General features: G+C 35.4%; 1 protein-coding gene across 1 annotated transcript; it reads left to right on the forward strand.

Annotated features, from left to right (window-relative positions):
- The first annotated feature begins 20,061 nt into the window (after positions 1-20,061).
- On the forward strand, positions 20,062-20,871 carry LOC143628208 (uncharacterized). Its single transcript, XM_077097854.1, has one exon. It carries the CDS (start codon positions 20,062-20,064, stop codon positions 20,869-20,871), a length of 810 nt encoding a protein of 269 aa, XP_076953969.1.
- Positions 20,872-72,089: the final 51,218 nt, after the last annotated feature.

The raw sequence follows: 72,089 nt of genomic DNA on the forward strand, positions 1-72,089 counted from the left end.
AAAAAAATGTATTAAATACGGCGTTGCATCCCGTCTTTTTGCGGTTGATCAAACCCTTGTCTTGTGCTAGGAGACGCATATGTATTCTTTGCTAGTACAAATTGATGTTTATGAAATAACCGTGTCCAATTTCATGTATTAGAAGGAAACATTAGACTATGTGGTCTTTGATCATTTCTTTCCTCTCAAGACACACAATCACTCTCTATATGCATATATGAACATAGGAAGTTAGGTGAAAGAAAAAGTTTCTAACAAACAAAGAATTTGATAGCATAAATGAATTGAAGTAAAAAATAAAATATGTAAATACAATATTGATATTTCATAAGTTACTTTTTAAGAAGAATCATTTTAAAGTGAATCAATTTACATTATTTTTAACTTTTGTTTTAAAAACTAAAATGTACAATTTTTCCATGGAGAAATAGAGAAAACACCCTGTTGCATGAGTCACGAATGATCCAAAATTAGAGCCCACAATGCAATGCCAGGCCGGCCCATACACCTTGTCAAATTCCTGCCACATAAATAAAATTAATATTATCATCTCTATAAAATAATTTATTGAAGTCAAAAAAATTAATTTTGAACCACATAGTTGGTTAAAAACCAAAGTTTGATCACATGCACATGAATAGTTGGTTGCCAATTTTCGAATTTATATAATTTAGAATATACAAAATAAGTACATTAAATAACATAAATAGACATGCAGCAATAGTAGAAGACTGAAGGAAATGCAGCCTGTCACTAAATACAACCCTAAAGCACATGGGACTATGTGACACAGTTTGATGATGTTTGTTATATACCGAGCAAGATCCAAATCATATTAAATGTATGGTGTATTTTGAACAGGAAACATAAAAAACGAAAACTGTATTTAATAATATTGTCTTAAATACAAATCATTCTTAATATAAAAACAATAAGCATTAATTTGCTGTTATTATTGTGTTTATTTTTATAAATATTTGTTGTTATTTTTTGTTCGTATTTGCTGATTTCCGATTAAGAGAAATTATAACTATTTGTTGATTTACATTTTAGTGTTATTATTAGGCTTTTTTTCTTACTGTTAAGTATTTGTTGTTATTATTTTGTTGCTAAATTTGATTATTTTATTGTTACTATTAGGGTTTTATGTTTGCTATTATAAAATATTTAGATTGGTATTATAGTTGGTATTGTTTCTCACGTTCTCATTTTTGATAGATTGGTATTGTTTTCTACGTCCTCATGTTAAGATCATTTTGTACATGAACCTTCTTTTATTCAACTAATGATAAAAAAAATGTAATATAAAACATAATATCAAGCATATTATTTGATTACATAAAACAAAAATACTTGATATCACTTAATGATAAGAAAAAGAAATATAAAACATAACATTAACCTTTCTATATAGTTATACAACACAAAAGTTTTTTATATCAATTAATAGAAAAACAAGAAAAAAACATAACATTAAACTTGTTCTTTTCTATACATAATTCAATTAATTTGCATCAACTATAATAAAATTAAGCAAAGATAAAATATAACCTAACAGCATTCTCATCCCCTCATATTATATGAGGGGTGTTTTTATAATTTAGAGAGTAATTTAGGGTGTTGTGTGTGAAGAGTTTTTATATTTTAGAAAAAGTAGTGAGTTTTCTGTATATTTGTAAAGTTATTGTTCATCCCCTATAATTTTTTAATATATTTTGAAAGTGGTTGTGAGTGAAGGAAAGAGAAAAGGTATAAAAAGTATTATTTAATTGAAATGAAGAGAGAAAATAAAGTGAGTTTTAGTGTAATTTTTGGTTTAGAGACACAGGATGGGATGAGAATGCTCTAAGTTATTATTTGTTTATATAATACCAATAGTATTTATGACGATTAGTAATAAATAAGTTTAAAAATACGAAATATATCATTAAATATATACTAAAATGTACTTTATATTTTATATAAATTAATAAAAAAAATAAGAAAAAAAATGTTTCATTGAATATGTTATTTAATTGTATAATAATAAATTTATTTCAATCAATAACATAAAATTTAAGATAAGATGGATATATGATTGCATGAGTATAAGCATATTATTTCCTTAAAAAAAGTAAGCATATTATTTAATTATACAAGAAATAGTTTGCATCAACAAACGTAACGTTCAACTTATTATTTTATTGCATAATACAAAAAAATTTTACATCACTCAATAATAATACTTTAAAAATTATTAAACAACTAAACTTATTATTTAATCACGTAATAAAAAAAAAAAGGCCTTCTCTATTCAAACACCCATTTTGCTATTTGGACACCTTGGCCCATCTATACGAGTTGTATAGCTCATACTACTCGTATAGGTGGCAGCTTTTTGTCAGTATCCGTTGACCAGTTAATACGAGAAGGCCTATACGAGTGGAGGCCTATACGAGTTGTATGAGCTATACGAGACAATTTGAATTTTCATATATGAGTGGAAGCCATACGAGTTGTATGGGCTATACGAGATGAATTTTAAATTCTTTTCTACAGACATTAGTAACATTTATTTGTAATAGATAAAATTGATTTTTTTTCAAACGCAAATACGAGTACTATTGACTACATGACTTAAATTATTAAATACAAGAAATTCTCACTATAAAAAACACTTATGCTACAACTTTTCTAAAATAAATATTTTATTGGATTTTTCTTATGATTAATTGAGAAATTAATTATTTCTCGTCTCATTGAACATATGGAATACCCTATAACTTTCTAACCTTGTTTATAGCTTACTTTTACACTACTGAAAATTAATTATTTATTTTTTAATTAATTTTTTTATGAAAAATACAATACTAGTTATTAAAAAAGAACAAACTCTTAGATTTTCAGTCTGTTTCTCTTTCTTTTTTTAATTTACACAATTATGTCATGTCATATAATTAACGGTGGAATCTTGTTTCGTGTTAAATAATTTTCAGAATATTATATCGTCTCAAATAATTTTCATCATGTGAACCTGTGAGAATCTCGGTACGTATGAAATTATTACCCTATCTGTACAAGTCGTATAACCTACACTACTCATATAAAACTAGTCATACACATGCTCTTTTAGATTATACTACTCGTATAAGTATTTAGTCAGGTCAAACACCGTTTGAGAAGCCGGTATGTATGATATGAAAATGGTGCATAAAGATTAAAAATAACTTGTATCGGCTATACTAGTCGTCTAGTGGGTGTATAGACAGTATACGAGCAGTATAGGCTATACTACTCGTATAAATATCAATATCGTCTCGTATAAGTCATACGACTCGTTTAAGAATTTGGTCAAACACCTTTTACAAAAAGCTGGTGGGTGTCAGAGTAAAGAAGTCTATACGACTCGTATAAGCTAAACTAGTCGTATGAAGGGTGTCTGAATTTTGAAGATGGGTGCCTTGTTAGCAGGACCCAAAAAGAATGGTGAAATGTTACTGTTAAAAGATAAAATAAAAAAATAAATAAACATACCTTTTTTAAGTTAAGTGCGATTTGTTTTGGACTAAATTTCTCTAAACTGTCAAACGTTTGTCTTGCACACCGGAATGCATGTATTTGCATAAACGCCGGCATGTCTGTCACCAACACCCTCACCTGCACCACCGCCGCCACCGCCTCGACATTCATCTCTGCCGTGTTCCCCACCGATCTCCGCCCCATCAACGAAACCGAGTTTATCATCCCTCCTTCAATAACCGAAACTGATTTCCTTGCGGCTGATTCTTGAACAATCACTTCTTTCTTTTCTTCTTTGTCATAATACTTGTCTTGATTTACATCGGTTTCCCGGTACGTTTTGGATCTTTTCAGTAGCCCCCAACTCCGGGAAGAAGCCGGTTTTTTGGCGGTGGGGTGGTGGTGGCCTCCGGTGTCTAGTTTATACACATGCATTACTGATCCTTTCTTTTGGGTTGCCAATAATATTAAATCCAGATGATGGTGGTGGAAGAAGAAGGTTGTTTTACTTGTTAATGTTATTACTTGAAACAAGTAGTAAACCATGTGATGGCTGATAATGCATGAGATAATTTATATATAGAATGGTGCAGAAATTATAATTTAGTGTTTTATGGTCTTGTAAATGGGAAAAATGAATGAAGAGAATCTCATACGTGTCGGTTTCTGATTGGTTGCATTTATTAAGTTTTTAGGTCACAAAAGTTTGCAGATAATTAAATATGAAAACACATGGGTTGGTCAAAATGCAAAGTTGGTCACATGTGTTGATGAGGTACATGAATAGTTGGTGCCCAATTTCGGATTTACATGTCTTTTTGTAATTGCAATGAGGACATACAAGTTGAAGTTGTATCTAGGGTTTGCAAATTAAATACTTAAAATAACATTAACTGATCGATTATACACCCGGGAAAATGATATGAGACGGGTTTAGGATTATAAGGAATGCTTGGTCAAGAGTGATACATACCGTTCTTTAGGTTTAAAGGGGATAAAAAATCAATAGTCATACTTACAGATTAACAAATTCTCTTGATAGGTTACGCATAAACCGTGTAACATGCCTATAAAGATGGTTTATATTACGGTTTATGAGAAAAGATGAATGTGATGTAATCTCAGCATCTGCATGATTGCGATTAGAAGACACGAATCATGTAAAAAATGGTTAGTCAATGCATATTCGACCTAAACCTAAATTGATAAGTCAACTACTCTCAACAAGAGTTATCACTATTGACTACCTAAAGTCAAGTGATAAAATTGTAGATCCACTTACCAAAAGGCTTTAATTAGAAGAGAATTTGTTCCCAAATTGTCAAGAGGGGGCTATATCCCAAGGATGATAAGTTAATACAACGAAAACCCAACATATATGATCGTAGATCCCATGATATAGGTTCCATGTGACAACCAACCAATAAAAACTATGAGAGGTCATTGTGTGTGAAAGGAAAATGGAATTTATCCCAAACTGAAAAGGTAATTAATGTACTTCAATACTTCATAGTCTTATCCCTATAACAATTAGAGACGTTGATATGAGGCTAAGCATATAGGTTTTGTGTCATTATGGAAATCACCAATGTGTGTGTGTGTGGAGAGAGAGAGAGAGACCATTTTGAAGGGAATTACGAATGACATGATTCCTAATTAACAGCGTTCACAAAACCATGCTAGTGTTTAGTATTACGAATGACGTAACAATTGGGTTGACTAAAACATGCAGAGACTTTTCTAAAAAGTATTATCGTCCCTTATAGTTTAGAATGGTAAATAAACTTCACAAAGAAAGGATTAAAGGTAACACCTACTAATGATGAGTTTGCGTTCTTTTTGGTGAACGTTTTACTACGAATTAAGAGATGTCCAACATGAGTATGATGTGAATGAGATATTCATGCTCAAATTGACGTATCTGGAAAGAAAGTGCTATGTGAAATTAGATTAGAAGTTCATCCACATAGGTAAATAATTAAACCCGAAGGTTTTGTTAAAAGGAAGTCAATATGCATGATAATTAAACAGAAGGGTAAATAATTAAACCGAAGGGATCCTTCCAAGAGGTTTATTTCGACACTCTAAACAATATTCTTAGACCGGTCGGTTTCTTTTCTCTAAAAAACTAAACAAGGTCGTTATTGCTTGATCTGATTGTAAAACTATATAAATCACATTTGTATATAGACACGTAATCTATCTTAAGGAACAATTTTCATCCTTAAATGATAGAGATCTATTCGAGATGGTCAATCTCCCAATAGACTCGTAGAGTAGGTTATATTCCAAGAACAAAAGAGAAGAAGAGAAACCGAACTTGAGACAATTTTCTGATTATTTTTCTTATTCTTTTTCTCAAACAAAGATTACAATATATAGGAGGAAAACCAAAGACATAATAATAGGAAAAATAAACAATAAGAAAATCTAATTATAGTGCAATAAGAAAACTAAATAAAAGATAAACCTACACTACAAGAAAAATGCGTATTAGCGACGACCTTTCACGATTCGCATTTTTGTTTTCAGAAACGAATCTGGGCCGTTAAAAGGTGTTTTGATCCAACGGCTAGGGTTTTTTTTGTAATCTCGTCGCCGCTAATAACCAAAACATAACTCTCGGGATTATTAATCCTTTCCCTCTCTTTTGCTCCACGCATTATACTCTCCGGCCGTCTCCAAACGTTGTCGCTGGCCACCACTCCGCCATTGCCGCTGGCTGTCTTGGCTCCGTCGCTGTCTCCGGCCACCACTACGGTAAGATTTATTTTTATCTTCATCCTTTTTTCACTTCATCTCACTTTGTTTTGGCTCCCTAGTTGTCTCCGGCCACCACTACGACTGTCTTGGCTCCATCGTCGTCTCCGACGCCAGCCACCACTCAGACGCTACCACTACGCCGGCCACCACTCCTGCTCACTTTGCCTCTGACGCCGGCCACCACTCTTAAGCTACCACCACGCCGGTTTAATTGCCCGTATAATTCTGGTATAATTGTTGATCTTAACAGTTTTAACAGTTTTATGTGATGTGTTTATTTATAATTTTAGGGGTTTTGCTGGTATAATTGCGGATCTGTTGAAACAATAGTGTTAATTAGGACTGATTTGTGTGTTTAAACAATGGTGTTAATAAGGGTGGAAACGAGCCGAGCCGAAACCGAGCTCGACTAGGCCCGAGCTCGGCTCGTTTAACTTACACAGAGCTCGAGTTCGGCTCATTTCGAGCTCTATTTTAAAAGCTCGAGCTCGGATCATGAGTACATTTTCAAGCTCGAGTTGGGCTCGTTTACTATATATCAACTATTTTTTTTGTATTTATTATTATTTTTATATGTTTTTTATATTATAATTTTATGAATAAAATAATATATATTATTTAGTTATTTTTTTATTTTTTCATAATATCATATATATTAATTAATAATTATTAAATATATTTTTTAAAATATTATATAAATAACAGGCTTGTTTAGGCTCGCGAGCCGGCTCGAGCTCGATAAGTGAAGCTTGGGCTCGAGCTCGTTTATTAAACGAGCATACTTTTAGGCTCGATCTGTGGTGTTAATTAGGACTGATTTGTGTGTTTAAACAATGGTGGTTTGTGTGTTAGCTCGTATAATAGACTATCCCGATCCCGAGCCTTTTAATTCATATTGAAAAGAAGGAATATTTGAAACAAATCAAACATGTTAAAATCATCCAAAGTTTACCTATTATTTTATTATTCAAATATAATTACTAGTGTAATGAAATTATTATAAAAAAAATATTGATCCGACCCTTTTAGACGGTACTAAAAAGATAAAAATGACTCATTTTAATCATCACGAACTTATAATACTCGCCCAAAATTGATTTAGAAATCAATTTTGGGTTGTCCCCGTTTTGGGACTGCCTTTTGAATACTTTATCTCATTTAGGATGTGAATGTGTATTACATGATTGTTCATTTAAGAAAGATTCGGTTGTCATTTTCCTTTTGCTCCTCGGGTGTGTGTATGTGTGTGTGTGTGTGTGTGTGTATACTTAGGAGCTAAGGGGAAATGCTGCTGAATTTTTCTTAAACAAACAAACGTGTAATACATATTCATATATGAGATAAAGTATTCATATCTTATAACTTTTCAGATCATGGCGGACGTCGTGCCTCGAGGACATGGCGGCGATGGTGCCGAGGATCCGCCACCTCCAGGTGGTTTTCGGCGAGGTGTTCACGAGGAGGGTGGTAAGGGTTACTATAATTTATTTATTTACTATAATTTATTCATTTAATATAAATACATATATTGTTATAAATATACATGTTGTGACTAATAAATTTTAATTGTATTTGTAGCTTTACCTGCTCGACGTAAGGGACGAGGTCCTACCAAAAATAAGAAATTGGTAGCGGCATACAAGAAAAATGGGGGGCCTTTGTCTCTCATATTTGACAGGAGTGCTACATTCATCCTGATTGGTGAGGTTGCCGACATGTTTATTCGCGAAGTGGGAATATACATGGGGAGGAACATCACCTTTGACAAGGAAAGTTAGGCTAATGTGTATGAAGTGGAGAAAAATGCTTTGAACGAGCATCTTGGTGTAAGTGATTTGTTAATTTAAATATTCTTCATTTAATTATTTGTCTTTTCCTTAATTAACTAATTTCTTTTAATTGCTTCCTAGCGATACTTCAACTTACAAGAGATAGAGCAAGATCCTCAAAAAAATCTATTAAAGGGTGACATTGACTTTGTGATCTCAAAGCGATATAGAGATCGAAAAAGCAAAGCAAAATGCCATTATAATGCTATGGGTGGAAAGGCTAATATAGACTTAACAAAGAGCAAACCCCCCACGGAGATAAGTGAAGAAAATTGGCACTGTCGACCTTTTCCAGACCGAGTCACATGAAAACCGGTCGTCAGTCAACAAAGCAAACCAACAAAAGCAACAATACATAAACCGAGGGGGGGGGACGACATCCTATAGCAACTATGGCTACAAAAATGTAATGCTTTATATTTTTACACACACATACAAAAATTATATATATAGATATAGATATATATATTCTATGATCTAATATTTAATGTTATACAGCGCCTGAAAGAGCTCCAAGTTTTTAAGAAAGCTCATTGTCGACGTAATGGCACTTTTGATAGTGAGGTGGCAGAGCGTCAATACGTATGTATTTATTAAACTATATTTTTCAAATATATTAATCATCTTTTGTGTTGTAAAATATAGAATGAATTTTTATGGAGAGAGATCGAGGAGCAAACCGAGCTTAATAGCGAAGGCGAATTTGAAGAAATTAGTGAGCCGATTTCAAATGCGGTCGGAATATTTGAAAAGGTGTTGGGTCCTCGACGCGGGTGTACGAGAGGTATCGGGCCTAAACCTTCTATAGCCGCATTTTCGAGTGTCGCGGATCAATGTGATAAGGAGCTGACACCACAGCCATTCTTTACACCGGTAAAAATATATATCTATTTTTTATGTTGGTAATTTGGTTTCGGTAATTTTTGACTCATACATGTTGGTAATTATTCTTTTTTGCTTATAGGCTCAACTTGATCGAATTTTAGCGACCCGGAATTTCTAGCTCGGATGTCACAACATAATGCCTCGGCCTCATCGAACAAGGTATTAAGGAATCATGATGATCTTTTCGACCAAGATGACATGGATAAGGAAAAATGAAAGTATTTTGGATGATGTTTTATCTAGACGATTGTTATGTTTAATACGGTTGTTTTCGTGTTTTATCTTAACTACTTAGACGATGTTTTACGTTTATAATATATGCGTATGAAATTTTTTGGATTCGTGTTGTATTGAAAATATGGAAATTATCATGAAATGCAGGAAAACGGGTAAGGAAAGAAACCAAAAATAGAGCAGTGCAGATCGAGGAGCAAACAGAGCCTAATAGCGAAGGCTAATTTGAAGAAATTAGTGAGCCGATTTCAAATGCGGTCGGAATATTTGAAAAGGTGTTGGGTCCTCGACGTGGGTGTACGAGAGGTATCGGGCCTAAACCTTCTATAGCCGCATCTTCGAGTGTCGCGGATCAATGTGATAAGGAGCTGACACCACAGCCATTCTTTACACCGGTAAAAATATATATCTATTTTTTATGTTGGTAATTTGGTTTTGGTAATTTTGACTCATACATGTTGGTAATTAATTATTCTTTTTTACTTATAGGCTCAACTTGATCGAATTTTTAGCGACCCGGAATTTCTAGCTTGTATGTCACAACATAATGCCTCACCCTCATCGAACAAGGTATTAAGGAATCATGATGATCTTTTCGACCAAGACGACATGGATGAGGAAGAATGAAAGTATTTTGGACGATGTTTTATCTAGACGATTGTTATGTTTAATACGGTTGTTTTTGTGTTTTATCTTAACTACTTAGACGATGTTTTACGTTTATGATATATGCGTATGAAATTTTTTGGATTCGTGTTGTTTTGAAAATATGGAAATTATCACGAAATGCTGGAAAACGGGTAAGGAAAGGAACCAAAAATAGAGCAGTGCAGATCGAGGAGCAAACCGAGCCTAATAGCGAAGATGAATTTGAAGAAATTAGTGAGCCGATTTCAAATGCGGTCAGAATATTTGAAAAGGTGTTGGGTCCTCGACGCGGGTGTACGAGAGGTATCGGGCCTAAACCTTCTATAGCCGCATTTTCGAGTGTCGCGGATCAATGTGATAAGGAGCTGACACCACAGCCATTCTTTACACCGGTAAAAATATATATCTATTTTTTATGTTGGTAATTTGGTTTCGGTAATTTTGACTCATACATGTTGGTAATTAATTATTCTTTTTTACTTACAGGCTCAACTTGATCGAATTTTTAGCGACCCGGAATTTCTAGCTTGTATGTCACAACACAATGCCTCACCCTCATCGAACAAGGTATTAAGGAATCATGATGATCTTTTCGACCAAGACGACATGGATGAGGAAGAATGAAAGTATTTTGGATGATGTTTTATCTAGACGATTGTTATGTTTAATACGGTTGTTTTTGTGTTTTATCTTAACTACTTAGACGATGTTTTACGTTTATGATATATGCGTATGAAAGTTTTTGGATTCGTGTTGTTTTGAAAATATGGTAATTATCATGAAATGCAGGAAAACGGGTCAGGAAAGGAACCAAAAATAGAGCAGTGCAGATCGAGGAGCAAACCGAGCCTAATAGCGAAGGCGAATTTGAAGAAATTAGTGAGCCGATTTCAAATGCGGTCGGAATATTTGAAACGATGTTGGGTCCTCGACGCGGGTGTACGAGAGGTATCGGGCCTAAACCTTCTATAGCCGCATCTTCGAGTGTCGCGGATCCATGTGATAAGGAGCTGACACCACAGCCATTCTTTACACCGGTAAAAATATATATCTATTTTTTATGTTGGTAATTTGGTTTCGGTAATTTTGACTCATACATGTTGGTAATTAATTATTCTTTTTTACTTATAGGCTCAACTTGATCGAATTTTTAGCGACCCGGAATTTCTAGCTTGTATGTCACAACACAATGCCTCACCCTCATCGAACAAGGTATTAAGGAATCATGATGATCTTTTCGACCAAGACGACATGGATGAGGAAGAATGAAAGTATTTTGGACGATGTTTTATCTAGACGATTGTTATGTTTAATACGGTTGTTTTTGTGTTTTATCTTAACTACTTAGACGATGTTTTACGTTTATGATATATGCGTATGAAATTTTTTGGATTCGTGTTGTTTTGAAAATATGGAAATTATCATGAAATGCAGGAAAACGGGTAAGGAAAGGAACCAAAAATAGAGCAGGGCAGATCAAGGAGCAAACCGAGCCTAATAGCAAAGGCGAATTTGAAGAAATTAGTGAGCCGATTTCAAATGCGGTCGGAATATTTGAAAAGGTGTTGGGTCCTCGACGCGGGTGTACGAGAGGTATCGGGCCTAAACCTTCTATAGCCGCATCTTCGAGTGTCGCGGATCAATGTGATAAGGAGCTGACACCACAGCCATTCTTTACACCGGTAAAAATATATATCTATTTTTTATGTTGGTAATTTGGTTTCGGTAATTTTGACTCATACATGTTGGTAATTAATTATTCTTTTTTACTTACAGGCTCAACTTGATCGAATTTTTAGCGACCCGGAATTTCTAGCTTGTATGTCACAACACAATGCCTCACCCTCATCGAACAAGGTATTAAGGAATCATGATGATCTTTTCGACCAAAACGACATGGATGAGGAAGAATGAAAGTATTTTGGATGATGTTTTATCTAGACGATTGTTATGTTTAATACGGTTGTTTTTGTGTTTTATCTTACCTACTTAGACGATGTTTTACGTTTATGATATATGCGTATGAAAGTTTTTGGATTCGTGTTGTTTTGAAAATATGGTAATTATCATGAAATGCAGGAAAACGGGTCAGGAAAGGAACCAAAAATAGAGCAGTGCAGATCGAGGAGCAAACCGAGCCTAATAGCGAAGGCGAATTTGAAGAAATTAGTGAGCCGATTTCAAATGCGGTCGGAATATTTGAAACGATGTTGGGTCCTCGACGCGGGTGTACGAGAGGTATCGGGCCTAAACCTTCTATAGCCGCATCTTCGAGTGTCGCGGATCCATGTGATAAGGAGCTGACACCACAGCCATTCTTTACACCGGTAAAAATATATATCTATTTTTTATGTTGGTAATTTGGTTTCGGTAATTTTGACTCATACATGTTGGTAATTAATTATTCTTTTTTACTTATAGGCTCAACTTGATCGAATTTTAGCGACCCGGAATTTCTAGCTTGTATGTCACAACATAATGCCTCACCCTCATCGAACAAGGTATTAAAGAATCATGATGATCTTTTCGACCAAGACGACATGGATGAGGAAGAATGAAAGTATTTTGGATGATGTTTTATCTAGACGATTGTTATGTTTAATACGGTTGTTTTTGTGTTTTATCTTAACTACTTAGACGATGTTTTACATTTATTATATATGCGTTTGAAATTTTTTGGATTCGTGTTGTTTTGAAAATATAGTAATTATCATGAAATGCAGGAAAACGGGCCAGGAAAGGAACCAAAAATAGAGCAGTGCAGATCGAGGAGCAAACCGAGCCTAATAGCGAAGGCGAATTTGAAGAAATTAGTGAGCCAATTTCAAATGCGGTCGGAATATTTGAAACGGTGTTGGGTCCTCGGCCCGGGTGTACGAGAGGTATCGGGCCTAAACCTTCTATAGCCGCATCTTCGAGTGTCGCGGATCAATGTGATAAGGAGCTAACACCACAGCCATTCTTTACACCGGTAAAAATATATATCTATTTTTTATGTTGGTAATTTGGTTTCGGTAATTTTGACTCATACATGTTGGTAATTAATTATTCTTTTTTACTTATAGGCTCAACTTGATCGAATTTTTAGCAACCCTGAATTTCTAGCTCGTATGTCACAACATAATGCTTCGGCCTCATCGAACAAGGTATTAAGGAATCATGATGATCTTTTCGACCAAGACGACATGGATGAGGAAGAATGAAAGTATTTTGGACGATGTTTTATCTAGACGATTCTGATGTTTAATACGGTTGTTTTTGTGTTTTATCTTAACTGCTTAGACGATGTTTTACGTTTATGATATATGCGTATGAAATTTTTTTTATTCGTGTTGTTTTTTAAAAATATGGAAATTATCATGAAATGCAGGAAAACGGGTCAGGAAAGGAACCGAAAATAGAGCAGTTCAGGACAGCATGCTTGCTACTATTAGCGGCGACACATTACTTTTAGCGGCGACATTTGTCGCCGCTAAAAACTTGAGTATCAGCGGCGAAATTTGTTATTAACGGCGACGGAGTATTAGCGGCGACGGCCAACTATCAGCGGCGACATGTGATTATTAGCGACAAATTATCATCAGTGACTCATGTCGCCGCTAATAGTATCAACGGCGATTTTCATTACTATTAATACGCCTTTTTCTTGTAGTACTAATTAATATATTAAACTTAAATAATATTTATAATCTATCACGAAACCTGGTCTAAAAGCTCGTCCATTCTTCATCATCTTAAATAATCTTATCTTTTGTTATGTTCATTGATAAAATATGATGCCAAAACAACTGTGCCAAACTTTTACTAGATATATTTTAGGCTTTCTCTATTCCGACACCCAGTTTGTTATTTGAACACTCTTCCCTACCTATACGACTCGTATAGCTTATACTAGTTGTATATAAGTTAGCTTTATGTCAGAACCCGTTGACCCTTTCATACGAGAAGGGCTATACGAGTAACCCCCCATACGAATCGTATGGGCTATACGAGATAAATTTAAATTTTCACGTGACATGACAGCATAATAGCTTGCACATCTTTTTAGACCTCCTATACAACTACGTCCCATACGAGTTATATGAGCTATACGAGATAAATTCGTACGGGACAAAATACATTTTATTTCAAATGAAAAAACTAGTATAGGGTGGTGTTAGTAAAGTGTTCAAAACTATACATGAGTTGGATTTTCCATGCACAAAAACACCACGTATACGAGTCGTATAAGGTTATAGGACTCGTATAGATGGTGTGTGGAGAAAATATAGCCGTTAGAAATAAGGACTATAAATGCATGCTTCATATTTAACATCTTTACATTAACCCTGCCATTGATATATACTCCATTTTTCAAACTCTTAATTTTCTTCCAAATGGCGCACCGAAGGGATAAAGAAGAAAATGAAGAAATTTTTTCCTCACAACCAGTTTCCAAATTGGCAAGATGGACTGATGATGTTTGGAGGCGTTTAACGAGACCTCATACAGTTACTTCGGCATCTTCTTCATATGTTCCTGAAAACCCCCAAGAAAAAAATAATTTTGCAGTTTCTATTCTAAAGAAAAACAGTTGGTCAAGAGATGTAATTGAGTTTTATATTAACGGAGACGCCCCATTTTTCTATACAAAGTTTCTACCCATGAAAAAACTCAATCGAAGTTTCTGGGGCACTTTGTAAGGGTATGAGTCCAATGGTTCGCTTTCTGAAACGGTAAAATTCTAAAGTTTTATATACTTTTTTATATGTTTCCCATAAATGAGTAACTAATATTTTTGATAAATATGTTTGTAGCACATCGAAGCGTGGACAAAAAGATTGATGATTATTCGATACGCAAAATTAAGAACTAATCCAAATTTAAGACTTCGTTGGACGGTGTTGCCCCCGTGTTTTTATGATGAAATGAAAAACGAAGACTCCAAAATTTCCATGGAGCTGGCCGGAACAAAAGATCCATATCCACGATTTTGGGAGGTTGACCATGTGAATATTCCGTTTTCGTTTCATTCTGGTGATTGGTTACTCGTTCGTATAGATATGCGGACAATGGAAATTACCCAATATTGGACGGATAAAAGATGGAGAAATGAAAAACATCAAAGCGCTAAAATGAAGATATTATCATTGTTTTTCCCATGGTTTCTGGATCGTATACGCTACTGGCGAAACTCGAATAATTCATATGAGAAAAAAGAAATGGTTATCGGTTTAAGTGAAGTCAACGTGCCTCAAGACAAGGGTAACACTTTTAATTCAGGGGTTCTAGTTTGTATGATGATGGAAATGTTGGTTAAAAATAAGCCCTTAGTGATTGAAAATGACGTTGATGAGGTATGTGTTAACTACCGACGTCAGATGGCTCATGAATTATATAAAAGGCGCGTGGAACCCGACCTTGTTTAGTGTTTGTCGTATTGTCATGATATTATACCTCTATTTACTTTATGTTATCCAAAATGAGTTGTAAGTTGTTTTATTTGACTTTGTTATTTGTAATATTAATCTTCAACTAGCTAATGAAACATGTGCGTGGCGTGGAGCCACTATGATAGATTGATTTTTGTTAACTATGTTATTTTGAATCTATAATTACAATAAAAATCACATAATAACATAAGTAATAATACCACATAAATACAAAATAGAGTCACCCTACGAACATCCATAATCAAGTACAAACATCCAAATGTAAAAAGGTACCATACAAAACACATAACAACCAAATAAACATAACCGTCAACACAAAAACATAAGTCCACATAAACCCTATGTTGGTGGAGGTGGATGCTGAGGGGGCTGGTGCTGCTGACCCGGATGCTGAGAAGCAGGAGGGGGGTTAAAACCCTGTGATCTCACCCATTCAACTATCCAATCTTGAAACCAAACCTGACTTGCCTGAATATGCTAGATGTCCTGAATAAGCTGACGTGAAACCGCCGGACCTCTAACAACATGCCTATGGGGATACTGATGATGTTGTTGAGCGGGGTCATGGTGTTGGTCCTGAAAATGGCGGTTATAGAGGGGGTGGTCCTGGACATGCTGGTGAGGCTGCCAAACAACTCTGGGAACCACAGAGAAACGTAAACCCATGTTTGGGAAATCCATTGCAATTTTCATACGTTTCACTGTATTCTTATGTAAACTCCTTGCCTTTAAAACATGAATGCCAGACACAAAATCTGGGTTGAGCAAACCTAACCCGCGCCCGATGGCTGTAATAAAAGATCCACAAATAATCTCACCATCCTGCCTTTTGCTATAAAGTGTAGCAAAATAAGAAGCCATACACCATGCAAGGTTACAATTAACCGGCGTCAACAAACAATATAAGTAAAATAGATCAGGTGAGGTGCACCACTCCCTATTATTCCCACGACCAGCAATAGAACACGCGATCACCTTGTGTAGGTATTGATGAAGAGGATCTACAATCGAACTCGACCTGGCCTTTATCTTAAATGAGCTAGTACCAATATGACCCCAAAATTGAGTCACAGTTTGGTCATTCTCCACAAATATACCCTCCTCGAACTCCGGATAAAGAACCTGCTCCTCTGTGTACAAGCCTGATACAACAGCAAACCGGGGTAATGTCATCCCATGATCCTGGCCAAATAAACGGAACACCACGCTGTTATCAGCATGCATATTGTTTGGAGGGGTAAAACGAAATATGGACAAAAACTCTAAAGTAAGTTCTCGATAACAAGGGAGGCCAGCAAGATCTATAAGATGCCTCCATGGTGTACCCACACCTATAATCCCCTCGGCCTTCTCAATCTCTCCTACATCCCGCAAAAGATCCCAGTCGATCGAGATAGGGTTAGTCATTTTCCTGTCTGCAAACCTGTGAAGTCTACGATGGTCCTCGGTTCCCGCACGGAAATGTAAATACTCATGGGTCTCATAAATAACATCACCGTCGTCCAAACCTTCATCGTTCGACATAGTAATCTACTAAATTATAAGTTACATAAAAAAATTAGATAAAATAATTAGATTAAAGTTGAAGTTATTAATTTTAACTTTAGAGAAACAATCAAATAGTAATTTGCTAAATTATAAGTTACATAAAAAAAAATTAGTTATGTTTTTTCTTAAAAGTATACCATTTGAAAAAACATAACTACATAAAAAAATTAGTTATGTTTTTTCTTAGTTCGGGTCCAGTTTGGTTTCACGGTTCGGGTCTATAACAAGCTAACGATTTGGTTCGGGTCCGGTTCAGTTCATAACAAGCTAACGATTTAGTTCGGGTCCGCTTCAGTTCATAACAAGCTAACGTTTGCTATTTTCCATAGACTTTGTCGGTGGACGTCCGCGGTTATGTTTTTGGACTTCTGGTTGTTGACTGGTTGATGAGGCTGGCTTTACTAGTGAAAGGAACTTTGACAACATACTTTTTTTCCGCCCTTTGACTCTTTTTTAAATTGTTGTACAAATTCTTCTGCCAGCTCGTTAGCTTTTGAGTCAAGACCTTCATCCTCGTCAACAAATAACGGATCGAAATCCAACTTCCTCCAATATATATCTATCGAATCCAAAGGAATGGTTTGATCTGAAGTCAAATACTTTGAAATCATGGTTGTGTGTATCATCAACCACCCGCAACCTCCAACCATTGTATTGTCTCAAATAGTTGCTTGCTAAGCTAAAATTGCAACCGGATTTTATTGTACCAAAAGGCCTAGCTGTCGCAGTACAATTGTATGACCCGCCATGATCACACTTTAGCCAAACTTTAACGACTTCTCCACCGGCGTTTGTCTTCGACCGTTGGGTTACTACGACAACACCAACTTCACAACCTATCGTTTTCGCCCAGTCCTTAAGTTCGTCTGTCGACGAAAACAATTGAAAACAAATTTAACCTTCTGTTAACAGCAATATCTTAAATATTAAATAATATAAACATACTTTATAAAATTATTTATACCTAGTTGGTTGAAAATGGTGAGACATTGTCGGAAGTTTCACCAACACAATCATTTTGATTGCCATCATCAACAAACGACATATCTAACTCGTTTTTTTTAGTAAAATTTTTTTAAACACTATAACCACTTTAATTTGCTAGATATTTTGTTGTGACACAGTAACCTCTCAATATATATTTCATTGGTTAGAATATTGCGTCGCGTCATATAATTTACGATGGAATCTTATTTCGTGTCAAATAATTTACCGAATATTATATCGTGTCAAATAACTGGCAGAATATTGTATCGTGTCAAATAATTACCTTGCCTGTACGAGTCGTATAACCTATACTACTCGTATAAAACTAGTCATTCACGTGCTCTTTCCAGACATGGTACACTGAACTAACGAGTCGTATAGATTATACTACTCGTATAAGTCTTAAGTCTGGTCAAAATCATCTGAAAAGCTGGTATGTACGAACTGAGAAGGGTGTATCAGGATCCAAGACGACTCGTATATGCTATACTAGTCGTATAGAGGGTGTATGGGCATTATACGAGTAGTATAAGCCATACATCTCGTATGAATACCAACACCATCTCGTATAACTCATACGACTCGTTTTAGAATTTGGTCAAACACCTTTTCCAAGAAACTGGTGAATGTCAGTACGAAAGCCTATACGACTCGTATAAGTTATACGAGTCGTATAGATGGTGTATGAATTTTGAAGGTAGGTGTCTTATTAGCATGACCCTATATTTATTCCCGTAGAGAATGGCCATGTGCTACTGCACTAATCAAAGAGACTGACAGAACAAGGAATATTGTTGAATTGTTTTTTGTTTATCAAGGACATAATTTCTATATGTTTTTTAGAAGGATTAAAACACACCTTCACATATGCTAAAATCCTTTGGTAGGGGATTTCTATATATACAACTAATACTTTTTTATAGCACGATACAGTCATATTAAAAAAAAGTTATTTCTACGTATTAAATTTCTTTCCTTTTGTTATTATGTTATAAAGTTATGATTATCAAATATCACTAGATTATCTACCTATTCTAATATTCTAATAAAGTAAAATAAATGTGGACACTTGTTATGTTTTGTTTAATTCTCATAATTTTTCTCTCCAAAACTAAAATACCCTAATATATGTAATAAATTAATAATTATTAAACTTCCCTTTTATACTATATTTATATAACATCTATATATTTTTATAAATATAATTATTAACATATTATTTTACTATATATTCAAAATACTTGGTGAATTCCAAAAATCAACAACAAATCATGTTTCTCAAATGAAAATCGTTTCGGGTTTTTCTGTGGAACTTAAATTTGATTTTATAAGTCAAAAGTTGGTAAATAGATTGTTTGATACAAATTAATTACATTTTGGTCAAAATTTGTTTGGGTCAAAAATGAAAATTTTGAGTATTTTTAAAAGTTTAAGAATGCAAAATAGATTTATCGTCAAATTTGTTATGGGTTCAAAGTGTTTGACTTTAAAATGTCAAAAGTATGAAAGTTAAAATTTTAAACATGATTCGGGTTTCAAATTTATTTTTAAGGGCATTTTTTGAAATAATCAAATGGTTCAGGATTTGGTAAACTGATTATTTTCCCCTCAACTATTAAAATTTAAGAAAACATTACGAACAATTTCAACATACCACCCCCATGCCTATCAATGCTTAACTTTTATCAAATTTGAAATATTTATGTCAACATTAATTTTTCTTTCAATGGTGATCAGAACATCATGTGGTAAGCATGACATGCTAAACTATGCTCAAACAAAACAAAATATTCATAAAATTGAATGGGTTAACATGTTGTTTTTTATGTTGTCATTATGACAAAGTCGAGAAACCATCTGAAACTTATCAAAATATTTTTCATGGTGTAGCTCAGAAAAACGTAGTTCTTAAAGAGCATCCATTGTTACAATTTAATGTTCTACTTTCCTTTGATGGGTGGTAAATTGATAAATATATTAATAAAGGTAACGCTCCTTTCTCAAGAACAAGACAAAAAACACATTTACCAGCAAACTAACTCTGAAGTCTATATAAAATTAAACCCGTGTGTTTTTATGTAGCCATTATAAGCTGCAAAGCCTCAAGGGGTAGCAACCACTACTCTTCCTGCAACTTGGTAATGTTGTGGAATAGATATAAGGTTGAAGGAGTTGGTTTCAATTGTAAAATACGAGGGAAAATAGGGGACGGGAATCAAATACGGTTCTGGTTAGATATGTGGCTAGGTGACAAGCCATTGAAAGACAAATTCCCGTCGCTATTCTCGTTAGAGAAGGATAAGACAATCTGCGTGGCCGGACGGATACGGTCTATTGGAACGAATCGAATTATGGTTTGGGACTGGAGACGTGCTCCGAATAGACAAGAGGAATCAACATCCAAACATGATTTAGAGAACTTACTCCAAGCGGTACATCTTAACGATAGGGGCGATACATGGGTATGGTGTGATGATAGTAACGATGGGTTCAAAGTGGCTACGGTTAAAAAGTGGTTACGTGGGACCGGAACAAATGGTGATAACTTTGGTTTTTCTTGGAGTAAATGGATTCCAAATAAATGTAACATTTTTATGTGGAGAGCAGTTCTGGATCGTCTTCCTACAAAGACAGCACTAGGTCGAAGAAACATACCGGTTGATAACCAGCTGTGTGTTTGGTGCAACAACAATGAAGAATCGATCGAACATATCCTTACTGGATGTAGCATCTCAGCGGGTATTTGGAATGGTGTTTCTACATGGTGTAAGGTGCCAGGGATGATTTTGTTTCATGTTAATGATTTGGTGAGTATGCACGATCACTGCAGAGTTTCGGGCAATAAAAAGACAATCCTTCACGGGATTATTATCATTGCGTGCTGGAGGATGTGGAGGGCTAGGAATGAAAAGATATTTTCGAGTAAGGAGCCGAACGTAGTAGAGATGATTGCGGACATCAAGACTTTGGGATTTCTGTGGTATAAACATAGATTTAAAGGAGGGGTGGTGGATTGGGATCGTTGGTGTTCTTTCGATGTGATGTAATTATGTATGTTTTTTGTGGTTCTTGACTCTCTATTTTCGTCTTGGAAATAGTGAGTTTTTTTTGTGTTTGGTGTTTAATGAAAGTCAATTTCCAAAAAAAAAAAGGTAACGCTCCTTTTGTATTTAGGCTGAATGGTTAGAACTACTATCGTATGAGAAGTCTTATTTCCGAAATTAGTTCATAACCAAAATTCTTTCATACATATATGACACCAATAATGAATTTTTCAATAGAAAGAAGCATTCTCGGGTACGTTTTTGCACGGGCATTTTTTTATTAAGTTCATTTAAAAAAATTATTTTGTGATATAAATAAAATCAATTTATGTACACATTGTATAGATACAAGCATAGATGTAATACATTTTTTTCATATACGCTATGTAATTATTTGTTTTACTTATAATTTTATAATTTGAATTATCCTCTGTGTGATACGGGCTCTAAAACTACTTAAAAAATGATGTACCTGCTTAACTTCCAAAATTACAAAAAATATATATGTTTATATATTCATGAGTTATCATTTGACCGGACCTAGGAATCGGTGTTACAATGTTTCGATCTTCTATATCTATCAAAGTTATAAATTTCCCGGTTTAATTTCTCAAAAGCATTTTATACTTTTTCTTATAATTGGTCTAAGTGCCATATACCAAATGTTTGAAAATAGAATTGTCTGTTAGTGCTTGAATGCTTGGATGATGAACGCATCGATGGCCATGTGGTATTGTCTCCCGCTAGCCTGATGAGGTTAAAATAGGACACGACTAATAGATTGACCCTTATCATAAGCAAGACGAATTGGCTGACTATCAAGCGTCACACAGAGTCAGGCTATCATCAAGATTAAACATTAGTACATTACTAATAGCAATTCATTTGAGTTCACCAATAAATAAGTGAGTTCACAAAAATTACACATATACTGTGTCGAAACCCTACGAACGCTTTTCGCGAACTAAATTAATGCCTTTTCAAGTGACAATCAATTATCCGAATTGCTTCGACATGTTACCCGACCTGTCGGTTTTACTAACATCCATGGACATTGCGATGGGAAATCAACATGTTAATTATTTCCTTTATCCATTTCTTTCAATTTATCTTTTGCTAATGCAAGTGGTTACAATCTAACACTTTTGCCTCTTGTTGATGAGGTAGCCTCTTGTTTGCCCCTATCTTTGGCACCAATCATTATGCTGCATGTTCTATTTGTGTCACATATTGTATTTTGATCCATAGTTTACGGGACAAAGATCTTATCATCTTATGGTCTTGGTACCCACCACACCCCAAAAATGGATAGATGAGTTTTGGTGGGTGGTGTATATGTGAAAGAGATAGAGACAAATTGTGGGGTATGTGTGTTCATGTGAAAGAGATGCAAGATGGCCGCTTGTTGGATTAATTTCATGCCAATGGAAACTGATGTGCCTTTGTGATTGCTTCATATTTTTTAAGTTTAAATATTTCTTTTTGAAATCACATTTAGATATTGATCCGTTCTTTATCAAATTCATTTTATAATTATAAAAATTTAGAAAATTTAACTTGAATTTCAAACGCCAAATACTTCCATATTTGGGTCTAGTGAAACATGTATCCACATGAAATCTTGTGTCAACTTAGTTTTGCAACCATGTTACTAGCATTCATGAGAAATCAGAAAACATGTTGCGTTCAACAAACAAAAAGAAGTAGAGGACACAGTCGGCTAGCGGTGTGACTACTGCATAACGTTACCAAACCAAAACTATATTATACTACTTCATAAATCTTGCATACACACACATAACCTACACGATTCATAGCCTCGTTTGTCCCATACATACCGATGTTGAGTTTATCAATCATTAGAGTGTTGTCCCCGAGCCTTTGGCCTCAGTTTCATTTTTAATTCTCATTATTTGATATTCGTAGCATGACCTAGTTCTCGAGATAGTTAGGAGTTAGGACCACCAGATTTTGTCAGATTGTTTTTTGCAACAATGCTAAATTTAACAACATGAAGTATGATGAACAAAAGGGCAAACAAACCCTCACCTGAGAATGATGGCCTAATTGTGACAAACTCTATGAATTTGTCTGCCATTTCCATGCCACAGTTTTACCCGATTAAGATTTGATTTCCAAACACCGTTAACAGTTACACCATTTATCCGATTAGATGAAATGTTGGCGTTCATGATCCCATGGAAATAAAAGGAGTTCTCATCCCCTTCTAAAGCCCACTAATTTATCAGGGTTTCAACCGTAGATCATCCGGCTTCAAAAGCTCCAATTCTTTGAGTACGCTTATCGTTTGACCAAGCGGCTGTTTGGCAAGCGCTGAATTATTAAGTGCTGAATTAGTAAGAGAGGTCTGAATGGTTAAAAGGCTCTAAGCCAGTAAGTGCTGAACCAGTTAAGTCTGTGGACCTGTGAATAACTATGGAAAATGACTATTTTACCACTCTAAACTATTTTGTGCTGAATGAAATGTATCTGTTTGGTTAGAACTCGGTGAATAATTATAAAAGGTAAATACAAAACATATTACACATAAATCCTTCAAAATACATTGAACCCCACTAAAATCAAAATACAAATTAAAACTTTAACTAGTACTAAGAGCACACGTGTTGCGCTGTGTGCGTATGAAACGGGCTAACTCACAAACCCTTAGAAAAAGCCAACATTTTAGACTTGTTACACAACCAACCTATAGGTGATCAAATCGGGTTGGTCAAAGGAACCGGAACCGGTTCAGAACCGGTTCCATTAGTCAACATCACTGTTTAAACCGATTCCATGTTCGAACCGGTTAGGGAACCGAACCGGTTCCCCAACCCTCGGACCCGGAACCGGTGGAACCGGTTCTGACCGGTTCCTAAACCGGTTCTTACACTGTAACCGGTTCCAACCTGTTACAGTGTAAAAAATAATTTTTTTTTTCGTTTTTCGTTTCCGCTGCTCGTATTTGTATAACATGTTAAATAAAAAAAACAATTAACATAAAATTCATTTTATTTACTTTAAGAAGTTCAAAAAAAAAAGGTTACATGTTTTAAAATATTCAAAAACAAACTAACAAAACATTAAACTTATAAATATAAAGTTGTGACATATTATTTCTATAAAAGCCTTCTTGTTCGTCGTAATTATTGAGTGGCGACTTATTCATCAGAATTACTTGTAGAAACGCCTTCTTGTTCGTCGTGCACTCGAACATCAAGTGGTTTTTCGTCTTCCAGAGTGGTTACGTGTTGAACACGATCGATTGAGTCCAAGTGATCCTTCAAGCAAATGCACATCTCCACCGACTCCGAATTCAGTCTTGTTCTTCTCACCGATATTACCCTGCCACTAAGAGAAAAAGCAGATTCCGAAGCTACCGTAGAAGCTTGGGCGGTTAGTAAATCACGGGCCATGGTGGCAAGAATCGGAAACTCGGTTTCCTTTACCTTCCACCAAGCCAAAACATCAAAAGTGCCATATTCCTCTTCGGATAAACCGGTAGAGAAATCATATGCACTATACCTTCCTAGTTCGCTTGAAGGGGTGTTACCCCTTTGTTTTTTAGCCGTTACGTTGCGAACGGTGTTCATAAGGCTAATCATGGGGTCTCGTACTCTAGGAGCACTTGAACTTGATGAAGACCCCCCCGGCGTAGGCATGTGTATGTTTGACCCATATTTATTTATATAAAAGTCATACATAAATTTAAAATTCAAGTTAAAATCATTTTGTGCCTCTGTTGAAAAGTTTGGGTCAACTTCATGCATATCTAAGGCTGAAAAAATTTCGTCTATCACACATTCAACCCCCGTAACATTTAACATTGGGTTTAAAGCGGCGGCGCAAGTAAAAATCGGTGGCAATTCAAGAAAGTATTTTTTTAATTTAAACTTCATTGGTAATATGATGTTTGAAAACATTGGACTTTTATTTTCAAATTCTTTAAGATTGTTAACGATTAAAAATAACTCCGAAAGAACCAAGGGACTTGTCGGATAATACGTTCCCGATAGTTTCGTAGTTGATGTTTTAAAAACTTCAAGAAAAGTCGATAAGTCATTGATAATTTCCCATTTCTCATTTGAAAAGGGGATTGCCAAATCATTCTCGGCAAGACTAGAATGAAACATTTGTAAAGTGTCTCTTTGTTTCAAAGCACTTTGAAACATTATGCAAGTGGAATTCCATCGATGAGGTACATCCCAATTAGCTCCCAAAGCTTTTCTTCCCGTATCTTTACAAAATTTTCTATAATCCATTTGTCTTTTTTTACTTTTCTTAAAAACTTCATGTAGCATTACTCTAAAATCGTTTATAACCGATGTAACCTCATCCGAAGCAAGTCCGTCTTGCACGATTAAATTAATGATATGTGCAACACACCTTGAGTGAAAAAATACACCATTGCAAATCGGCGTATATTTTAATTTTAATTTATCAACCGCCGATGTATTATTCGACGCGTTATCAAATGCAATTGAAAATATTTTATTTTCTAGTTTATAAGTTTTTATAACATAATCTAAAATTTCAAACAAATTATCTCCCGTATGTGGATACTCAAAGAGTTCGAAAGCAATGGTGCGTTTCATCATTTCCCACGATGACGGGTCTACCCAATGAGCGGTGACACAAAGATAAGATTCGGGTAGACCATGTGGAGCCGACCAAACATCAGTAGTTAAGTTTATTCCCGTATTTATATTTTCAAAATATGCAATTAGTACCTCTTTGGCCTTCTTCCACAATTTCAAACAATAACGTTTAAGAGTATGACGACTTACGTGAGTGTATTGTGGTTGAAGCGTATCTCGAATCATGGCGGTTAAGCGAGGGTTGTCGAAGTGGCTAAACGGCAAAGCTTCTTGAATCACAAACTTCGCCATACGATCTTGAACTCGATCAATTTGGTATGTAAATATTCCGCCTTCACTATCCATTTGCGTTTGTTGCGACTCGACGTTCTGTTTCAACGCCCTGCAATACGGTCTTTCGATGTGTTTCTTCAAATTTGAATTCGAAAGTGGGTTTAAATAAATCCCACAAAACTTGCACCGAGCCTTCAATGAATGGTCACTCAATTCAACCAAATCCCAATTGCACCAAATCTCTTGATTACGATTATGAGGTACAATACGAACGAAACTTGGTCCGGCGGTGGAACCTTGACCAACCGATGATTGTGAGGCAGCCATAACAACAAATATGAATATAGAAGAAGAGAAAACAAGAGATTAGAGAACTCAGAACGTTGTAATAGCGTTTTTTTGTATTTTTTTGCGTTCGGGTTTGCGTTTTGAGTGTTGTGATGAACCCATTACACCAAATACCTATTTATACTAGTAGTGGGGTGTTTGGGGAGCCAAAAAAACGGCCATTTTTGACCCCAACGGTCAAAAAACGGCCATAAAACCGTTTCCCAACGGCTAGAACCACTCCAACGGCTATAACCGGTTCCGAACCGGTTCCGGTCGAACCGGTTCCAGAACCGGTTCCGGTTCGGTTCCGGTTCCTACCCGGTCCACCTCCAAATATGTCAAACCGGTTCCGGATCGTCGGGTTGAAACGGAACCGAACCGGTTCCTACGAAAAACGGGTAGGAACCGGTTCGGTTCCGGTTCGGTTCCGTCGAACCGGTTCCAGGAACCGGTTTTGTTGTCCACCTCTAAACCAACCTGCTACGCTCTTGTTGTCTGGCATTCTAAAACAAACATATGATCATCTGATGTAAAGACACCTTCAAAGTCTCAAATATGAAGCAAAAAACCACCATACTAGTAAAGGTGTCTGATATCATAATCATAAGCCATTCATTAAACACCTCATTATGATCAATTATAATGCATACATTAACATAAAAATACTAATTTTATTATGATCAATTATAATACATACATTAACATAAAAAAAATACTAATTTGGGATGATGCAAAAATGTCTTGTATGAATTATGAAATAATTTATTATATGCAATAGAAATGAAACATTTCTCAATGCAAATGTTATACATAAAGAAACAAATTATATAGATACATGAGAACCATAATGGCCGGTTATTCAACTAGCAACTTTAGAATACAATCGACCAAACACTTTCATATACAAAATCAAAGGTTGGATCCGATGCCGAAGTCTGCAACGATTAGCTCCATTTAAACATGTAGCCAGCGGCATAGGACGAACAATACAAAAATTTGGCAACAAGTATTAGCGTAAGTTACCAAAGTAATACATGGCATGTAAAATCTATTAAATCCATTCTAGTAAGACATCCCAGATGTAATACATATAGGAAAGAATCATTACAAAATGCATTTTAAAGACAGCAAACCTTGTCATAGCCAAAGTAGACATCAGGAAACAAAGCGTTCTACTAATGTAATTAATATGACATCCACACCTGCATATACAACACGAAAAATATACACGAAGAGATAAAACTTGGTGTTCATTTTTAAGGCTTGCCCACAACAGTATTATTGGGCGGTTTCTCGGTTTTAAACCGAACCGTGAACCCCCATAACTTTATCTTGTTAGAAAAATTAAACTGGGTATTACCGTGGGGATGTGCATGTTTTCAAAATCAGCCCGTTAGCAATGTTTGAAAAATATCAAAAAAGTTGAAACAAAAAGAATACAGCAAGCCCGTTTGAAAACAGCATAAAAAAACATGTCAATACCAAAAAACACTAGGTAACTATTTTTTTTTGAAAGCATGAAATCAGTACCCATTTAAAAAAAAAAAAAAAAACTCATCTGGTGACACAATTCACACATAAATTTACACATTCATAACTCAAGAAATTTACACATTCAACTTTAAATATAGTGTAAAACACCAATAGATTGATGGAATGTGAAATCACCCCAGAAGTGGTTTATACACCAAAGTGAACCTGCTTTAGATCAACCCATTCTGACTGAACTAAACTTAATTCGTTTGAATCAAACAATCAGATTTTGTTAAACTTAATTGATTGAATCAAACAATCGATTAAATAGAAATACGAAATCAGTTAAATCTGAATCGATTCTTAAATCAGTTGAGGATGGAATTGATTGAATCAAAAATAGAAATTTAACCTGGTTAGGGATGAAGATGGAATCGATGAAGCAGAAAAAGACGTGGTGTGATGAAGGTGATGATCGATGAGGATGGAATTGGCGGTGGTGGTCGACAGTACGGAGGTGAAGATCCTGATGAAGATGGGTGGTGAAGGTGAAGAGTCGTGGATCTTGTCTGCTCTAAATGGCTCAGCAATATTTTGAAGCTAAATGGTTCAGATGTTTACTGAACCATTACGAGGTTTTATTATAACAAACCAAACACACATGCATATGACCGAATCAGACCTTAAGCTCTGAATGATTCCATTCAGAGCTAAACAAACACCCCCAAGTGTTCAGCTCTTCCTCTGAGAGTTCTCTCAACTCGGCAAGCCGATCAAATTTTTCACAGGTGTGAATTTTCTCTATTATTTTAGCCATCTACGCCTACTTCCATACTCGAAACCAGTCTTTTATTCCCAGATATAATTTTAAGCTTGGCAGCCAATACTTTATCCACCAACCCCTCTTCAGCAGGCTCCTGTAATATCTGAATTACCACCTCCCGAAATCTGGAAATTCTTAACCACGAGGAGAAACATTTTAACCGGATCGGCCCATAGTTGGACGCCGAGGTAACAAGCGTGAGCGGACTATGGTCCGACCAGAGTCATGGATGTGCATGGAGAGATGCATCAGGCGAATGTGAGAGAAATGACCTGCACACAAAAATCGATCTGTTTTGCTAAATCGAGGTCTCCTACCAGCGTAATTTCATACCATCCATGTTGTACTCGTGAAGAACTGAAGATTGGCTTCTAATATTAGTCCATTGAACGCATCCGCTCCTGATTGAACGAATTCCGTATTATGTCTATCTTGTTCACACCTAACTTCATGAAATTCCACCGCAATAATCCACCATCCTCACAAACTCGTTTTTAAGTCAATAATTTCCTGCCAAAGACTTCTTTTGCACCATGTCATTTGGAGGAGGGGGGGGGGGGGATACATGTTTATCACTTGGTTTTCTCCAGGCCATTGTCCACATATAACAAGAAAATTTGTTCCTTGACGGTATTAACACCGTGAACCTAGATGAGTCCCAAACAGACAAGTCCACCTGATCTACCATTGGAATTCACCCGATCATACTTTACAGTTCATTTTTTCCATAATCATTTGACATTGATTTTAGACCCATCCGAAAACTGAGTCTCCTGAATGCAAATGAAAAAACACAAATTTTCTAGTCTGACCAAGCTGATCCAGCCAGATTTAAAATGGTCCCCAATCCCCCTAATGTTTATTGAGACCAGATCCATAAGAACAACTACTAATAGGTAGTTAATACGACGCAGTCGTAAATATTTGCGCAAAAATACATATATTATCAAGCTACATAACTGGTTTAGTTAAGTCCATTTAAACCATCTTCATATGAAAAACCGGTAAATTGCTAGACCAAATAACAAACCTTTGATGAATAAAAAGATGAATGAAAAACAAATCCCATAAATTTTAAATGTGCCCTCTCGTCAATCACTAGTGGTAATTAAGTTATTTCAAAGGCGAAATAGATAGAATTTCATAAACTTATATGCAGATATCTTATAAAGGTTGGTTACCACTATTAACATTTAACATTGTTGGTAGGAAATGCTAAACATAAGCAGAGTACCCCAGAACAACATAGGGATGTAGGGATGTATGCGAGCCAAGCCGAGCTGAGAGTGCGAGTTTTAACTCGATTCACTTCAAGCTCTATGTCTCAAACTCGACCTCATTGTTTATTAAATAATTAATAATTTAACTTATATACACATATAATTATTTTTATATAAATTTATAATTATAATTTTATTTATGACAAAAAATATATTACTTAGTTTTCTTTTCATAATTTCATGTAATTGTATATTTTATTATATAAATAAGAAATACTATATTTATACTAAATAAGGTTGGTTTAGACTTGCAATACTAGTCAAACTCAATATGTGACGTTCGGGCTCGGGCTCGTTTAAGCTCGGCGCAATTTGAGCTTTTAGTGAGTGGATCTCAAGTAAATCACGAGTGGCTCGACTCGTTCACATCCTTAGAAAAAGTGTATATGATAACAAAATAGTCTGTTGAAGTAACCCTGCAACAATGTATTGAAAAAGTGACTGTGTAACAGATAAGAAGATTAGAGATTTGTTATCTAGTGTTTTGGCATACCAGTGGCAACATTAAATGTATTGTCATGGCAAATATTACTCTACCTTCTTTGCCCAAGCTGAAGAACTACCAAACTATTAAGCTATTTAAGAATTCCGACCCGTTTACACAAATATAGGTTGGGTTATGTTATATCACTAATTAAGTTGAGCTAAAACAAAAATGGGTCGAGTGGATTGAACATCTCAAATGTGTAAAACCCTCCTAACATGCTCTGATACAAGAAACTAAGATGAATAACTGAATATTGTAATAACACAGGTTTTTTTGAATCATATTTAACACATTAAATATCTATAATTGATTTAAGAAAAATGTTTAAGGTCGTTCCAAACCAACCTGACATGTTTCAACTTTCAAGCAGTACCAAAGAAGCTTGTACAACGGTGTGGACGTAAAGTGGATTCGTCTACCCCTTTGCTTTACGTCACACATCAAACATTTAGCAGTCACGCAAAATATTGATACAAGTACATAAACTCAAAAATAAGCAATTATAAGTACCCCTTTGCCTATTCCTAAGATAACAATGCTTCTTTCTATTTCGGCAATTTCAAGCAAATGCTACTAATAACGTCGATCATTAACCATACACATATAAGCAATTATAACTAAATTTTATGTGTTTTTGTTGAGTTTATCAAGCAAATGTTGCCTATTTGCTAGTGGGGTTGATTTTAGTCCACAAGGTAACCATTGAGATACTACTAAAACATCTAACTTACATCAAAGTACTTTATTACAATAGGTATAAAGTCATAGATAAAATTCTCCGTAGAATGAAGTGCATAAAAGAGGAACCAAAACTAATCAATATTAAAAGGAAAATAGAAAAGGATCAAGGAAACAAAAAAAATAAAATTACCCAAAAAGATGGAAGCTTTACATAAATTATATTCATTTGAGCAGAAGATTAGAAAGTAGATTGAAACAACATAGACTCATATAACTTGTATTAACAATCTTTTTAGTAGGAATCTATATATGTCTACTATCAATCATGAACAATATCTCAATTAAGTACATATTCTTTAGAAAAGTAGTTCACTTTCAATATCAAGCATACCCATAGTTACATATTAATCTCCTAAAGACTAAAATATCTAATGGTATGAGAAAGATGCATGTAGTATTCCTTATCACCTACTTACGTGTCTAAGACGTTGATGATAAGATCACTCGAATTAACAGCTGCCAAATAAGAAGAGAAATCAAACCTTTGATGGTGTAATATGGCATGAAGGCAAAATAATCATGTGATAACACATTAATATCAACCAAAAATAGATATATATTACTCAACCCTTATGTGAGCGTTGAAATAATGCAAAGAAACTTCTCCATTACGACAAGATTCCATCAAGTCATTGTAAACTTTTTTATTTATAATTTCACCCTCAGATTCACTACCATTAATGTTAGCACACCATTAAACTGATTAAAATCTATATGTGATTAGCATGCACAAAGAAACGATACTATATTAACAATATATGAATTTAAAATTCAATTAATGAAGATATTCAAGATTCATTACCTTAATCAGAAATAATAAGTGATTTGAACGTTGTCAACGTCATTGTTGGTCGATTTGCCAAGTTGCCCATTTTAGCAGTTTACTCCATGCACCACTATTTTCCACCGCTAAAGCCATGTCAGCATCTTCAGCCAAAGCTCGCACCTTCTTCTATTTAAGGCATATCCTTAATGTATGTGCGACCCTCCTCTGAATTCTTTCTGTACACTTTCACCATGAGAAACTGGATTCTAGCCGAGCCCGAGGAGAAATCGGCCAATGATTTTACAGGGAGTTTCACAGATATATGGCAAAACATGAGGGTTACAATGGTGATTCCTCCACTAACAGTTGCACTTTACATACGCGTGGTATGTCTGTAATGATGTTCATTGAACGCGTGTACATGACTATTGTGGTCATTTTGGTGAAATGAAAAGGAGGTACACATGTTTATTTTAATATCCGTTGGTGCATATATTTCCTAACATAATTAGAGAAATCAGCGAAGATCTAGAAATCCCATGTAAAGCACTACAAAAGATACTGTTATTTACAGTTGATGTTTTATGTTTGTGAAATATACCAACTAACATTCTTATCAGGTCTACAAACTCTCTATTGGATCTGTGTGTTCACTTACATGGCCATCGGACCGTCTCATTGTTCAAGTTCTTGATGACTCCACCCATCGGTACCTAAGGGTGGAATCAGCACATATACACACTTAAAAGCTCTAAGATAAATGAATGTGCAAAAGGTAACCAGAAACAACAGAAACGGTGAATGTGAAAATGGTGGAATCAGAGTGCAAAAGGATGAAGACTTTCTTGTTGAAAATCCAGAACTGGCTTTGGTACAGGCAAGATGGAAATTCGGTAATGCTAACTCATATTTACTATAACTTACACATGTTTTGCTTAGTAAATGCTAACGAATGCATCATGATTCGGCTGCAAGAGATGCCACTCTGCCTGTCACTTGGCGGAGGTGATAATGGGATTGTGCCTGGTGTATGTAGCCTGCTATGACAGATATTTGGGAAAGATAATATGTTTATTTATTATCTGTTGTAGGCGTTGGATATGCCGGTATATCTGCCCCCAATTAATTAGTCATTTTCGTGTTTAAAGCTGTATTATAGTTTAATTTGGTTGATACACTCAATGTTTGAAGTTAAAAATTGGCCAAAAGGAAGGATTAATTAGAAATTAGGTCAATTAGGTCAGAATAGAATCAAGATGTGAATTAAAGTAACACCGATCCACAACATATGCATATCAATGGCTATTGAAATTTACCGATTCAAACATCCTTACAGACATCATCACACATATGTATGCATGTGTAGGGCAACCGCAAACGGTGGAATCACCATTGAAAGCCTCCCTCATGTTGCCATATATCAGCGAAACACCAGCAAAAGATTACTTGCGTTGAGAATTGAGAATGAAGGAAGACGATGAAGGTGTGCCTTAAATAGGAGAGAAGAAGATGCACAAATGGCTCTAGAGGTGCAATGAGAACGTATAGATACATTCACACCTAATTCGGTTTGGTTTGGTTTGGTTCAGTTCGGTTTAGCGCGTTTAAACTGACTTTAATGAAAACTTATTACACTTTTTAGCTTTTTGATAAGTTACGGAACAATAAACAAACCGAAAGTTTGATGTTACTAGTAACTTTGAGAGAAAAATGTTAAATCTATTTGCATCAGGTGGAAATTATAAAGAAGTCGGACGTGTGGTTGTGAAAGGAAGCAGATGGATCAGAAAAGTGAATTATATAGTGAAAAGCTTAAGATGGCAAGCGGATAATGTAAATCATCATTTGGTAGAAGGTAATTATTGGTTTAAATGCATTCCTGCTAAAGTTAATTGTTTCGTTTGGAGACTTCAATTAGATAGGGTAGCAACAAAAGAGGCACTTATGGTTAGAGGCGTAAATGTGGGTGATAATAGGTGTGCTTCTAAGACGGGGCGTTGGAGTCCTCCATGCACTTGATGGTTGTGTTAGATAGGGCCATTATTCTAGAATGGGTATAATTAGAGATTTCAACTCCTTTGAATTAGTTAGAGAACTAGTTGAATATCCATTGTAACTCAACGAACAAGATGGAAGGCGAGGTGATTCAAGCTATTGTGATGGTAACTTGTTGAGTGATTTGGTTGGCAAGGAATGATATGGTGTTCAACAATAAGTCATTCTTAATGATGAAAGCGATAAATGACGTTAACGTAATGTCTTTTCTTTGAATGAGTAATCGAAAGAGGAGTATGGCCTAGAAGAGAGAAATACTATCGTTTTAATTCTATAACTTTTACATATAGCTTGTTTGTAGGGATAGTTGTTTGTCGTTGTTGTGGCTTGTTTTCTTGTATCTTGAGGTCTCTTGCATCTTGTAATGATTTTTTTATTTTCTTTTATAAATTTGGCATTTCAAAAAAATAATAATTTATATTCATTGATGTTTTTTTTTACCTTTTTACCCTTATGTATTTATCAGCTCGTTTATTAGTTAGCTTATTATATCTTATATATGGGAGACAGAGTTTGTAATAGTTTTGAATTGAATGAAATCATTTCTATTTTTCCACCTTAACATGGTATAAACTGTTTTTCTTTATCTTCCACTACCATCTTTCCCATTCGAGTTCTAATCACTTTTTAGTCATCATCACAGATCAAATCGATCATCTTCTTTGATCAATTTATTTCCATTTTCGGTCTTATTCTCAATGTCGCATTCAATTTCTCAATTCTACTTTCAATTTCTCTTTTTGTGTATTTAAGCTCTTCGATTTCTAGAATTCCTTTTCTGGTTATTTTTTTCTTCACAATCATGTCTGATTCAAATTCCAGTTCATCTACCACATCTACCATACTAGATTCATTAAATCCACTATATTTGCATCCATCTTATCATCCTTGCATGATTTTAGTTTCCAAACCCTTTAGGTTTTATTTGAAATTCATATTTTGAGTCTCAGATGTGCTCCTAGGGGAAGGGGAAACTGGGGGAGCTTGCCAGGATGGCTTGGTAAGTAAATAAGTAGTTATATAGGCACCAACTCCCAGTTTTTTTCCTCTTTTTTCTTCCTTCTAGTTTTTTTCTTTCTTTTCCTTTTAGAAAGAAGAAGGCTCCCTCGACTATAGTCTTGGTCGGACCTCCCACCCCATTTTTGGGCGTTGAACGTAATAAGACTCTGCACATCCCTTCTCGACTGCATGGAAAGTCTAAGAGGAGCCGTGATAAAGAATAGCCTCAAAATAAGGAGCCAGGAGGGAAATCAGAGCGAATCGACCCCAACACTTATTCCGGATATCGTGATTGGCACTGGTTTGGTGTGTGAAACGAGCTATGACAATCGCACTATCTGCAACGAACAATTTGTCATTCATCAATGGTGAATCCGCTCGTCCTATTAATCCTTCTTAATTCCTCTATAGAATCGGTGTAATGATATGGTTATATCATGGATATTAAACACTTTATCACCAAATATTAGTGGAAGTGTTTTGTATGTTGAACATGCTTGTCAATTATGGTTAGAATTGTTTGATCGTTTTGGCCAAGCTGATGGAGACAAGATTAATCAACTTCAAAAGAATATCAATGAAATTGTTCAAGGCAATTGTGATATTGCATCATATTTTACAAAACTTAAAAACAAATTGGGATGAGTTAATGGCCTATAATGTTATTCCTGCATGCACATGTGAAGCAGCTTGTCTTATAGCAAAAAAAATATGAAGATCAACGGTTAATGTAATTCTTAATGGACCTAAATTCTTGCTATGACATAGTTAGAGGTATTATTTTAATGACGAAGCCTTTACTATCACACCCGGCCTTAGGGTCTAGCTGTGTGACCAATAGTTGGTATCAATTCTGTCAATTTATCAAAGTTTGATTATGTAACGGAAAATGTTTAAATAAAATATTTACTTTCATAACATAGGGAATTAAAAATCTTTTTTTTGTTTTACAAAATTACGTGTTTAAAAACAAGTTTTACATATGCTTCGTTTACAAAATTAGCTGAGCCATCAGCTGTATTCTATGCATAGTGATCTTCTATCTCCACCGGCATATCCACTTCCACATCTTACTCCTGATTACCTGAAAACACTTTTAAAAATACGTCAGCTATATGCTAGTGAACACGCTGACTCGATAAAAGGTTTTCATAATTTGTTATGACACAATACCAATAGCGTTTAACGACTCGGTGGGTCTCAATCCCATCTCGTCGGAACTAAGCATACGTATAAACCACTTAATTGGACGGTCACTCACCCTAGAGACAGTCACTTGCCTCATGGTCAGTATGTCTGTTAGTGTGCCCACTACAGATCATATATGTAAGGATCTAGACACATGTGTATTTTAGTCAAAGTGTTTAGTACTACCTTGCATCAAAACGTTTTAGAGGATTTGAACCAACCCTCATGTAAATACTTTTCTAACTCTTTACATATGGATAACCGTCCATAATCTAAAAGAGTAAATATATTTAAAAAGATAATAATATTAGACGTATTCACGTCGTAACACATATTCATACTATAAAAAGGTTGAGCGTATTCACCTTTTGTTATAATCAATGTATCTCATTAACGTATGCTTGATGGTTATCTCGGACCTATAGTATGAGAATAATATTTTATAAATAACTAGATCTACAATATAGCTTTAGACCTTTAGTCTATTTACATAACCTTTACCTTGATGTCAATTTTTTTTATAAAACATAAGTTTAACATTTATACGCTACGTTTCTTCTTCATGAAGAAACATGTATATCAAATTTTCATAAGAAATATCTTTATATAAAATAAAGAATAATATTCCATCTATAACTTCGTCTTATGAAAACTATAATTCACTTAATTATCTGATTAAGGTATAGACTATACCGCTGACTAGGGTCTAAGCCATATATAATAAAATAATCGGGCAGAACTTCTACCTTATATGGCTTGTCTATACGAAATGCTTAAGCTTGATATGAGCAGCACTTTTACTTGCACATACTTCTAGATAACGAACACTTCGGAACTTTGGGATTATGGCACGTATTTCGAGGTAGAGTGAGTGTGAGTGGACGAATTGAATTTCACCATAGTGCCACCTATTTATAGGTTGAAATGTGCTTCTTCGCGTAACGCGAAGAAGTTCATTTTAGCCGTTCGCGTAGCGCGAAGGAAAAACTAACCGCTTTTGATGTTTCTTGTCTCTCGCGTAGCGTGAAGCATCACTTCGCGTCGCGCGAAGTAGATTAATAGGTCTAGTGATTTGACAACTAGACCTGCCACGTGTTGCCACGTGTCGTTCAACAAAACGGTTACTTAACCGTTACTTCGCGTAGCGCGCAGACAGAGAAGGCGATTCCTTCGCGTCGCGCAAAGTAGCAAAGTTTCCAGAATTTCCGTTTTTAGTCCCTAGACTTTGGTAGCTCGTCACGTCTTGATTAAATCTTCCATAGTTCAAAAATACTAATGCGGCTCTCAAGCGGTGATGCAAGTGTGCGAAGTGCAAAGTACGCCATCAAAGCGCCACATTGCGCCCATCGCCCGAGCCCGTGCGCGTGCGTATCAGGTGCTTTGTACCCTCTGTTAAGGACTATTGAGAGTGGTTAGCCATATAAAAATATTACTATGGAAACTTTCTTTTAGAAAGAGCTTCAATTTCCTTTCCTCTATCCATGTGGGATAAAGTTTCTTTATTTCCTTAACATGGGATACTTTTATCTCATTTGCCCATTACTTATCTTATGTATATTCTTGGTCCTCCATCTTTATAAATTTGCTAAATTTGAGACCGAAACTTTGGGGATGTTACATTTACCTTCTATCAATCAAGCATACACACTTATCATTCAAGATGAAAAACAAAAATAAATACATGTTGTGCTTAATTTCTCTTTTGAATATGCATTAATGAATGTCTATTCTCAAGTTCAAAACAATCAGTTTGGCCAAAATGATAACTAGAAGGTGTTGTTTTTTTCTTACACATTGCAAAAGAAATGGTCATTCTGCTAGCAAGTGTTATAGGATTTCCCAAAGATTTTAAGTTTACAAAATCTAAGTGTACAAATGCTAATATGGCATGTGATGAAGGAGATATGAATGGTCATCACAACACTAATCCTTTTGCTTGTGCTATGCCTCGAGACACATCAACAAATACACCTTATATCAAACTTACACGGTACAATGAGTTGATTCAACTTTTGCAACACAATCAATTGGCTAAAGACTAGCAAACAACCAACTACTAATATTTCATTATAACAACTTTGCAAGTATAATGGCTTATAACTTTACATCTATGAATACTAAATGGATTATTGACACTAGAGCAACTTATCATATGTGCATTACCAAATTGCAACATCTTAAAATTTTCTTTACGAATATGTTCATTTCCTTATTGTACAAACAAGAACAAGAAATTTTGTTAGGTTATGATTCGTAAAACGTTTGCTTGTTCGATAAATATTAACAAACGAATATGAACAAGGTGTTATTAAGTTTCATTTACAGCCTATGCATACCGGTCCACTGCCTAATTGAGTCCACCGACATGTGTAAGAACTCGCATGTGACATCTGTCAATTTCCAAACCCGAAATTCGACCCGTTTTAATTTTTCGATTTTTATGAAAGGTTATTTTTATTATTTATGATACTTATCATTGGTTTTCATTTGTTAAGTTATAACTGAAAAACATTAAGAATTCATTTATTTTTATTACTTTATATTTTCTCTCTTGAATTTTTATTCTACACAAGTACAATTTATTCATACATTAAAATTTCTTTCTATTCAAAAGCAATTTCTTCCAACCCAATACCCAATATATTAATATCCATCAACACGTAGTTATATTATGATGAATAGTACAAAAAAGTATCTTACACGTGTTTGCGTTAAATATCAACAAAAAAGTACACAACCTACACAAAAACATATAACCTATACTTGTTCTAAGAATTAAGAAAACATATAACCTACACACAAAAACATATAACCGACACACAAAATTCGGCATCATTACTACACACGCACACGAAAACGTATAACCTACACACGAAAAACACATAACCTACACTAAAAAATTTTATCATACACAAATACAATTTATTCATACATTAAATTTTTTTTCTATCCAAAACTAATTTCTTCCAACTCAATATATCAATATCCATCAACACGTATGTACATTGTGATTAATAATACCAAATACTATCTTACATATGTTAGCATTAAATGTCAATAAAAATATACAACATACAAAAACATATAACATACAATTGTTCTAAGAATAAGAAAACATATTACCTACACACGAAAAACATATAACCTACACACGTATAGGATATGTGTATCCATAATTAGAGAGTGATTTATTATGGTTATATTAGTTGTATTAATTAAAGAAAGAGAATGCATTTATTGTTGCATTTACATTTTTTTCATTTATTAAACATATAAAACCTAAAATAAAACTAGTGGCCTATATTCATTTCTCGCAGTAATCTCATTTCTCATGAACTTAAACACACACACACACACACACATATAAGTATAACGACGCCGACTTTATTTTTATTCCATATATTTTTGTAGACATGATACAATATAATTTACTGAGAGCTCTTTGTTTTCAGGTACCTCAGGTTTTTCAAGAACCATCATGTCTAATGTCTTTCAAGAGACCTTTTTATTGTACCTCGACTTGACCATCATTATTACTTGTTTCAATTTTCAAGAAAATTTTACCTTTGGAACCGATTGGTCTACCACTCTAGATGTGTGCATTAGACTCATTATCAATATGCTTTTGTCCTTCTGGGACATAAATTAGAGCATCAACAGTTGGTACGTGACTTAGTCACTATAGTTTGGTCAGTGAACATGTCTGGTAATTCTTTCTATATTCTTTGTAAATGAACTAACCCTTGAACTTTTAGTTTAGTCTAAGGATCAATGATAATTCATTACAACTAAACTTGTTTTCCAACTGCTTTATGTCTTCCCCTAATGCTGGGAATGTTAATTCACTTATAATGAAAACTAATAAGTTGTAGCCTTATCTCTCATTAATAGCTCTAAGAAATTAACAATATATAACTGTTTCATACCCAACAAAAATCCCAAACTCCATTTAGGTTCCATCTTTGTGCGTTGTGGTTGATCAATTTTATTACACATCACACAACCAAAATCTTTGATGCGAAGTACATGGTTCTGACCAAAACCAACTTTAATGGGGACTAAATGTTATAACATGTTGGCTTGATGTGAATTAATTTTAAGACATGTAAAATCAGATGTACTCATATATAAACATGAACCTTTGCTCTCGTAATCATTGGCTTCGCTACCAATTATAGACGTTGAATAATCGTCTTCAACAAAAACAATTTGTGTAAGAAATACTCTGTGTGAAGTTCAACACTTTTCCAATGATTAATAAGTTTATTCTTATTACCAAACAAATATCATAATATGGAATAATATACCTGCTATCTCATTTGCTAAGCCAAATTCTCACAAATTTCAGGTTGTGAAATTGGCAACCATTTAGACGATGCATCGATTTAAAACACTAAATGGTATCATGTTGGGATGCTTACATCATTTATAACTTCCAGAATATTAGGGATTCACACCCTATTTTAGTTGGTAAATTATTAACATTTCTTGAGAGCAAACATTGCATGTTGAATTATCATGAAGAATCTTCGAGTTTTTCAATATATTTCACATCATTGACTCGATATGGTTTAACTGGTCACGCCAATAGATAATCATGATCTATAAACCTCTTGTTTATAATCATATATGTATCATGAATGTTTAAATTCAATACATAATTGCGTGAGAATAATGTATTGTCGTTTCAAATGATCATGTTATATCACTTTTATATTTTCATATTTTTCTCATATATGATCAATCACTCCGCCACTTCTAGTGGCAGAGCTCGTTATTAAAATTTGATGGTCGATCTCACTTATTACCATGACCATCATTATAGTTTACTCAATTATATCCATGAACACAATAACCAATTCATAGTCACATTCATTTCAGGGAATGGAATAAACCCTAATTTTCATCCTTTCATCCACCCCGGTATTCCATCGGCCTCCTTCACCACGATTCCCCCTTTCACCAAAACCCTATCCTTCACCACACCTCTCTCCTCCGTCCAGTCTCCCATACCCAGGTAGTTACCAAAATCTCAACGTATTCATAATTTTTAGTTTACAGGTTGCCATGTTTCGAAACAGAGATGCAATTCCAACGAACCACTGGTCATTCCACCAGCGGCGGCGAGACCAACCTTTGCTGTCGTCGTCCGCTGCTACTGGCCGCAGCCGTCTGTGTTTCATAATGGAAGGAGTTATTCATTTTGGTAAAGTTTATCTGTTTGATTTGCTCTACCTGTGAATGTTGACTGAAATTAGGGTTTCTCTGTGTTGGTCATTTGGCTCATAACAGTTGTGGAAGCAATATCTGGGGACTACATGTAATTCTTTTACTTTCATTTTTCTATTAGATTGTTGTTATCATTACTATTGATTTATAACCGTGAAATGAAACATTGTTGCTGCATATACTGATGTTTCTACGTCAAAGATTATTGATACCGAGCATTGAAAATGGGATTTTATATTTGTGTTGCTACAGGATCTGCAAATTCTCCAAATTTATACATTTTTATAAACCGCCAAGTAGGCTCATTAAAACTAAGCTGTTTTTATTGGGAACGGGGTTGACATTTGACAAGTAATAGTAAGATTATTATCCTTTTGGCATAAGACATTTAATTTGAATATTACCTGTTTGCAGTGGTGGCTAGAACATTAAGACGGGCCAGGTTGTGTAACATTCGTTACTTTCCAAACTCGAAAACCCGACCCATTTCGAATTTTTCGGTTTTGGTTTATTATATAAATAATAACATTATTTAATAATTTTTTTTTGCTGCATATATTTACATGACAGTTGTAAATTTTGATTCGTATTTGAATGTGAATTTATATTCGTGAACCCAATCCGTTGGGTCATTTCAATCTATTTTTATTACTTTTCATTAATAAGTTATTTCCAACTATTAGAGTTCATCGTTCGTCATTTTATAATAGTATTGTTCAAATACTAAAACTCCGAGAAATTTAAGTTTAAGCATTTGTTAAATGTTCGGGTATAATACGAAAAATATCAAAGGTATCACTTATTACTACATTAATATGTATTTCCAAAAGTTCAGGGTTTGAATGGCAAATTTAATATTATTCTAGTTTTAAAGAAACTTTAAAGTCCAGGGGCTGTTTAGAAAGTTTATTTAAATTATAATATTAAATTAATAACCCAACCCCAGCCCTTCCCCTCCACGGTATTCTGGAGAGAAACCCGGCAACGGCTCCACAGTTCCGGTGAGCATCAAAACCAACCAAAAACGTGTATTGCAAACCAATAAATGATTCCAACGTTCATCTCCACTATCGGCTAGTTATAATCATCACTAATAACATGTAATAACACCCTTAAATGACCGAATTAAAGCCTTAAATGGCCGAATTTTTATTAAAAACTCATTAACGATTATTAATCGACCAACGGGCAAAATTAGGCTATAAATAGAACAAGAATTATCATCCAAACTCGCTCATACAAACTATTCCCACTAAATCACCCTCTGAATACCGTATCCCGTCGTTACTAACAATTTTTCCGGCGAATCTCCGTTAACCATCAAGCAACAAACATTACAGATAATTAAGTTAAGGTTTTAGTTCGATTCTGTTCATATAACAAAACCCCTAACTCATTTCAAACGAACATATATCCAATAAAGAGAATCAAATGGCTAGGGTTTGTAAGCAAGACGATGATATGAAATATCTAATATATATATATATATGATGGTTTCCATCTGTTAAACGAATGAAAGGCTAGAGCAACTTGTTAAGCTAGGTGTGTTGTATATGAGGGACCTGGGTTCGAACCGGGTCAGCTCATATGGATATTCTTCTTATATACATTTTTCAATCTTTATTTTATTATGTAAAATTAAATAATATCAAATAAATTCAATTAAAAATCATAATAAATTAAATAAAATTCTTTATAAAATTAATTAAATAAAAACTCACCATTTCCCTTAATAAAACCATTTTCTAATCTCGTTCAACCGCGAATAAAAAACTTCGATTCGTTAATATTAATTTGTTAATAGTAACTATTAAAAATTCCTTAAATATCGTTAGAAAAATCGTCAAAACTTGTAATCTTAAATCCACGACATATAATACATCATATTTCTCGTGGTTATGTAAAATTATTAAATTATATTAAAATATTATAAAAACATAAAATATTATTAAAAGACATTAAAAATAATAAAATTATAGTAAAATAATAATTAATTCCCAATAAATTTATACAATAATTAACCTTATTAATTACATTAAATCGTCGTTAAATGCTCGTTTTATTTTACTTATAGCTAGTGAGGTTCAACCGATTCGATTCATTTGACGCTTTTCGGCTTTTACTTACTTTTTACTCCATATCAAAGGTGAGTTTTCATAACCCCTTTTTACTTTTACACGTTTTGGGGTGTAGCACGTCCAAACTTACTTCTCTGGTGTCAAACTAAAATTCACATGCGTGTTTTGTATGTATTTGTTTTGTATCATATTACTGGTAAAATGTGTGATTATGTGCTAGTTGTTTACTGTTTTTGTTGGTGGATACACATACTCATAGCGAGAGGGTCTGACGGGACGTACCTGTGCCGTCCATTTATTAATGGCGGTATCATACACATACTCATAGTGGGAGGGTCCGATGGGACGTACCTGCGCCGTCCATTTGTTAATGGCGGTATCATATTCTCTACTCTAAGTAGCTCGACGAACGGGGGTTCCTTAGTAGATTTGGCTTATGTCAAGCGAACAGGAATATCATGTATTTACTTTTCTTTTGCTACATGATTGAGACTATACATCCTGACTTGTGAATTTTACACTTTCGTATTATACATAGGCAAAACTTTATGAATTCTCACCAACATTATTGTTGACAAATTATATTATTTTAAACGTGTTGCAGGTTGAAGTCTAAGGGTTAAAGACTAGATTAGTTGGACAATTAGGGTATTAGAAGTACAACATAATGAAAGTCAATGTTTATCATACGGTTATTTGATTGTGTATTTGTGATGTATTGAAATGAAATAAATATAATTATTGTCGCTTTAATAACGTTACGAGCTTATGAGTGATCTGTACGCCACACCCAAGCGTATTCCGCTTTAGCCGGGGTGTTACAGGTTGTTTAGTAGAGTTGATGAAGTTTGATATCAGTGGTTCAGCAGCGATACTAGGTGCTGAAAAGTCTACGTCAAATTAAACCCTCGGGAGTAGAGGTGAGTCATATGGCTTGTTTGAGATTAAACGAAACTAGATCTAACCAGTTGATAACCACGTGGTTTATGATTTTATTGTCACAGGTTCATCTTGTTGTGGCGACTTGGGAGAACGTGATTAGCCGAGCCGGTATGAGGCCTGCCCGCTGACATTTTAACCACCTTAAACATAAAGAAAGTTGAGGTAAATGCCTATTTTATTTATATAGTAGAAGAAGTTGATTAAAGCATTTTGATGAATAATATGATTATTGGTTTTTATATTTCAGGTTAACGATACTGATGCTGAATTAAGGTCTAGACAAGGTAGTTATTGCTACTCATTAAATTCTTTTATGGTTTTAGTTTATGGGTCTCGTTCATATTTGCGGATAGTTGATATGGCAACTTTTACTTGAGCTTGTTTTGTTGCTTATGGTTCCTCAATTGCTGGTACATATGCATATTGGGAGTAATATGCAAATAAGAAGTTACTGCAACACTGCATTACTTATCCTTGATTTTGATGTTCTTGGTGGCAAACATATGGAACATTTTTCACAATATTTAACTTCATCTGTCACTAGCACAAATGAATTTGGTAAAAAAAAAGTTTAGGCCATATGAAAAGAGAGTATTTTTGCACATGGCATTTAACGTCTGAAACTGAATTAAAACTTAATTAATTGAAGATTTTGACACATTTATTGTTTGGATGGTAGATAGTGAATATGCCATATTGTAAAATATATGTCTTGTTTGCATGAAGTAGGCTAAATTTTTTAATGTCTGTTAATGTTTTAGTAAAAATTAAAGCAAGCATCTTTACACCGAGTGTATAAGGAGGCGGTTGCAGTCTTGGAAGTCGCCGAATATTAACTTTTTTAGTGTTCTGGTAAAAGATAGTTAATGGTCTCTTATTAGGTATACATGAAGACTTTTGATCAATGGTATTCTTGAATTCGAGTTCCCATCAATTTACTTGACTTTTCCAGCTGGTAGTACTTACAATAAAGAAAATTTTCAAATTAGGTAGTTGATGCTTTTCAGTTTTAATTAAGTAGTTTTAGAATATTAATTTGATTCTTTCTTTTGTTAATAACTAATTTGTTCAATGTTTTAAAGTATGTTTAGACATGTTATCCCATATAAGCAAAATCGGATGTCCAGATTTGTCAGATATTGTCTAAAGGTAACCTGCACTTTATTTGTTTTTCACTTGTGCTTGTTAAAACATATAAAAAAAAAGGAAAATTACTTAACAAGTATGCATATTTTTTTTTAAATCTCTTTTATATAGTTTCTAATGTTTATTATAACTCTGTTAATAAATTGCATATTTTATGCAGGAAGTATCTGCAAGTATGCAACATATCGTATTAGGGAATTTTTTTTTGCTATTTGAGTCCAACCGCACTTGAATGCGCTGAACCGTTTGATCACATATCATTTGGTGAGCAAAAGCATATTCATTTTGATCTTCTAAGCATAGTTATCAAAAGCGGTCACCTTTGCCACCTAGGCGTTATTTTCAGGCGAGTCGGTGGATTACCGACTTTCATTACTGAAGGCGCTATTTTAGGAACTAAGCTCGGATCTTGAGGTTTTTTATATCTTTTGATTTTGTTTGATATCTTTTGCCCAATTTAAAAGATTTACCTAACAATAATTGGCTAAACATTGAACAGGTATATGTCTTTTGATTTACCTAAACAAATGAATATCTTCTACTTTCAATTTTTAGTTTTTTACATTATCAGATAAGTATTAAGCATTTCATCATCCAACAATTAAAGATGCATACTTATTTTAATGGTTTATGATAATGAACTGATGAAGGCTTTTATGAATAATTGAAGATGCATGCTTTACATAGATGATGTGCAGGTTTTTTTAAATATAGTTTTATTTCCCAGTCAAGAATAAATAAACTAAAATAATGAATACTTTGAAATGCATCTCAACTGACCCAATATTGTCAGAAATCCCATTAGCTATTGTTGGATTTATTGTGCATTTAGCGATTAAACGATCAATGTAAAGGCTTTCTTTTATTCATAATTGAAGATGCTCATATTTGTTAAATTTTAATTTAACTATGTTTTGGTATTTTACCATGTTGTTTGAGTTTTGGAACACATAATATATTTTATTTCATTTTCTTGTTAAGTGCGTCTTTTTTTTCTCAGACCTTCGCTTTTTTTGCGCCTAGGTCCCAAACGAGGCCTTTGCGCCTTGAGTGTGCTTAGTGCATTTAATAACTATGCTTCTAACTACTATATTTGATTTTTTGAGTGTTAGATTTTCAGTTTTTGTACCGTTACAGTTGCTCGAATGTTTAATTACAAAGATTAATGAATTTTTGTACCGTTACGAGGCCTCTGCTCAAATGTTTAATTACAAGATATGGAAGTCAAACTTGACATTGGTACGTGTAACTGGTTCATGAAGCTGGACACATGGCCCATTTTGCTAAAAAGCTCTAATCGATCCGTTTGGCTATAATATTTTTATCGATCCGTTTGGCTAAAGTACTTTTGGCCTGTTTGAAACAAAATTTTAAAACAAATTCTAAATTGAAACAGGTAATAATAAAGATGCACCAATAAGAAAAGGTGGGTTTCCAGTTTTTTCGGCCCCGATTCAATTATAAAAGGTAATTTGATTTTTACCGGTCTGCTCACTTTTTTCAGTTTTTGGTACATTTAAAAATGATACTGAATCAGAAATTGTTAGCGTGAGAACTAAAAAATCATTCTGCAGTTAATAGAAGAAAAAAAAAGGTACTATAAATTAAGAAAAAAAATATATCTTTACTATTTGCACCTAGGAGCACCAGCAAACACATCTTCTAGAGGTGATGTGCAAACTTTCTTTAATCTGTCTTATTTAAATAATGTTTAAAATTTGATTGGTTTAACTGAATCTAATGCAAAGGTGTATATGATGAAGGAATGCTAACAAAACAGAGGCCAGTTTTTAAGCAGGATATCTTCTAAAAATGCACTGGATGCTGAATACTACTGGGTTGGACTTTTCCTTTGTGACTCATAAAGGTATGTGATTTTCTCAAAGGTCACACAATTCGTTTTAGTTTTACAGAAAATAAGGATCTCCCGTTTTAATTTTTATGTGCTTGTATGCGATTGTGTTTAGGGAAGCGAACTTAGCATTAGGAACAACTTGATTCATTGATCAAATTTCAACTTCATTTTTACAAGTTGTTTATGTGCATCAAGGTGTTTATTTTGTGACTGAATTTCTTTTTTTCTTTTTTTTTTTTGCAGATCTAGGGGTAAAATGGTAATTTCTCAAAGAACTCGATGGACAAAGGAGGTGGAGGAGCAAAAGCTTTTGAACCGAAGCTACAGGCTGCACCCACCAGAAGATCAACTTCCAAATCTTTCTTGATGTCTTGTATTTTTGTATGTTGTTACTCTTACAAAGATGTTTTAGAGGACAATGTTTGAATTTATAATTTTTTTTCTTGTATCTTTAAGTTGTGTGTAACAATGTTTTGGACAGTAAACGTTCTATATCATGGGTTTTATCTGGTTAAATCAGCCATAGTAATTTGTAGCCCATTAAATAACATATACCTGTGAAACCCACCCACCCGTACCACCGTACCCGCTTATTACCCAGACCGACCTATGTGTTGTCTGTTCAAGTTTGAAAACTTTTACCACTTGTTGCCACCGCATCGCGCGGGTTTTGTACTAGTATATATATATATGTATATATATATATATACGTATATATATATATACGTATATATATATATACGTATATATATATACGTATATATATATATATATGGTAATGTTAAAATGAAAACCCACTTGAGTTGTGAAAACCCGCGTGTCACACCCCGCCAAAGCGGAAGCGCAGGCACGTGACGTCATGTATACTGTAAGCATATGATTATCGTAAACATAAATTTATATAGGATACCAATTGTTTAAAACGTTAGCAAAACATGAATTATTAAAAATACATAATAAGATTTCAAAATGCTTTAGGTTATAATGAAATACTTCAAAAGATGGTATCCTAAGATGCATGTGTGGTCCCTACTTGTCTTCCACGACTTCTGTTTTAACCTGAAAAACATACTCGAAAACGTCAACATAATGTTGGTGAGCTCACTAGTTTTATAGTCGTAATATAAAATAGTTTTCCAAGAAAACTATAAAAAGGTTTACGTGTTCCTAACACGAAAAACATTCTTGTTGAAAACGTTAGTAGGAATTCTTTGTTCATAAATAGAAATACATTTTTCATAAAAATATCACAGATATTCCAAAGACCATATTTAGAAAGCGTTTTCCCTTAATAATGATCAGTAACAGTAAAAATTTAGGAGTCGTAACAAGTAATCGTTTCCCGAAAAACTTCAATATAGTAACTATCTTGCATATAAGTATGATTCAATTCTCATACATGTAGCTTGAACTACAAGTATCTTATTATTTGAGCCTATCTCCAACACCTGACCTATAAATCATATATGCCAAATACTTTTATACGCCTTGCTTGATAACATGTATATATCGGTGATTTGAGTGGTCAACCATGTTCAATGATTCATCTCATTCGTCCTATTCGTATAATATTATGCTAAGCCATAGCTAATGGTTAAAATGTGAATGACCTCGATGATCCCCTAGAGAATGATCCTACGATCGAATGACATTTCGATCCCTAGTGAATGATCTTTCGTCCAAGTGTGTGATCTTTCGATCCCAAGTGAATGATCTTTCGATCCAGTGAATGATCTTTCGATCCAGTGAATGATCTTTCGATCCCAGTGAATAATCTTTCGATCCCAAGTGAATGATCTTTCGATCCCACGATCCCCTAGAGAATGATCCCCTAGAAAATGATCCTACGATCGAATGACATTTCGATCCCTAATGAATGATCTTTCGTCCGAGTGTATGATCTTTCGATCCCGATCCCAAGTGAATGATCTTTCGATCCAGTGAATGATCTTTCAATCCCAATGAATGATCAGTATTTTGTAGTCTTGTGTTCGCATTAAACTTTGTTATATTGCATAAAACATGGCTATAATATATTTCAAGTATAATATGGTCTGTTGATTGTATAAAATAGGTTTGAGTATGTTTCTCCTCCGGAGTTACAAAAGCAGTAAAAAGCGTAAAAAGGGGGTAGTGAAACTCACCTGGGTAATATGCTTAATGTGTTTGCTAGCAATCTCTAAATTCAACTTCACTTATTCCAAGTCCTAAAATACGTTCAGACAAGTTAAGTCTAATGTTCTTTCCCAACACGCGAGCTAGTCCATGTTCATAATTCACCCAATTAGTTAAATCTATGTACGTGTATGTGCGACACGATACGATTCGGCATCCTTATATATATGTGTGCATACATACATACATACAGGGTTGAGTTCAATAGAGAAATCATATTAGTGTGAGAAGTTGGAGAAATCCTTTGAACCAATCATATTTTTTCTTTTTATTTTTCTAATATAATTAATTCTAGGGGCATATTAGTAATCCTAATATTATTTTTTATATGGTAACTATTAATTGTATTTTAAGTTTCAAGAATTGTTTTAAATTTTATTAAAAACCTTTTACTAACATACGAGACTTCTGGTTACGTTGACCATTCAGCAAACTTCTTATATGGATCTTCAACAATCCCATACCTTCAACAATCCCATATCAATTCAATCAACCAGAAGTCATATTATTCAAACCACCATAAGATTGGTTATCAATTTTCAACCAAATATATTCACAGGGATTTTGCTTCACAGAGAATTTGTCGATGATAGCCGTTCAATCAGATTTCAATAGATGATTTGCCATGCCCACCTACACTAAATATATTCAGAAGGCATGTTTCTGAATATCAATTTCATGTTTTTTGCTAATAGTTTCTTAATTCGTACGATTATTCTTACTATAAATCGGATTATTTACCTTTAATAGGTTTGGAATTTTTTCTAAAGATTTCATATTTGTTGCTTGATTTTCTTTCAGTCTATATTATTTTTCAGTATCCTTGTTCTTTCAAATGTAGGATGAATTTGATTTTGGGATTCATGCATGCAACCAGAATTTTGTGTATCTATGAATCGGTTTTTTATGATAAATCGTCATTAATAGGGTTATTAAGTCAATATTAGTTGTGTGTATATGTAAAATGTAGGGTGTTACTAATAAACTATTTTGTTTGTCCCATGTGTAGGTAACTAGAAGATAAAGAAGAAGATGTCCTCGAAGAAAGGTAAGGTTTTTTGAAGCTATAACTGAGTAAGAAGACCTGATATTTATCTTAATATGTAATCTGTTATTTTATCTTAATATGCAGGAAGAAGTAGTGAAAGAAGATCTTCAAAGAAGATTCGAGTTAGGTCGCCAATCGGGTCCAATGTAAAAGGTAAAGTTGTATAAAAAGAAATCATGTATGTGGTAGCTAGTTGTATTTGTAGATGATGGTTGTGTTTATTTTGGCTTGAAATTGCTGCGTTGGTAACGTGTTGATATGTAGTTATTCTGTGTAGGAAACATTTTAATAGATGTAGTGAATCTGATTTGTAGTAACTAATGAAGGTCAAGGTATTAGAATTTGGTTGTTTGCATGTATAGGTAATGTAGATTATGTTGATTATTTTGTTAGTTTGGTTTTATCTGGTGTGTATGTGTAGGTAATGTAGACTTTTTTGTAGGAAATGTAGACTATGAGAGTTGTGTTTGGGTGATGTTAGTATGCACACTGGTGTATAAAAAGCAGTGTATAGGTTGTGAAGGATAACATGCCACCGATTACACTAATTTCTTGGTATTCACCGCTTGATTTTAGTGTTGGAAGATAATATCGCGCATTGAAGAGGTTAACGACATTGATATGACGAATCTTCTTAAAATTTGGAATATGGAAAGTCAAATGATGGTTTGCTTATAACTAGCAACTTTCTACACAACTATGATAGTTTCCTATTTTGATTGTCTCACAAAAATGACTATTGTACCCTTTTATTAAAAAAAATAATTCTTAAACATGCATAATTAATTACCAAACTGACACAATAAATGTAGGCCTTTGATCAATATATCTAATGGTTATGATTCATTTCTCCAACTTCTCACTCTAATTTCATTTCTCCATTGAACCGTTCCCCATACATACATAAATACATACATACATACATACATACATACATACATATATACATATATATATATATATATTCCAAAAACACCTCTTTAGAATCTATACTTTGTCCCAAGTATTCTAAGTTCTATGCTACCCATTTTAACAAACATTTACATTTTAAATATTTCCTGTACACATATTTCCTAACATAAGTCCATGCTTTTTGAACCTTAAATTACTTGGATTTGTTAATCCATTTTTTTTTACATAATATATATACGGAAATCCATTGTTTGTATATAATAATATGCTTAAAGTTACTTATCCATTTCTCTAACCGCATCACAATCCGTCCATCTTTGTGTGTAGAACTTAAAGTGCGTTTATAACTGAAGAAACACTAATGGACCCCGGGCAGATTACGGATAACCTGGGGGTTAAATAGATGTTTCCCACGAGGGGTTAGACCCGGCAAAGATGGTTCTTCTGATAACCTGCAAAACAGACACCGTGAGCTTGTCACTGAGAAGGGGGGGTACCTCCTTGTGACCACCCTCCGGCGTGAGAATCAGACTAGATTGCTCTTGAATATAAATGTATATTAAGAGATTGCTAGAGCAGATATCAGGTATAATATGTAAGATACGAGATTGTATATGATAAGATGAGATGATCATACCATTTGGGGTATTTATAGCCGAAGGTAGGTTTCCAAGAAGGTATAGCCGGCTGAATAGTATTCCTGTTCTACCAACTGTGGCCTACGCACGTGCCATGCTGGTAGTTGGTGGGTAGGCAGCGGCTGACAGTGACCAGGCCTGCTGTGTACTATTCCTTTTCCACCAACTGCCGGCTATGCACGTGGTATGACAGGAGTTGGTGAGTAGGCAGCGGCTAATAGTGACATACAGTACAAGAGCATGCTGCTCGCCATACTGTTGTCAATGAGCTGTCGTATCTTTGGTCAGATCTTTTGCCCATACCTCGTCTGGTACAGTACAAAAGATCTTCCCGTATCGTACGGACTGGCTTATTTGGGCGGGAGTATTCCCCCTCCCGCCTTTGTGCGGGATTGTTCCCGGCTTTGCTCATTCCTTCAGGTGACAACTGAATTATTGAGAGCTAAGTGCCTTGTGCGTGTAGCCTTGCTGCGCGGGTGGCCTTCCCTGATGGCTTGTATCCGCAGCTGCGGGAACAGGCGGAGTACTTCACCATTGGGAGGCATTTCCTGCGGGAACAGCTTGCGTACTGCGCGTAAGGACGTCCTGCGGATCCAGTTGGTTTCTGCGCAGACGTCTCTCTTCAAGGTGAGTCATGCGGGTCCAACTGGGCTCTGCTGGGACCTACCTCTTCAAGTCCCCCCAGTCCAATGTTCTTCTCATGAATGTTTAATAAAGTGAGGTGAACTTTTGGACTTAAGCAAAGGGTTTTGAAAAGGTTTTAGTTTTAAGGTTTTCCATGGGGATTCTTCCCGCGGAAGTCCTTATGTCACTTGCAGAAATTCCCGACTTTCCTGCTTGATCTTTGGGTATGATGCGGGTAGGTCTGTAACCTCCTCGCAAGTCAGGAGCGTTGAGTCCCACTTGTGTGGATTCTCCATGAGGTTTTGGTAGTTTTGAACATAGTGATCAATTATGTTAAAACCACCAATTCCATCCTGGAGCTTCAAACAATGTAGTTCTCGACGTTCCCGCTATGCGGGGATGTAATTCCCGTTTCCGCAAGCATTGCCCAGAAGATCCTTCTTGGTTTCAATTCCCTGCGGAGCGCTAGGTATGTGAAGGGTTTTGCCTTGACACTGTACCCGCACTCGTCTTACGGTTACTTTACTTCCAAGGTATTCCTGGCGTCAATTCCCTGCGGGTGCTAAGTATGTGAAGGGTTTTGCCTTGACACTGTACCCGCACCCGTCTTATAGTTACTTGGTTGCCAAGGTATTACTGGCGTCAATTCCCTGCGGGTGCTAGGTATGTGAAGGGTTTTGCCTTAACACTGTACCCGCACCCGTCTTATAGTTACTTGGTCGCCGAGGTATTCTTGGCTTCAATTCCCTGCAGGTGCTAAGTATGTGAAGGGTTTTGCCTTAACAATGTACTCGCACCTGTCTTACAGTTACTTGGTTGCCAAGGTAAGGGGTATTTTCCCGCTTACTTTTGAATCTTTTTGATTTTTTGAAATTCGAAGAGTTGGTGAAAGGATAAGAACAGTCCAAACTGTTGAAACGTCGTGCGACGGTTTCTTCTGACTGTGTCAGGACGTGCAGGAAGTTATGGTGACGTGACAGTACCTGGTCATTCCAGACGCTTTTTCAGGCGCGTGGGCGCGATTTTTCGGGCGCGTGGCCGCGAAATTAATGGCACGCGTCCTTTCAACAGCTGTTGCCAGCTTGCTTTTTGCCACGTGTCATAGTTTCATTGCACCTTCGATTTCTCTCTCTTCCGCATTAAATTCATCGCATTAATTGCGATTAGTATATAAAGGGGGAGAGGGTCCTTTGTAATCCACACTTTCACTTTTCTCTTCATCTTCAAAACGATTTCCGGCGAATACTCACCTTTTAAGTCGAGCATTCCCTTGAAATCGTTCTCTTCTTCATACGTGCAAGATGTCTTCTCACGATCTTGAGGCTACAGCCCAGGAGGCTGGGGTGTACGCCGATGACAAGAGTACTGCTGGCGAGTGCCAGTGTGCTCTGCCTGTCGATCTATATCAGTACATCGTCAGGAAGTTCATGCTCGAGTCTCTCGAGCCTGAGTTTCCTGAACCTCATCAGACGGTGTATGATGCCCCCAGAGGCAAGATCGGGGTATATGCCGCATTCTTTGTCTATGGGAATCTTAGGTTCCCTTTGACAAAGTTTGTGTACCGTGTCCTAGAGAGGCACGGTGTACACCTGACCGAGGTGCACCCGATGGCGATCGCGAAGATTCGCCACTTCGAGTGGGTGTGCCGGATTCTGGGCGTTGAGCCCTTCGTCGACCGCCTGATGACCTTCTACTCTTGGAGGTGCATCCAGGGGTGGTATACTCTGATAACCCCGATCAAGGGTTTGAAGATTTGCGCAACCGAGCGCGGTCTTCGTTCATGGAAGCGGGAGTTCTTTTATATCTCCGCTCGCGCCATCCCCCTTGCCATGAAGTTCAAGAATGGGCAAGCACTCCCCAGCCTTCACGCCTCCAACTACCAGGAGGCGGAATGGTTCTCAAAGATATCCCGAGTCCAATCTCCGGTTTACCGGTTTGCGGAGTCCGGGATGGTGATGCTCGGGATGAGCCGGGTGTGGAAGGATGCGGAGGCGCAAAAGATCCCGATCGTCCTTGAATACGGTTTGAACTCTGTTCCTTACGGTATGCTCTGTCTTCTTTGTTTGTATAGGTGTGTCTTCTAACTGTTTTTCTTTTATTTCAGAGGGGAACGACTTGCAGTCGCTCTTGTATCCGCGGGAGGCTGATAGTCCCGCTCGGATGGGTACTCGTGCTCTAGATGAGAACGAGTTGCCCATCCTTGAACAGACGGCGGATCGGTTCGTGGAGGTCTACCCGCCAGGCCACGAGATCCTGAGCGCCAGGCGGCCAGGTAAGGCGTTATTCAACCCTCGACCCCTCAATGCTGAAACCTCTGCTGGAATTCCTCTAATCTTGTGTTCTGATGAGGAATCCGCAGATGGTCCTCCGTTGGTGCGGAAGAAGAAGGCTGCCGGCGGGAAGGGAAAGGCGAAGGCCTCCACTGCCGATCCGGTGCCTCGGTCTGATTCATAGACCGAGAGCGAGGAGGTGGCGGGGAACCCGGGTGGTGATAGGACTACTGCTCCGGAGGCTGCGACTGTCACCTCCGAAGAGCCCCGGATGACGACGGTGAGCGGCGTAAAGAGGCCGGCTCCATCGGGTTCGTCCCCGCCTGTCCGCACTTTTAGGCTCAAGAAAACCCGTAAGTACAAACTTCCTTCTTTTTTTTTAACTTCGTAGCTTTCCATCATTAATACTTATCTTCTTTGCGCAGGCGTGGATGCTACCGCATTCCAGGGTGGAGCGAGGAGGAGTACCTCCGAACCCATGACGGTAGGCTTGGTCAGCCTACCTGAGGCGACGACCCAGGCGGCTGCGCCTGCTTCCGTTGGTTCAGTTGCTCACCCCGTTGAGCCAACTGTTCCAACTGTGATGACATCACCGCCGGCTGTCAGTGCCATATTTACCGCATCTTTCACTGAGCCGGCGGTTACTTTTTCAGCGCATTCCGCAGCGGCGACCACGGTTGTGAGTTCACCTCCGTTGGTTTCTACCGCGGCGGCCTCCATGCCTCCGACGTCGGCAGCTACAGCCGATCCTTCAGGTATGCTTGGGGCTTCTCGCCAACCTCTGCCTCCTTCCCATCTGCCTGACCTCTTGGATGGATTTCCCTTGGGTTCAGGTGATGGGTTTGGCGGCTATCGGCCTGTTGTTGACCCTACAGGTGCGTAGGGTTCTTTGGGCTTTTTTTTTTTTTTTTTTTATATATCATCTTTTCCTAACTGCTTTTTGTTTTTTGCAGTGTCGGATTCCAATGAAGTGTATGTTCCACGATGGAACATCCGCCGAGGAACAACCCTTCGCACACCTGTGGAGTGCGTGGAGTGGGCTCGTCACGCAGCTCCCTGTGGTGCGTTGGGGGAAGCCATGGCTAGCTACCAGGAGGGTAGGCTAACCAATGAGCTTCGGGTTCTCCTGGCCCGGATGCAGCCGCACGTCGAGCTGCTTTGTCGTGAAAACGACAAGTTAAAAGCAGCTCGTATTCAAGAAGTAGCTCAGGCGCGGGCTGTCCGGGAGGAGAACAAGAGACTTACCGCAGTGGCTGCGGAAAAGGAGAAGGCCTTCAAGGCCCTCGAGGTTGAAGTTCAGGCCCGTCTCGAGGCCCGTTCCAAGGCTGCCCAAGCTGTTAACGAACAGCTTCGGCTGGCTAAGGAAACTGCACGGAACGCAACCGAGAGGGCCACCAAGGCTGAAGCTGTTGCTGAGCCTTTACGCCTCGAGAATGAGGAACTTAAAGCCAAACTAGAGGCGCTCCAACAGGCTCATGATGCCTTGGCGATGGAAGACGCCAAAAAACTCCAAGAGATCTTGGACCAGAGGGGCGTGCTTGACCACATTGAGCGGAAGCTAAAGGGCGTTGAAGAGGCTGCTGCAAAGGAAGTGTTGCTTGCCAACCTCAATAAAAGTGAAGCCGAACGCGCCCGTAACCAAGCTCAAGCCGCCCTCCAGGAGGCTCTGGTTGCCAAGGAATGGCTTCTTCGAGAAGCGTTGTCTCAGGTAAGCTTAGCTTCATAATGTCTTCACGCTTTTCTTTGTAAATAGAAAATGTTTTGATACTTGTATTTTCTTTTTTTTGTAGGTTGTGCATCGAGTCTTCACGGACACATCATACGACGATGCCATGAGCGCAGCCCTCAACGCTTCTCATGAGGATGGGGAAAAGGCCGGCTTCCTGCTTGGTCTAGGGTTCGTTGAGAAAGGCATCCCGCCTTCCAACTTCCCTTTATTTGATGTGGATACTGAAGCTGTATACGACCAAGCAGTGAATCAGTATGCCGCCTTCCCGCATCCGGTGGTGGAGAAGGTAAACGAAGTTGCCGCTGCTGATGATGGGCTAGCTATCCTTAAAGCTTTCCTTGAACCGCCACGCTCTACTGATGGTGCTGGTCCAAGTGGAAGTGGCCCTGAAGCTTGATCCTGAAGATCCCTTCCCACTGTTAGGATAGGTTTAGCTTGTATAGATTTATATTCTTGTAGGCGGGTAGTTACCCGGCCATTCTTGTAATGAATATTATGAAATATAAATCTTTGTGCGGGTAAGACCGCTACTTTCACTGGATTACTTGCTTTATAAACGTTATGACTTGCTCATGCATACTTTAGTTTAAATTAGCAATTTTCCAAGTGTTTAGAATAAGTTAACCTTTGAACGTGGTAGATAATAGGTTGAAGTTTTGCTTCCTCTTTCGTGATTGTGCGGGTAGGACTGTCACTTGCACTTAGTAGGATGGCTAAACTTTACCTACATCTGACCTGCGTGGAGGTTTTCCTCATCTTTTTAGAAATTTCTAAGTGTTTAGGATAAGTTAACCTTTGAACGTGGTAGATAATAGGTTGAAGTTTTGCTTCCTCTTTCGTGATTGTTCGGGTAGGACCGTCACTTGCACTTAGTAGGATGGCTAAACTTTACCTATATCTGACCTACGTGGAGGTTTTCCTCATCCTTCTGTTAGAAATTTTCTAAAGTATTTTGAATAAGTTAACCGTTCGACGCGCGGTTGTCAATAGGTTCGGTTTCCTCTCATGATTTGTGCGGTTAGGACCGGCACTTTCATTTAGTTGGATGACCAAAGTTTACCTATGACTGACCTGCGTGAAGGTTTGCCGTTTTTTGGGTTTATGCGGGTTTTGCCGCCTTCCCCACGCAACGATTTTCCACGTTATTATGCGGTTAAAACCGGCATCAGTGTTGAATAAATTAACCGTTCGACGCGCGGTTGTTAATAGGTTAGTGTTCAGTTTCCTCTACCATGATTCGTGCGGTTAGGACCGGCACTTTCATTTAGTGGGATGACTGAACTTTACCTTTAACTGACCTGCGTGAAGGTTTGCCGTTTTTTGGGTTTATGCGGGTTTTGCCGCCCTCCCCACGCAACGACTTTCCACGTAATTATGCGGTGAAAACCGGCATATCCGTGTTGAATAAATTAACCGTTCGACGCGCGGTTGTTAATAGGTTAGTGTTCAGTTTCCTCTATCATGATTCGTGCGGATAGACCGGCACTTTCATTTAGTGGGATGACTGAACTTTACCCTTAACTGACCTGCGTGAAGGTCTCCGTTTTTTGGGTTTATGCGGGTTTTGCTGCCTTCCCCACGCAACGACTTTCCACGTAATTATGCGGTGAAAACCGGCATATCAGTGTTGAAAGTTCATAAGTATAAATGTAAAATCATCAGCGTCGATGTTTTAAGGAGAGTCATTTCCATTAGAAGTGGCTCTAGGCCTTTTCTTTACAAATTTGGAATTGATCTACATGCAAACTGTGTAATTGAGCTCCCTTCCATGTTGTTGGGATGGGAGTGCCATCGAGCCGATATGTACCTGGTTCGGGATCTCGTTGTTTACGCAGTATGTAGTCTCCAACATTGAAGCTGCAATTTTATTCGTGTTTTCCCCAACTGGGGTTCTACACGCATCAGCCTGCTCAGCGTTCATTGCGCCACGAGGTGCGCGAGCGTCCCATCTCTGACAAATGCTTCGACCATGTCCTTTACGTCTGTGCATTCTTCAGTGTTGTGGCCTTTTGTCCTGTGAAAGTCACAGTATTTGCTCCGATCAGCATTGTGACGATGTCGGATTATTGGAGCCTTTGGCCATGGGAGCTCCTCAGTGGCGAATATCTCGGTGACGCTCTTGGTGAGTGGCGTCCATCTGGAGTTCTGGTTCGACTGTACGTTATCCCTTCCGCCTAACCGATGTTGCAAGCCGGATGAGGTGTCAAAGTTTACCCTTGACTGCCAAATGCCTAGCTTCCGCTTTTTGTTTAGTCGGGCGGTAAGGACGTTGTTTTCCCTTGTTTTCTGGGTGTAGAGGTTTGTGCTCTGGGGGAGATCTCTATCCAGTTGCTTCTCCGTTTCCGCAAAGCGTTTTGCTGCTGTCATGATAGCATCCCATGTGGATGGCATGCCATCTTTACACGTTAAGGTGCGGATGAGCTCTGGGTCGTTCACGCCCTGGATGAAAGCAGCGCGAACAAGATCTTCGCTGATATTACCCAGACTTAGCTTCTTTGAGTTGAAGCGAGTGATGAAGTCTGGCAAAGATTCATCTTCCTCTCGAATGCATTTGAGGATTGTCCATTGCTCTTCGGTATACTTTCTTTGTTGGCTGAAGTGTTGGCTAAACTTCTGTTGGAAGTCTGCCCAGTCGTAGATGTGGTTGACCGGTAGACGATCGAACCACGCTCTAGCTGGCCCAACAAGCGTCATTTGGAACATGTAACACCACGTAGGTTCCGTCCAATTACTGACGGTTGCCCCCGCTATGAATCTGTTTAAATGATCGTCTGGATCAGATATACCATCGTAAGTGCCGATGTTGGACATCTGTTTGGCACTTTTCGGGGCGATTGCTTCCGCAATGTCCCTTGCAAATTTGGACGTTCCCGCATTTGCCACAGTTGGTTTGAATGTTTTGGAGAAGTCACGTGGGTTCCCACCCGCGATTTTTGGTTTGAAGGTTTCTCCAAAATGCCTTCTCGGTTGGGAGTCCGTTTCCTTACGCTTCCCTTTCGCCCTGTGGCGAGGGTTTGCGTCGGTGTCGGATTCCTTCCGATCATCGTCCGAGGACTCGCATTCACTGCTCATGTTGAGCTGTTGAGTGCTTCCAAATTCGTCAGCCTGTTGGACGGAACGCAAGCGTTCGTCCAACTCAGCTTGGAATTCCTTCTGACGTGCCTCCGCCCACGCTTTAACTTGTTCAAGTGTTTGGCGGGGGAGTCTCGTCTGTTGTCTTTCCGCCTGGGTATTATTGAATCCCAGGGGATGGTTTACTGCACTTGCCTCAGCTTGGGTAACTGGGGTAGTGTTCGTAAAATTTACTACACTTGCCCCGGCTTGGGTAACCGGGGTAGTGTTCGTAAAAACTGTGTAGTCGCCGGTATTCCTCCCAGTAGCTGGGGTTGTGGTTACCGGAGTTTCTTTAACCATCTTTCCAGAAGTTTGAAAAAACTGAAAAGAAATGAAGTTCTAGCTTTTATGCACGGATGGCGCCAATGAAGAAACACTAATGGACCCCGGGCAGATTACGGATAACCTGGGGGTTAAATAGATGTTTCCCACGAGGGGTTAGACCCGGCAAAGATGGTTCTTCTGATAACCTGCAAAACAGACACCGTGAGCTTGTCACTGAGAAGGGGGGGTACCTCCTTGTGACCACCCTCCGGCGTGAGAATCAGACTAGATTGCTCTTGAATATAAATGTATATTAAGAGATTGCTAGAGCAGATATCAGGTATAATATGTAAGATACGAGATTGTATATGATAAGATGAGATGATCATACCATTTGGGGTATTTATAGCCGAAGGTAGGTTTCCAAGAAGGTATAGCCGGCTGAATAGTATTCCTGTTCTACCAACTGTGGCCTACGCACGTGCCATGCTGGTAGCTGGTGGGTAGGCAGCGGCTGACAGTGACCAGGCCTGCTGTGTACTATTCATTTTCCACCAACTGCCGACTATGCACGTGGTATGACAGGAGTTGGTGAGTAGGCAGCGGCTAATAGTGACATACAGTACAAGAGCATGCTGCTCGCCATACTGTTGTCAATGAGCCGTCGTATCTTTGGTCAGATCTTTTGCCCATACCTCGTCAGGTACAGTACAAAAGATCTTCCCGTATCGTACGGACTGACTTATTTGGGCGGGAGTATTCCCCCTCCCGCCTTTGTGCGGGATTGTTCCCGGCTTTGCTCATTCCTTCAGGTGACAACTGAATTATTGAGAGCTAAGTGCCTTGTGCGTGTAGCCTTGCTGCGCGGGTGGCCTTCCCTGATGGCTTGTATCCGCAGCTGCGGGAACAGGCGGAGTACTTCACCATTGGGAGGCATTTCCTGCGGGAACAGCTTGCGTACTGCGCGTAAGGACGTCACGTCTCTGAGCATGGTGGGTCCTGCGGATCCAGTTGGTTTCTGCGCAGACGTCTCTCTTCAAGGTGAGTCCTGCGGGTCCAACTGGGCTCTGCTGGGACCTACCTCTTCAATAACTTATATTTTACAAAGTTACCACAATTTCACCAACAGGTTGTATATTTATAGCTTTTACAAAGTTTTCCAAAACACTTATTAATCATGTTTTCCACACAAATGACAATAGGTTTTAGATAAGACATAACTTTTTGGGTGATGTTTCCATGAACATGTTATGAGCTCAAAGTAAAACGTAAGATTAAAAGAGCTTTAAATTTTTATTTTAGCTTACATGGCTATATGGATTATGTTTTGGGGGTAAGAAAGCAAAGAGCTTGTGCTAGTTCCAACCACTTTGAGACACTCGGTTCTCCAACTTAGCGTTCCTAATCCTTGCGTTAGATTGAAAAACCGGTACCATGGTTGATGCGTTCGTTTACGGGGAGATACGCTAAGAGTTTTCGAGTCGGGTTAGGAGCAACAACCGGGTAAGGATGAAGGTGGTGAGAGGGTCGGCGGGTTTCGATGAGTGTAATGGTACCGATGAAGATGGCAGGGCGTAACAATTAATGGTGATGGTGTTACGGTGATGCTTCAAAAGGATTCGTTGTGTGGGTACATAGAGGTGGTGGCTGGTTGGAGAGGAGGGTGGCGAGTGGTGACCTGTAGTTGTGTTTGGCGGTGGAAAGTGGTGGCTCCGGGGTGATGTTCCAAGCTGAGAGGGAGAGAAGAGCCGATGTGTGTGTGTTTGCTTAGTCAAGTTAGATAGAGCTTTTAGTTTGTATGTTGTTTGTTGTGTGAAGTTATCTGTGTATCAAGTGTGTGTTTACATCAGCATGTGAAAGGTGGTTGGAGTTTAAAATATCCAGAATTTGGGTTGGTGATTGAGTGTGTGTGTGTAGGTAAACCAAGTTGCAAGGAATGGAGTGGGGTGGATAGATGATTGAAGTTGGTGATAAAATATTAAAATATATATTTTACCCACACTCTATATCTGCATATAGTTGAATTTGTACATCCTTTCAAATATTATTATAGATTTGGGTGTGGATTTTGTCTATTCTATCATGTAAAAGATGAGGTATGAGGGAGTTGGTGGATTTATGATGCATAGAGTATTTCCATTTATTTGCTGTGTAATTTAATTCAAGAATTATGAAAGTATGTAAGTGGATTTAACTTATAATTAGTTTTTTTTTTAAAAGAATTCTGTTTAGGCCCTTATTATATACGTAAGTTTGGTGTTGGGTATTTAAATGCTAATTTGTGGAATTAGGCGTTGGTTACAAGTTAATTATACATCACTTTAATTTTTATTTAGATGTGTTTAGTTACCTATCCAGTTGTTGAAGAAATCGACCTCGCATGTTTTTAGTGTGTAAGATTATGTACCTGTATCCTTATATATTTCTCTAATACGTTTATAGTTACTCATATATACACATCTATACATTTAAATGATTGTCTACGTACGTGACACATATTTATTTGGACAGTTATTTATATTCAACAAATATTATATTACATCGTAATTAAATACACTAATATGTATTTATGTATTTACCCTCATATTTATAGGATTGAAGTGATAATCGTTCGAAAGAATATCATTTCGCACAGATATAAATATATTTCGTATGGCATAGAATCCAAACCTTACGGTTTTGCAGCTATGCTCGAGTCGTTTTAAATAAATAATCACCAACGTTCATATTGCTTAGTTTATTCGATGTGTGCCTAAGTAATTTCTATAATCACCTGGTGGATCTTTGCTTGTTTAGTAATGATCAAATGACTAAGCAAAAGAAAAAAAAATTATGTTTAAAGTATGCTTAATTAGGCCTTAATGATGTACGGACATTGACAAAGTTTGACGGGTGTTACACCACGAAAACCCTATGTAACATCGTTTTTTTTGTTACATTTAATACAAAACATCGAAACATCAAAAAAAAATGTTTTGCTATTTTTTAAAATTTTTTTACTAATTTTTATATATGTTTTCAGAAGAGAGAAAAAGTTATATTTATATTTACATTTTTTATTCATTTTAATTGTGGACCACAAGATTTAAACATTAATTAAAAACATGTGATTAAGAATGAGTAACTAGAGTTTTCACAATTCAAGTGGGTTTTCATTTTATACTTAACCTAAATATATATATATATATATATATATATATATATATATATATATATATATATATATATATATATATAGGGAGAGGATCAAGAGAAAACTCATTTTTGGAGAGAAAACTAAAAAACTCTCAAAGAATTATTTTAATTATAAATAAAAAAATATTTTCAAAGTTCTGTTTTTGCCATTATTCTTATTTTTTCTTACCCTTTGTTCGAAAAAAATAAAAAATATAAAAAAATTAAAAAAAAAACCGCTGCAATGATCATACATATTACTGTGCGATACCGTTGTATTACACATATGTATTACTATGTATTTTTAAGTTTTATAGTATTTAATTGCATATATTCAATATTTGTGTATTGTATATGTGTAGTAGTGTTGTATTATATGACAAAAGAATAATAATAAAATAAAAGTCAATGTAGTGCACGTGTGCGTTAATGTTGTATTATACATACGTACTAATGTGTATTCGATGTGCGTATTAGTCTTATATTGCATATATACAATAGTGTGTATCAAATATGTGCAATAGTGTTGTATTCTATGCAATACAAACACTTTTGCATATATGCAATGCACACTATTACACATGTACACTACACCGACGATGTTACCGACAAGGTTTTTTTTTTGTTTTGGAACCAATGATAACATATAAGAATAATAGAAAAAAAAGAAACTTCAAAAAAAATTAAAAAAAAAAGTTAAAAATAGTTTTTTAGGAGTTTTTAAGTTTTCTCTTTAAAAGTAATTTTCACTAAATCTCACCCCTATATATTTATATATATACTAGATTTTATCCCCCGTATTACGAGGGTTGTTTTACATTGTTCATTTTTAATATTTATATATGTATATTTGGATTTTAATTTTATTTATTGTAAGAAAGTTAATAATTAATATACTTGAGATTTGATAATGAAATGGTTTCACAAATGAATGATATGTTATAATCCGGTTTAAAAGCTATCTGGGTTTGGTGATACCCATTACCTGTTTATTTTCTTTATTATAAAATTGTTTCTTAATTATAAATAATATCTTTTTTTAAATAAAATAGGATATTAATTTTTAGTATATCCCTATTTTATAGAATTTTCATATCAACTATTTGATTAGATTAATTTTTAATAAAATGAGATGTTATAACCCATTTAAGAGCTATCTGGGTTTGGTGAGACCTTTACCTGTGAATTCGGGTCAAATGCTTGAGAGACCTTCATTTACAAATAAAATAATCTGATGGCTTGAGAGAATGATTGTTTAAATTTTTCGTTTTTAATATTTAGTTTTTGGATTTTAATTTTCTTTATTGTATGAAATGTAATAATATACTTAGGGTTTGATGATGAAAGGGTTTCATAAATAAATAATATGTTATAACCCGTTTAAAAGTTATCTGGATTTGGTGACCTATGACCCGCTTATGTTTTTTACTATAAAATTGTTTATTAATTATAAATAATATATTTTTTCTTTTTAATTTGGATATTAAATTTTAGTATATCCCTATTTTATAGGACTTTCCTATCAAATAATTGGTAAAATTAATTTTTAATTTAATGAGATGTTTTAACCCGTTTAAGTGCTATCTGGTTTTGGTAAGACCCATACCCATGAATTTGGGTTAAATCAATGAGAGGGCTCCATTTAAAAATCAAGCAATCTGGTGGCTTTCATAAAAAGGGAGAGCGACCACATCGCGACACATAGGATTTTAGGGTTTTCGTTTATATTATACACACACACTAGATTTTATCCCCCGTATTACGGGTGTTGTTTTACATTATTCGTATTTGATATTTATATAGGTATATTTGGATTTTAATTTTATTTATTGTAAGAAAGTTATAATTAATATACTTGAGGTTTTATAATAAAATGGTTTCACAAATAAATGATATGTTATAATCCGATTTAAAAGCTATATGGGTTTGGTGATACCCATTACCCGTTTATTTTCTTTATTATAAAATTGTTTCTTAATTATAAATGATATATTTTTTTAAATAAAATAGGATATTAATTTATAGTATATCCCTATTTTATAGGATTTTCAGATCAAATATTTTATGAGATTAATTTTTAATATAATGAGATGTTATAACCTGTTTAAGAGCTATCTGGGTTTGTGAGACCTTTACCCGTGAATTCGGGTCAAATGCTTGAGAAACCTTTATTTACAAATAAAGCAATCTGATAGATTGAGAGAATGGTTGTTTTACATTTTTTTTAATATTTATCCCCCGTATTACGGGGGTTGTTTTACATTATTCATTTTTAATATTTATATATGTATATTTGGATTTTAATTTTATTTATTGTAAAAAGTTAATAATTAATATACTTAAGGTTTGATGATGAAATGGTTTCACAAATAAATGATATGTTATAATCTGGTTTAAAAGCTATGTGAGTTTGGTGATACCCATTACCCGTTTATTTTCTTTATTATAAAATTGTTTCTTGATTATATATAACATCTTTTTTTAAATAAAATAGGCTATTAATTTTTAGTGTATCCCTATAAAAATAGGATTTTCATATCAAATATTTGATGAGATTATTTTTTAATATAATGAGATGTTATAACCCGTTTAAGAGCTATCTAGGTTTGGTGAGACCTTTACCTGTGAATTCGAGTCAAATGCTTGAGAAGCCTTCATTTACAAATAAAGCAATCTGATTGCTTGAGAGAATGGTTGTTTTATATTTTTCGTTTTTTAATACTTATTTTTCAGATACTAATTTTCTTTATTGTAAGAAAGTTAATAATATACTTAGGGTTTGATGATGAAAGGGTTTCATAAATAATGATATGTTATAACCCGTTTAAAATCTATATAGATTTAGTGACCCATGACCCGCTTATGTTTTTTACTATAAAATTGTTTATTAATTATAAATAACATCTTTTACTTTTTAAATTGGTATTAAATTTTAATATATCCATATTTTATAGGATTTTCATATCAAGTAATTGGTAAGATTAATTTTTAATTTAATAAGATGTTATAACCCGTTTAAGAGCTATTTGGTTTTGGTAATACCCATACCCATGAATTAGGGTTAAATCAATGAGAGGTCTCCATTTAAAAATCAAGCAATCTGGTGGCTTCCATAAAAGGGTGGAGCGACCACATCGCGACACGTAGGATTTTAGAGGTTTCGTTTATATATATATATAGGGTAAGGATCCTAAGAGAACCATTGGCAAATTGAGAACTTTGAGAACCATTTTGGACCACTAAAAAAACCCTCTAAAAAATATTAAAAAAATTATAAAACAAACAAAACCGAAAATTTTAAAAAAGTAAAAAAACCAAAATTTTTATATTTCATTCCGGTTTCATTAAAAAAAACCGATTTTTTTTTCTTTTTAATTCGTATTATACCTATACACATATGTATACTTTTATTTAATATCTAGTTAAGTAATATACACATATGTACATTATCATTTACCTTAAATTATACATATGTGTATAGGAAAAAACATGTGTGTACATATTATACATATATGTATAATAAAAAAAACAGATTTTTTTTTCTTTTTAATTCGTATTATACCTATACACATATGTATACTTTCATTTAATCTCTAGTTATGTAATGTACACATATGTACATTATCATTTACCTTAAATTATAAATATGTGTATAGGAAAAAAATATATGTGTACATATATGTACATATTATACATATATGTATATGTATAATTTAGCTAAACCGAGAATTTTTTTTTTAGAAACCGGGATGATAAATAAGAACTTTGATTTTTTTACTTTTTTTGTGTTTTTTTTGTTTTATGATTTTTTTTATTTTTGGATTTTTTTGTGATCTAAAATGGTTCTCAATTCCCAAAAAGTTCTCACATGATCCTATATATATATATATGTAAGCAAAATAACAAATAAATAGATGAACCATTGTTGCCGGATTTTTGTTCATCTTACTGGTTTCCAATAAACTAATCACATAGCAATCTATATACAATTATCTTTAAACTCTTAATAATTGTTTAAATACACATGCAATCACTATTTAAAACAAGAATGATAATACTTAAAATCGTTAATTATTTATACATCACATTAATCAGACTAACTAAATAATAGCTTAAGAAGATCACCAAGTATCTATAATATATATAAACGAAAATCCTAAAATCCTACGTGTCGTGATGTGGCCGCCCCCTCTTTTTTGGAAGCCACCAGATTTCTTGATTTTTAAATGGAGGCCTCTCATTAATTTAACCCAAATTCATGGGTATGGGTCTTATCAAAACCAGATAGTTCTTAAATGGGTTATAAAATCTCATTAAATTAAAAATTAATCTTACCAATTATTTTATATGAAAATCCTATAAAATAGGGATACACTAAAATTTAATATCCAATTTAAAAAAGAAAAAGATATTATTTATAATTAATAAACAATTTTATAGTAAAAACATAAGCGGGTCATGGGTATCCAATTTAAAAAAGAAAAAGATATTATTTATAATTAATAAATAATTTTATAGTAAAAAATATAAGCGGGTCATGGGTCATCAAATCCAGATAGCTTTTAAACGGGTTATAACATATCATATATTTATGAAACCCTTTCATCATCAAACCCTAAGTATATTATTAACTTTCTTACAATAAAGAAAATTAAAATCCAAAAAATAAATATTAAAAAACAAAAAATGTAAAACAATCACTCTCTCAAGCCTTCAAATTGCTTTATTTGTAAATTAAGGCTTCTCACGCATTTGACCCGAATTCACGGGTAAATGTCTCACCAAACCCAGATAGCTTTTAAACGGGTTATAACATCTTATTATATTAAAAACTAATCTAATCAAATATTTGATATGAAAATCCTATAAAATAGGAATATACTAAAAATTAATATCCTATTTTATTTTAAAAAAAAGATATTATTTATAATTAAAAAAAATTTATAATAAAGAAAATAAACGGGTAATCGGTGTCACCAAACCCAGATAGCTTTTAAACCGGATTATAACATATCATTTATTTGTGAAACCATTTCATCATCAAACATAATGTATATTAATTATTAACTTTCTTACAATAAATACAATTAAAATTCAAATATACATATATAAATTTTAAAAACGAATAATGTAAAACAACTCCCGCAATACGGGGGATAAAATCTAGTAAACTATATACTAAGATGATGAATCTATATTATTATTAGAACACCCCGTTGTTTTTTAACTTTTATAAAACTAACATAAAGTAGCACAAAATATCAATATTATTTTATAATTTATAAACGCCATACTATCATAAATATTTATCATAATTCTTTCATAGGCATAATACACCCTTCACAAATATCCGTATTATAACTACATGTATCTATTATGGATACAATTAGCTACATAATGCACTTAAATAAAGTTTTGAACTATAAGTTACATATATAATAAAAATATTCATATTATAAGGGTTATATATGTTCATAAAATTATAAAATAATTAATAATATAAAGTGATGTTCTATAACCAAAATTGCCTGAGAAACATACAGTTTTCGTTTCAATGATTCAAACTTTAAGTTTGACCAAAAGATTTAATTTTATGATATCCCAAAATTCTGTGTTGTTATCTTTAAGGATGATCTTTATAATTGAAGAAACACTAAGTGAACCCCGGGCAGATTACGGATAACCTGGGGGTTAGATAGATGTTTCCCACGAGGGGTTAGACCCAGAGAAGATGGTTCTTCTGATAACCTGCAAAACAGACACCGTGAGCTTGTCACTGAGAAGGGGGGGGGGGGTTCCTCCTTGTGACCACCCTCCGGCGTGAGAATCAGACTAGATTGCTCTTTAAATATAAATGTATATTAAGAGATTGCTAGAGCAGATATCAGGTATAATATGATGATATAAGATAAGATGAGATGGTCATACCATTTGTGGTATTTATAGCCGAAGGTAGGTTTCCAAGGAGGTGTGGCCTGCTGAATAGTATTCCTGTTCAACCAACAGTAGCCTACGCACGTGCCCTGCTGGTAGTTGGTGGGTAGGCAGCGGCTGATAGTGACCAGGCCTGCTGTATACCATTCCTTTTCCACCAACTACCGGCTACGCACGTGGTATGACAGGAGTTGGTGAGTAGGCAGCGGCTAATAGTGACACAGTGCAGGAGCATGCTGCTCGCCATACTGTTGTCAATAAGCTGTCGTATCTTTAGTCAGATCTTTTTCCCATACCTCGTCAGGTACAGTACAGAAGATCTTCCCATATCGTACGGACTGGCTTATTTGGGCGGGAGTATTCCCTCTCCCGCCCTTGTGCGGGATTGTTCCCGGCTTTGCTCATTCCTTCAGGTGACACTGAATGATCGAGAGCTAAGTGCCTTGTGCGTGTAGCCTTGCTGCGCGGGTGGCCTTCCCTGATGGCTTGTATCCGAGGCTGCGGGGACAGGCGGAGTCCTTCACCATTGGGAGGCATTTCCTGCGGGAACAGCTTGCGTACTGCGCGTAAGGACGTCACGTCTCTGAGCATGGTTGGTCCTGCGGATCCAGTTGGTTTCTGCGCAGACGTCCCTGTTCAAGGTGAGTCTTGCGGGTCCAACTGGGCTCTGCTGGGACCTACCTCTTCAATAATGGCTTCGGATGATGATAAAATTTTTTTAATCTAATCATAAAAACACAATTTTTGGATGCAAAATAATATCTTAAATGATTTTTTTCTTTTACAAATAAAATCTTTTATTAGTTTTATTAGAATAATATGATTTTTTCTTTTACAAATAAAATCTTAAATTAATTTTTTTAGAATAATATGATGTATTAGGTTTGAAGCTCAATGAAACCATAAACAAACATCCCCTACCGTGAACAATTAATGTTCAAGCAAATAGGTTTTACTAATCCGTGTTCCGACTCAAAATATAACAATAACCTAAACGACACGATTTATTCAACTAAGCATAAATCATTATTGAATCAGTATTATAAATATAACCTCGATCTAACCCAAAATTATATGATTTATTACGGATTTATGTTTGAGATAATAACGAACAATGATATGTTAATTAGACAATATTGACATACCTTATGATGTGTGATCCAACTCCAAAAACAATTCGTGTTGATAACGTGTTGTGAAACAAGCTTAATAGTCCAAGAATATGAGAAAGAGACGTAAAGAGAAAGATGGAGATTTCATTAATCATGTATATAATATAACTAATTTTAGAGCCTGTGTCACACACGGAATAATTCAAATTATAAAATTATAACTTAAACAAATAATTACATAGCGTATATGAAAAAAAATGTATTACATCTATGCTTGTATCTATACAACGTGTACATAAATTGATTTTACTTATATCACAAAATTATTTTTTTTAAATGAACTTAATAAAAAAAGGCTCGTGCAAAAACGTACCCGAGAATATTTATTTTTATTGAAAATTCACTCTCGGTGCCATATATGTATAATTGAAAGACTTTTGGTTATGAACTAATTTCGGAAATAAAGCTTCTCATACGATAATAGTTCTAACCACTCAGTCTAAATATAAAAGGAGCGTTACCTTTATTGATATATTTATCAATTTACCACTCATTAAAGGAAAGTAGAACATTATATTGTAACAATGGATGTTTTTCAAGAGCTATGTTTTTTTGAGCTACACCATGAAAAAGATTCTGATAAGTTTCAGAGGGTTTCTCGACTTTGTCATAATGACAACATAAAAAATAACATGTTAACCCATGTAATTTTATGAATATTTTGTTTCATTTGAGCATAGTTTTCCATGACATGCTTCCCATACAACGTTCTGATCACCATTGAAGAAAAAATTAATGTTAACATAAATATTTCAAAATTGATAATAGTTAGAAGCATTAATAGGTATGGGGGTGGTATGTCGAAAGTGTTCGTAGTCTTTTCTTACATTTTAATAGTTGAGGGAAAAATAGTCAGTTTGCCAAATCCCGAACCTTTTGATTATTTTAAAAAATGCCATTAAAAATAAATTTGAAACCCAAATCATGTTTAAAATTCTAACTTTCATACTTTTGACATTTCAAAGTCAACACTTTGAACCCATAACAAATTTGACGATAAATCTATTTTGCATTTTCAAACTTTTAAAAATGCTCAAAAATTTCATTTTTGACCCGTAACAAATTTTGACCTAAATGTAGTTAACTTATACCAAATAATCTATTTACCAACTTTTGACCCATAATATCAAATTTAAGTTCCATAAAAAACCCAAAACAATTTTCATTTGAGAAACATGATTTGTTGTTGATTTTTGAAATTCACCAAGTATTTTGAAATATGTAGTAAAATAATATGTTAATATTTATATTTATAGAAATATATAGATATTATATAAATATATTGTAAAAGGAAAGTGAATAATTATTGATTTATTACATATATTAGGGTAAATTAGTTTTGGAGGGAAAAAATTATGAGAATTAACCAAAACATGACTAGTGTCCACATTTATTTTAGTTTATTATAATAGGTAGATGAGGTACAATGAGATGTATTATATAGGAAAAAAATAACTTGAAGAAAAAACCTAATCTATATTAGGTATTGATAACCACAATAATAATTATTCATAATAATTTCATATAATTAGAATTTCCACTTTCATCTTTTTTATTTTCCTTGGTAAATGTATATACTCTTTATATGCTTAATTTTGTTATGGTGGTTAATTGGTGACTGTAGATGCCTAAATGGGTCATATATGTTTTAGCTTTGTTATATTTAATTTTATTCTTTTACCATTTTGTAAACGGCAGTTGCCTCGGTGCTGCGCGTCAGGTAAATACTGGTTATATATAAGTGACAAAGAGGTGATTTAAGTTCTCTTCTTTACATCTTGGTCACAATGACATAATGTGTAGCATATTGAGTCTCTATAGTGCGTTTTGTGTCATATGATGCCGCATCATCATATAGGCTTTTTGACAAAAAAGGGTATAGTGAATGAAACCCCTACCGATCA

Source organism: Bidens hawaiensis, unplaced genomic scaffold, assembly GCF_021521415.1.
Source record: "Bidens hawaiensis isolate Kalapana, Puna unplaced genomic scaffold, B.hawaiensis_p1.1 tig00004839_1, whole genome shotgun sequence".
Classification (NCBI taxonomy): Eukaryota; Viridiplantae; Streptophyta; class Magnoliopsida; order Asterales; family Asteraceae; genus Bidens; species Bidens hawaiensis.

What these genes read in the sequence shown, in the direction of transcription:
- LOC143628208 (XM_077097854.1), top strand. Translation starts at nt 20,062, where the DNA reads ATGTGGCTAGGTGACAAGCCATTGAAAGACAAATTCCCGTCGCTATTC.